General features: G+C 40.2%; 1 protein-coding gene and 1 pseudogene across 3 annotated transcripts; one reads left to right on the top strand and one right to left on the bottom strand.

Annotated features, from left to right (window-relative positions):
- Positions 1 to 5,938: 5,938 nt before the first annotated feature.
- LOC140237971 (hydroxysteroid 11-beta-dehydrogenase 1-like protein) lies at positions 5,939 to 15,363 on the top strand (annotated as a pseudogene).
- A 7,874-nt stretch (positions 15,364 to 23,237) lies between these two features.
- Positions 23,238 to 58,450, bottom strand: LOC140237641 (uncharacterized). 3 transcript variants are annotated; one of them, XM_072317568.1, is made up of 8 exons: positions 58,350 to 58,450; positions 33,895 to 34,163; positions 33,150 to 33,306; positions 31,926 to 32,067; positions 30,795 to 30,940; positions 26,741 to 26,904; positions 25,774 to 25,864; positions 23,238 to 24,654 (listed from the first exon to the last, which is right to left on the bottom strand). In XM_072317568.1, the coding sequence occupies exons 2-8, from the start codon at positions 34,153 to 34,155 to the stop codon at positions 24,275 to 24,277; spliced, it is 1,341 nt and encodes a 446-aa protein (XP_072173669.1). In that variant the 5' UTR covers positions 34,156 to 34,163; positions 58,350 to 58,450; the 3' UTR covers positions 23,238 to 24,274. The 3 variants fall into 3 exon arrangements, with proteins under 3 accessions (XP_072173669.1, XP_072173670.1, XP_072173668.1); XM_072317569.1 differs by lacking the exon at positions 58,350 to 58,450 and adding an exon at positions 37,501 to 37,634; XM_072317567.1 differs by lacking the exon at positions 58,350 to 58,450 and having other exon boundaries at positions 33,895 to 34,268.
- Between the last annotated feature and the right edge of the window lie 13,639 nt (positions 58,451 to 72,089).

Genomic DNA, 72,089 nt, shown 5'->3' with positions numbered 1-72,089 from the left:
CAATCGAAGTTTTATCACCCGACATGCGTTACCATACCAACCCAAGTGAATCTCTTGATTACAATGCACCTAGTATCTTAAAATTGATCTTGAATAAATCGGTCTGGATATACATCAGTATGGCCTGTATGGGCATGTACTAATGGGTTTTCTCAACCCGACGGGATAATTATGTAAATATCACACGAAGTGAGTATGGACGGGAGTATAGCGGCAGGGGCAGCGAGTCTGCGTTAGATCTTTGAAAGCGTGACAAATGCATGCTGACATAATTTATGTGTAATTGATATCGAACACGTCAGAAATAAGACCAACACTGTCCCTTTAACACTTTGCAGTCCTTCCAGATATATTCCACAAAGTACATACTAGAAGATGAAACAGAAACAGAACAAAACAAAACAAAAACAAAGAACAAATCAATCGCCTGCTTCTCAGCGAAAGCAAGCACATCGCTCGGTCCTGTGTTATCGCTTCAGTATTGGGCAGTTTGTGAAGCTTCTTTGAAAGTGAACTTTTATAATGATATACCGAGTCATATGCCTTTTGAAACAGTGTATACGGGCCTATTGATTACCGGGTACATTATTCGGCCATGCAGATCTGGCTGCTAACTTCTATACTTTTTTAGATTCCCGCCTTCAGAATGCTTTTCTGTTTTTTTTTTTTGTTTTGTTTGTGTTCTTGTTTCATTTTGTTTTCTTTTTGTCTCGTTTTGTTGATTATTGCTACTTTTTTTTTTTTTTTTTTTTTTTCTTTTGCTCTGCAGGTGTTGATCAGTTGCCCTGGCCCTGGTAACGGTCATGACGAGTAGCATTCAATCTGTACCTGAATCTATGGTCATTATTCGTCTTAGGAATACGAAATGTGTCAAGTAGTCTTCTATTACAGTGACACAGAGAGCTTTTACTTACTGTAAGTGGTCAATTCAGGTGAAACTAGAGCCACCTCAGGCCACATAAATGTCTCTACACATTTATTTTTCGTTCTTTTCCCTGTCCGTTTTCAAGCAGGAGCAAAGGTTAGACTTTGAAAATCTGCTATAGTTGGCCCTTCAAAATGTTACAACCTGTATAAAAAATATTATGTATAACGAGATCCCACATGGAGAGTACGTGTCATGCTTACAGACATTACGCAAAATCAACTTCCAGAAGGACGAGAAGGACGTTAATGGTGTAATTATCGGCCTTTTGTTGACTCGAATGTGGGCCACGAGATAGGGAGTATGATTCCAGAGATGTAACCTTGTGACTGCGAATTGCATGCTGTACAATACATGTATACGTGTACCCAATGATCGTATCTATTGAAGTCACATCGCTCTAGTTTCTCTTCGAGACTCACCACCGGGGGCGGGGGGGGGGGGGGGAACCTAATCAATCATCACTCACCGGTCCATGCGAGACATCTCTATTGTGTTTTGTTCAGGCCTTTTCATTGCCCAGACTTGCATAGACTCTGCCCACCTGCCCACGGTTGATAAGTCGGAGAACTTTTGGTCATATCATTTGAAAGGGAATCATATTTTTCTATGTAATTTATCACGTCACTGTCCGTGTCATTCACGGAACACATGACTTCATTCTCTGATCAGAGATCTGATCTGTACAAACATCGTTATTGAAACTATTGCAAATATATCTTCCTTTGATAGGAGTCCTATACCCAATTTATTCTAGTACTGGACTATTTTAGACCTCAAGAGAGTCGTTTCCAGGCAAGGACACGAGAGCCATTTTACATATACAATGTATGTTATACTTCTGCTGATCCGTCTGTCTGTCCGTCCGTCTTTCTATCTGTAATCAATTTTGTGTCAAAAACTGAGATATCCTAATAGAACTTGTAATATGTACGTTTGAGTGGACGAAGTTATGCCTATTAACTTTTAGGTGCATATACGCAAAAGGTAAAGCCCAAATTCTCAAAATTTCATTATTTTCCCTCATGTCTATGCAATGCCTGAAGGTATTTTATCATTAACGTAGTGTCTGCATGTATTACCAGATAAAGATTCTCCGGGCGAGTTTAGGGGCTGGGGGGGGGGGGGGGGGGGGTTGGGTGTCAATGCTAAAATGTGACTTTTATTTTCTCCATATCTCGAAAATGGCGTCAAGGTGTCATGAAACGTATAGAGCATATGCATGTACTGCCTGACAGTGATTGTTTTGAGAATCCTGCGGTCATGGGTAAAAGATCAAGGGTTAGAGGTCAGGTTAAAATGCTAAAATTCTACTATTCAATGCTGAAATTACACTTTTTCTCGATATTTTGGAGATTACTCAATAATGATGAAATGAAATGAAATCATTCATTGTTTAAACTTGATAGAAATACATGCATTACTGCACAATGATTCTGTAGGGAAAATAGTTTATGATTGTTTCAATTTACTATTTGCCATCAACAATATGTCTTCTCATTGTGAAGGACAGCGTTGTCTTCCAGCGGATGTAAAAGCAGCATGAAGATGTGTATTTTTTGAGAGCACTAGATAATTGTGGCTCTGTTGCCTTCGTAATGATGTATGTTTATCCAACACTTTGTACCTGCCAGAGATAGTCCTACTATATGAAAGAGTATTCTGCTTGTACATTGGCACGAAAGACAAAATACTTTTCATCCAATCAGAAATTTATCCACTTCGTTTAACTGTAGTGTGGTAGAGCAATAAACTCCGAACAAGTTTTTTTTTTTTTCACTCATGTTGAAATTTATACATTTAAGTCGATCATGTGCTATTTTTTCCTTGCGAGTTTTTTTATTTTTTTATTTATTTTTTTTTTTTTAGTTTTGTATCTTTGATGATCATGCATTTGCCCATGGTCACTTTTACAGTAATGGGTGTAATTTTGGTATGGCAAAAAGGTGAAAAAAGACATTTTCTATTTTCTATTTACTGTTTTCTTGGCCTTTATTTTGTGTTGGAACGTCAGCATTTTTACATTTTATTTTTGTCATCCTGGAGCTTAATCTGTTCGCTAGACATGACAAATACAGTGGTTATTATTATTGTACATGAGATGATTTGAGTAAAAATAACACCAAATTTTTGGTCGCCAACAATAGCCAAAAAGAATATACAAAGGACAATTATATTGCATCCTTTCCTTTGCTGTGAACAGTTGAAATATAAAAACATTTTTATCCTGACAGAAGGTTGTCACAATCATTTGAATACAAACTTTAAATTACGAGATTGATATAGTACTAAACAAACTCTTCACATAAAGCATTATTTCGTAAACGAATATCAATCCAAATTCCAACGAAATTGAATTATTTTTGTCGAAGTTGAAATTTCATACTTGTGTGTTTCGGAGGCTTCAAAATTGCTAACAGAATAATGTACTGAGTATGTACACGTCTATGGTATTCACAGTAATAGTAGGCAAATATCACAACATGCTATAGAATTATTAAAACAAAGTATAGATGAAATGTGAGCAACAGTATTCCGATATAAATTTGTACATTTATGGCAGAGCATACAAGTCTTCTTCATGCCCTATGCTTTGAGGTCAATGGCATCCACACCATATGTGCAGTTGAGGAGCATTTGTTTTGGAGGCAGTATTAAGTTGCCAACACATAGGTATTCTGATATTTCATTGGCTTCATCATTCGTAACATAGAAATAGGTATATTTTAATGTAAAATGAAGTGCAGTAATGCAACTGTTTCGAAAATTTCACATTACTGGCATACATGTGATGTCATGGTATGCATTTTTTTTTATTGCTGTAAGAGATAAAAGAAACATAACTTTTGGTGGAGTCACTAGCGGCCGCAAAATTGTGGATGTGTTCAAAATTTTTGCAACTTCCAGCTTTGGTCGAACACACTCGCAAGAGAATCGCATAGCGAGCACCTACGCCCAAATCGATCTCGATCGCATGTCGAATCGCACAGGCGTGTGTTGATGCTGCCTTTGTATTGGACACAAAATCACTATTAGCAAAAGTTAGGTAAAGGGTTCGAAAATCGGTTACTGACAAGGAATGTTAATGTTCAAAAGAAAAGTCATTGGTAATATCGTATTAATGGATTTGAAAAAATATTTGTAAGGAATGCTAATATGGATTGGGGTGTATGTGTGTGTGTGTGGGGGGGGGGGGGGGGGTAGAGCCCCGAGGGAGGCTTAGAAGGCATCGTGATTGGGGAAAATCAGTGTGTATGTATAGACATGCTGAAAATCACAACATGAATATACATTAGATAAAGTCTCAATGTAGTAGACCTACCTGAAAAAAAAAAAAAAAAAAACCGATACGAAATTGATGAAACTGATGAAATCAGGTTTTTTTTTTTTCTAGTATAGGACTGGCTTGAGATTGTTTACAAGTATAATTGTGAAACATTGATAAAACCTGCAGATGTTGCTACACCTCTCCTTAGTCTCTTTGCAATATGTCTGTCTTGTAATAGTGTTGATTCTAAGGTGGTCGAGATGGCAAGCGTTTTACACCTTGTTGAGGATCAAGATGACCGCGGAAAGATACGGGGCGAAGATAAAGACAAACAGCAGACAGACAGACCGACAAACAGACGGACTGAGAGAGAGAGAGAAAGGGGTGGAGAAAGAGAGAAATAGAAACAGGCAAGTACAAACACACGCACACGCACACGCACACAACAAAAAGACAAACAAACAAACAAAAAAGACGTTCAAGTATAGGAGTATAAGGCTTGCAAATAAGTAACGTCTGTCCGTGCCACTTGGCACAGGTTTGTTTGTTTGTTTGTTTGTTTGTTTCGAATCCCCGAATACTTCAGCATATCGTTTGTGACACACCAGTTACATTGTGTCACTCATGATGAATGTCACGGTAAGCTAACCCATTGTTAATTGACGCTCTCTGACCTAAAGGACTCTGTTCGTGTCGGGCAGGGTTGGCGTGCAGTAATTGCAAATCCTGATATTTTGCCTTGAGTAGATATGATGCACGCCAACCTGTGCCAACCAACATGAAAGGATTTCATTCTATTTCATCTTATTTTACTCTCTTTTAGAGTTTTTCAATCATGCGTGTTCCATTACCTCGCTCATTTTTCTTTCTTTCTTTTTTGTGTATTATCATGATCACAATCTGAATCACTGGAGCAAAACGCGATATGATAGCTCGGTGTGCGGCATAAGGACCGTTAGTACAGATAGCTTTCATGGTCAGACAACACGTACCGCGAAATGCTGAAGTGTGGCCATTGTTGAGAGAGGGAGACCTAAATGGAACAGGTAAGGACACCGCACAAAGGACACATCCATGTCTCAAAGCCTCCGTGTGTCAGGTCATTGATTGGCGAGGTGAGCTGAGGTGAGCTTGCATTCCCTTCTGATCGTCCCAGACTACAGGATACGCAATTCACATACAGGTAAAAGTAGGCCTTTTGACTTGTTGATATATAAAATCACTCAATGATAGTTAATGGCTGTGATAACTTTGTAAGCGCACGCGTAGTGTTTAGTGTAAAGCTATTTAGTAAAATATTAAATTTCTTTGCGTATGTGTGTGTGTGTGCGTACTTGTGTGCGTTTGTGCAAGTAGGGAATCAATTACAGTAAAATATGTCACCCTATACCTATTTTTGTTGCATTGACCATTTGTCTATTTGGATTGTCTTATTGAGAGAAATTCCAAGACTATAACTGAAGTATCATGGTAATTGGATGAAAGTGCATTGCGGCCTTCGGGCCTGGTGGGACTGTCGTTTAGTTAGTGTTTGTCCATCATTCTTTATCTTCCGCTGCACGACGCATTATATATTATGATGGCATTGACGGGGAACACACCACAGTGCGTCTTTTCATCTGGTGACTTAAATAATGTCTGGTGAAACGGTCGGTTACATCGAGCTGAGTCGTTCGTCGTGTGTCGAACTCCTGTTTTCAATTCTTTTCACACCCCTAGGTTCATTTCGACAGACCGGCTATATAATGTATTCATGTAAAGTTTGGCTGGCGGTGGCTGCATTGACTGCTGCTGCTGGGTTGCTAGGATTCGTCTCCCGAGAAGAGTTTGACCCGAGTGAGTGAAGTTAAGATTAATGTTTTATTTTTATGTTTCTCATGTAGCGCGCCATTTGCTTGTCATGTAGGAGTAATATATACGTGATTCATTATGTCACAATGAACACCAACAAAATCTTTAGTATAAAAAGCTTTTATATGAATAACATTACAATATTTTCTTTCAGTACACTTTATTCTCTGAATGCCAATGATTGTGACGCCCTATACAATCGTCCCGGTAACATCATGCATTGCAGTATTATGGAAAGAATTTAAACCAAAGTAGCAAGTTTGGTTGTTTATTCTTTGGGCGTATGGAATGTCGTAAAATGTAGCTGACTTTCAGAAGAGTAATATTATTCCGTTATATTGCTATGAAACTATATATCCTGGTAAGGGTATTGGCATATATGGTATGGCATTAATGGTATGGTATTGATAATAAAGGAGCTCGGAATGCAATCGGCAAATATCTTGATGTAAAATATTCCGTTCAAGTTGACCTGTTAGTGTATTCCCATAGCACGTTCAAATAAATAGGCCTAGTACAAATAAGGGGAAATATCATTGGGCAAAGAAAATGCATGGAATCAGTTTTATCGGGGTTGCAATAGGTAAAATAAGAAAAGACGTTTTATATATTTATTTATAATAATAATAATAATAATAATAATAATAATAATAATATATATATATATATATATATATATATATTATAATGTATATATATATATATATATATATATATATATAGATATAGATAGATAGATATGTATATATATAATATAATGTATATATATATATATATATATATATATATATATAATATCATATACTATGCAATGCGTTTTGGTCAATGGCTCAACTACAGACATCCTGTCCTCTTTAAACTAATTTTTGGCTAGCTTTACAAAGTTTGAGAATAAGTCGATGTGAAGGATGCAACTTATAAGAATGGAAAACCATTCTTATCATAAGAGGAAATAACGAAGCTAGTAGGCCTATATGAACAGTTCCATGAGAGGTTTGTGACGTAGCCTCATCCCGTCAATACGTGGCTGTGAGTTAACGCCGTTTCATGAGTATGTATTAAACTTTCATTGGGCTCCAATCCTATCCTATTCTAGATCCGATTTTGATGAAATATCCTCGCCATTCTGTTCGTTTAACACCTTATTTTTTTTTTAACTATACATGTATTTATTAAATGTGCTTTGTTGTAGATTACTCAGGCAGCACTGTATTAAAAAAAAATAAAAAGAACAGAATGGATGAAATTTAGCAATAGGCCGATTGCAGTATATAGGCCTGTTCGTTGTCCTCTTGAAACATTATTGTAGACTGCCACTCTGAAATTATGTTCAATCAGAAAAACGAGATCTGAACATGTTTAAAGAGGAATTCCAGTCCAGTATAAGTTAGTTTTATAAAGAGTACAATCTTACGAGTACCGCAGTGAAAATTTGATCCATATCAGATAAATATAAGGGGAGTTATGAAATTTTGAAGTTTCGCTAATTCCTGCAAAGGAGTTCTCGTACAGTGATGTGAATAGGCAAGAATGAGTGAGCTGATGATATCACCTCCCTCAATTTTACGTTGCTTGTCTAAAAAAAAAAAGAAAAAAAAGAAGAATAATAATGACGAAAGTCAAAGTTTCTGTTATTGAAGTGTAACTTCAGAATAATGATCAGCTAGATATAACATCAATAAATTATCAGGATTGATGCTGGGGCGTAATTGCGTTTGATTGAAAAACTGGAAATGCATTTTTTTTTAATGAGCAAACGATATATTGGTAAGTTGTGAGGGGATGACATCATCACTTCACTTGTACATTCATGTTGACCGTTCAAGAACGGTTTCTTGAAAAAAAACTAGTGAAACTTCAAAATATCATAATTTCCTCATATTATAATCATCCGATTTTGATCAATTCTTGTTATCATGCTAAGAAATTTTACCCCTGTTCAAACAAACTTTCAACTGCACTGGAGTTCTCATTTAGGTAGGGGACCTAGATCTCAATAACTGAGTACCTGAAGTGTCTGCCTCGTGAAAGAAGTGTAATTGTCTCACTCTGATCAAGCGCCTTTTGTAAGGCTGACCTATACCCCAGAAGCGTTATGACATTCAGACAGTCTGATCTGTGGGGCTTCGGGAGTTCCCGAATTCTGTTTCTGGGTCATTAATTAACAGAGCATAGTGTGTGTCATGTTCACGAAAAAAAGAAAGAAAATAAAATGAGGCAGAAAGGGCAACTGTGCCATGGCCAGGGTCACTCAAAGTTCGACCATGTTTCACGCTGGTGTTGCATTTTTTTGATGACAGGTGGTCGACAGTTACTGAACTCTTACGATGTGCTCGCACTTACATGATGGTATCAGTTTTTGGTCCTTATTGTAAACTTAGTAGTACAGGTAGTTTTACCCCAGACTGAAACTGGGTGCGAGAATGTTTTAAGTATGTTTGTTGGGTTGGGGGTCAAGGGTAATAACGGAAAGGCATTGATTTTGTTGTAATTTTATAATTATTGTATTTCTTTTATTGTTGTTTTTCCGATTTTTTTTTAAAGAAAGAAAAGAAGTGGGAGAGGTGGAGGGCTGCAGCCTCCAGCCCCCCCCCCTTCAGCAACCCTTGTGAAAGAATGTTAAACATAGATAACTTGGCCCGAGTACAAGTTATTTCACCTCAAATATCGCTATCTGTAATTGAGCAAAAGGCTTTGATCAATTATTGAGTCAACGGATTTGATAATCAGGGAACAAGTCCAGGGAACATGTCCAGGGAACAATTGATTGTCATTGACCAGTCGTTATGGTATCTTTCAAAGTTAATTTCCTGACATCTGAACAAAATTGAATATTGATTTGGTTTGATTAAGTCCAAGGTGATACTACAGCTATACATATTTTGTAAGCAGCAAGCCCTAATAATTGCAGTTTAGTTCCTGCATTGTGCTCATGAACAGTGGCTAGAATTAAGACAATTAAGGAACAAGCAAAACAATAACAAACAACCACAACGACGAAACATAAAGAAAAATCATCACAAAACAAAACAAAACAAAACAAAACAAAACAAAACAAAACCGAACTGTGGAATGGTTTTCTTTGACATAATTGGTTAGGCATACCAACTCGCAACCTTACTCACGTCGATGCAATCATAGTAGTTTAATTTGTTCAACATGCAATTCACACGAGTGTCATGATTGCTGCAGCCCATCTATCACCTATTACCATGCGTGTTAAAGTAAAATTGTTTCAAATTCATGAAATTTTCCGTCGAGGTGTTTTCATTGCAACTGATTGACAAATTGCCCTACATCGACGTAATAAGCACTTAATTGATCAGTGTTTTAGTAGTAGCCATGATAAAAAAAAAAAAAATCATGGGCGAGTATGTACGCCCATGATTTTTTTATCATGGCTACTACTAAAACACTGATCAATACAGTGCTTATTTACGTCGATGTAGGGCAATTTGTCAATCAGTTGCAATAAAATTGTTTCGTAGTTTATTGATGGTCATCCTTACCACCAACAAATCATACACTAGTACTGCACCTCACTGACACACACACACACACGCAGACAGACAAAAAAAAAAAACACACAAAAAACACCCTTCCCCTTATACATGTACTTATTTCATTATCTATTACCTTCCTAGAGAGCATCAGAGGCAAGCGAGTGATTGTCACAGGAGCAAGCACAGGGATTGGTGAGCAGCTGGCCTACTGGTACTCCAGACTTGGTGCCAGAGTCCTCGTCACTGCCAGGAGAGAGGCTGTCTTACAACAAGTAAAGTTTTATGGCGTTGGAAATAACTTTTTGTTGACAATAGCGGCGTCCATTCATTTCACCATTGATCTCTATGGATATTTGGTAGAACATGTTACACTTGGTAAACCACGAGGGGCGCTCTTGCCACGAACCATTCAGTGTCGTATTCTGTATTCAGTGTATTATTTGTATATAAACTCTCGCAGTGATAGTTTACATAAAGCGATTAATTAGTTCTTAATTAGTTCACATTATACAGGCTGTACCTGTGTTTGGAAACAGGAAACAAAAGGGTCGACATTATGTCAATTTCAGTTTTGAGGCTACAATCTCCAGGCTTTACTCTCTGCCGCAGCATCTATCTGGGTGGTTAATGAAGCATTTTGCCATGTTCTAAAAAGTTGAACATCACAGTGAAGTGGATATCACATTAGTTATTATTATTAGTAGTAGTTTTAGTTATCATCATCATCATCACCATTATCATCATCATCATTATAAAGAAGCCCTCAATAAGGACGCACTGTCCTATATCTCTGAGAGTTAGGTAGGCCTATTATTACACCTGAAACCATGCAAGCTTATTAACTTCAAATCCATGGTCTTGCTCACCTAGCTTCTACCAATTCTATCTCCAAGGTGGTGGCAAAGTGCAAGGAATTAGGTGCGGAGGATGCATTTTACATTCCCTTGGACATGGGGAATTATAACGACACCGAGCCGCTCATTAGGGAAGCAGAAAGACGCTTTGGGGGTCTCGACCACCTGTTACTCAACCACATCTATTCCAACTATCCTCAGCTGTGGGAAGGAGGCAAACTTGACCTGTTGCAGAAATATATGGACATCAATTTCCGCTCCTACGTCGCGCTGGCAACCCATGCCACGCCCGTCCTGGCCAAGAGTAACGGCAGTATAGGCGTGGTCTCTTCCATTGCAGGTCAGTGCTTGGTGGTTAGCTTTTATTTCATTTTATTTTATTTTTTTTTTTCTGGTGAAGGTCCTGGCGAGGATTGTACAACTCGACCTAGAAAGGCAAATCCAATTGAAAACGAATTTGACTTTAAAAAATACTGTTAAACAAGCAGATAATTGCTACACCGAATTGATTTTTTTTTTTTTTTTTTGAGGCGATGACATAAATGTCTGATGTAACTTGAACATTATCTCTTCAGTTTCCAGCTTGATTTGATTTCAATTTGTTGAAATTATCAACTGGAGCATGGGTTGTAGTTTATCCGAGTGACGTTACCATCTCAACTTAGTTATCATTCTGGGAATGACAGACAGACCAGGAATACTTTTCTGGAGGGAACGCATGTATGGTACTGCCCTTTAAGACGGGAACATACGACATTTTCCTGAAGGCAATGGTCATGATGGTTATGGATACAACAATGTGTTTACGAACTACCAACATCCATATTCCAAAAAGCCTGAAGAATAATTCCGGTCCTTGATGTAATAGGAGTTATTACCATCAATACAGAAAGTTTGGAGGGATTTTTCACATTCCTCACATTGTGCAAACGTAGACGGTAACACGATGTTATTGTGCTCGTTGGTAAGAGGGGGGGGGGGGGGGTAAGGGTACATGTACTACAATTCCAATTTTCCTTGGACCAAAATGATGAGAACAAATGGCGTAAATCCGTACTGAGGAGTGGGGGGGGGGGATGGTCACCATCACCACGATTACAAGCCCATAACCGGACCGGCGCAGCCTTGGGGGGGGGGGGGGGGGGGGGGGGGGAGCTTGGTGAACCCCCCCCCAACACACACACACACACACACACTTTACAGGGATCGGATGTCCCACTCTTTTGCATGGAATAAGTTATAGTGGGAGGAAAGTGGCAGCAAAAATATGAAGACGTTTTGTTCTTATTGCTTTTTTTTTTTTTTTTTTTTGCTTGTCAGATGACTTTCGGCGGAAAATGAGACCTTAAAAGTATGAAAACATTTTTCTTTATGTTTTTGAAATATCTCTGAGAGGGAGCGGAACGACCGAACGGGGGGAGGGTGCGTATCCTCTCCACACGAGGAGATTTTGCATTTCAGACCTGAAATTCAGCGATCTGGTGCACACTTTTGGTGAAATTTTGTTTTCTTTTCTTTAAAAAACAATAAGAAAATGAAATATTCACAATATATTATTGAATGACTAAATCGTGGCATTTCAGCTCTTGCTCCGCCTGTGCGACATCACTGTGAAGGTCTACTAACTAATGGGGCCTATCACCGGCGTAGACAGGATTTGATCTTAGGAGGAGCGGTTATGTGCGGCCACGGAGGAGCGAAGCAAGCGAGGGGGGGGGGGGAGGGTATGGTAGGGAGGTTTCCCCCTCCCACGATGAAATCTTTTTGCATTAATAATTTAGACATTTTACAGTCCCAAAACTGCCGTTGTAGCTATATTTTTCGCTTTGGAAACTAAGGAGGGCCGCACCGGGCGCAACTGCTGTCAATCACTGGCAGCAACATCAGGAGAATGGCATAGCAATTAAATGCGAGCGAGCGGAGCGAGCGAGCTTGAAATTTTTGACATTTTACAGTCTAAAAACTGCCGTTTGTAGCTATATTTTTCGCTGTGGAAATTAAGGGGGGGCCGCACCGGGCGCAACTGCTGTCAATCACTGGCAGCAACATCAGGAGAATGACATAGTGGTTAAATGCGAGCGAGCGGAGCGAGCGAGCTTGAAAATTTTTGACATTTTACAGTCCAAAGACTGCCGTTTGTGGCTGTATTTTTTCGCTTTGGAAATTAAGGGGGGGGGGGCACACCGGGCGCAACTCCTGGCAATTACTGGCAGCAACATCAGGAAAATGGCATAACGATTAAATGCGAGGCGAGCGAAGCGAGTGAGCTTGAAAATTTTGATATTTTACAGTCTAAAAAACTGTCCTTTGTGGCTGTATTTTTTTTGCTTTGGAAATTAAGGGGGGCGCACCGGGCGTAAACTGCTGGCAATTACTGGCAGCAACATCATGAGAATGGCATAATGATTAAATGCGAGGGAGCGAAGCGAGTAAGCTTGAAAATTTTGACATTTTGCAGTCTAAAAAACTGTCGTTTGTGGCTGTATTTTTTCGCTTTGGAAATTAAGGGGGCGCACCGGGCGAAAACTACTGGCAATTACTTGCAGCAGCATCAGGAGGATGGCATAATGGTTAAATGCGAGCGAGCGAAGCGATCGAGCTTCAAAATTTTGACATTTTGCAGTCCCAAAACAGCCGCTTGTAGTTATATTTTTCGCTTTGGAAATTAAGGGGGGGGGGGCGCACCGGGCGAAAACTGCTGGCAATTACTGGCAGCAACACAAGGAGAATGGAATAATGATTAGTAATGCGAGCGAGCGAAGCGAGAGAGCTTCAAATTTTGACATTTTACAGTCCCCAAACTGCCGTTTGTAGCTATATTTTTCGCTTTGGCAAGTAAGGGGGCGCACCGGGCGCAACTGCTGTCAGTCATTGGCAGCAACATCAGGAGAATGGCATAGCGGTTAAATGCGAGCGAGCGGAGCGAGCGAGCTTTAAAATTTTGACATTTTACACTCCAAAAACTGCCGTTTGTAGCTATATTTTTCGCTTTTGTTTGTCCCACTTTTATGGGGGAACCACCCCCCCCATCGACGCCTCTTCATAATATAAGATCTGATCCACACTCTTTGATAAATTAGGGAAATATACGTCAATATCAAAAGTGTACAAAGTTTATCGAAAGGGATCCTGTATAGCAGAGCATTTGCATGTTTATGATTGCAATACAACGATCTGGTGCATAATTCTGGCGATATTTGGACAATATTTTCCATGAAGAAAGTTCGAGATTTGTCCTCATCTCGGGAATTGCTTGGGGGATAAATGAGATTTTGTCTGCCTAAACACATCCGTATAGGGGCGGGCAAATGCCCCTTTGCCCCCCCCCCCCCCCCAATAGATTCGACGCCCCTGATCTTCCCTGGGTATGCCCATCCTGACTGAGTCATCAGTCACTGTCGTTTCTCAATAATGATTCAGGAAATGGAGGGGGTTCAATTATGGCGATATTTTTTTTTGTTATTGTTTGTTTGTTTGTTTTCGTACATATTTTGCAGATGGTCCCCAGTTACTCGCGTCATAGGATGTTTACATGTAGGCCTATACTATTTGACGTTGTCAACGTCTGAGCCATACTCGCAGTGTATGTCGATGTTACTTTCTTCGCGAGCGAGCGAAGCGAGCGAGCGCCTGAGAAAATTGTATATACATTTTCCTACAAGATAGCATATATTGTTCAGCTCTGTTACCTGTCTGAAGGCCGGCGTACAAACGTCATGCAATATGCCAAAATTGATACATATCACATTTCTGCTTCCTCCATTTTTTCCTCAAGATTCAGGGGGGGGGGGATGATTGTACAGGCCATCCCCCCCTCCTCCATTTCAGGGGGGGATATACCCCCCCATCCCCCCCCCCCCGGGATTTACGCCCATGGAACAAATGCTGTAATATGTGGTAATGTGCGTACGTAACCTTGTCACGTCTTTGTTATATCGGAAAGGGAAGACAAGGTGAAAACTTGATTTCACATCATTCTTGTTGCTCCCAGGACAAGTGGCCCTTCCGTTTTTCCCGTCGTACTCGGCGAGCAAGTTTGCCCTCCACGGTTTCTTTGGATCGCTGAGACACGACTTCGACATCCAAGGACGCAACATCTCCATCACAGAGCACATCATTGGTGAGTTGATCACAATATTCATTTTCATTTTCGTCTTCACTTTATTTCATTTCATTTCATTTTATTTCATTTCATTTCATTTCATTTCATCTCATTTTATTTTCATTTCATTCATTTCATTTCATTTCATTCATTTCATTTCATTTCATATCAGTACATTCCATGGAATTCATGTTCATTTCGAAATCTCATTTTATTGTCACTTTCATTATCATTCTCACGTCCATTCTCGATCTCATTACTCAGCCTCGTTTTCATTTCCAATCTCAATCTCATTCCAATTCTCATTTCCATTTCTGCTTCCTACCCTCGTTCTCATATATTATCTCATTATTTTCGTCCTGCTCCTCGTTCTATGATTCTCACGCATATTTCCCTTATTTTTATTATTCCAGGAGCAATCAACACCACCAATGCGCTGAAATTCACAGAGGGCGCCCTCCACCCCTCCACACTGGACTCCACCCCAGAGGATACGGCGTACCGTATCATGGAGGGCACTGCCATGAGAGAACGGAGGGTGTACTTCCCGCTGTCTGCGCGACTCACGATGGTCAGGATTTCATGCCAGCGTCGCTTGACAAAATGTTCAGACAGAGTTTCAGCGAGGATACTGCAGGTATAGCCAGAAATGTGGTCTACCCGTGAGCGGCGACTTTGCCGGCGGGAGCAAAACTGTATGTGCATTCCTTTCAACACGCTCATTTGGAATTTGGACAATTATTTTGAAAGATCATCACTATCTGTTGAATTGTTCCGATTTCTCTCAAAGTTCTTCTGCGTGAGGTTGCTTCATTTTGTGTAAGTTGTAGCGCAATTTCAGTGGCTGATCTGGAGTGTGAAGGGGGAGGGAGACTAGGGGGTTTACCACCATCCCCCCACTTGGGCTGTCATGTGAAAATGTGATGTGGAATATTTTACTTGATATAAACAGACGTTATCATGCACTGCTGTTTATGGTCTCCATTGTGCGAGTATAGATGCCAGGAAAACACCACCTACAAGGGCTCAAAATAGAAAAACAAAACAAAACAAAACAAAACAAAATCGCCGAGAAGGGTTGACAGCCCCCTCTCGGACCCCCCCCCCCACTTCCCGGTTTGCACTTCGCCGCTTCGCGGCTCGTGGACGATGCTCCGTGCGTCGTCATTGGGTACCCCCACCCCCGTAGCAAAAAGCTAGATCCGCCCTGAGGAGGTTCAATAACTTTGAAGTCCTAAGAAATCGCCTAGTGGCTCGGCGAGTTTCATGTTGTCATCTCACTGCACTTCAAAGCCATGATGAAATTGTCTTCAATGAACAGGCTGAAATCAGACTACAACCAGACTGAAATGAAGTTTCATCAAATCATATCCAAATTAAGCAGTTTCCCGTGTTCTTGCGGTACAGTGATATTAGCCAAAGGAACCACACTGGATGAGGTAAAGATGACATGGCCCCCAATGCTGCCTCCACCTAATTTCCTCAGTTTTTTTTTTCTCCTCAAAATATAACTTTGTATTTTCCCGTATGTATACATGATTCATCTCTATTAGTTTGTTGTATATCGTTAATCCTTCGCACTTTGTACTGTATACATGCTTATGATGGATTTTCTGATTTACCTCGTGTTATGTTTTGTTGGAAAGAAAATGAGAATGAAATAAATGAATTGAATTGAATTGAATTGACATGGAAACAGAAACAAAATGAATTTGTTTCCTTTTCATAAACTATTAATAATTAGGGGGCTGGATGTTCCCCAGGAAGTGGAAATCTGAACTTTGTCAGCGCTGGATTGAAATAACGTACTGTATCCAGTGACCGGTGGTAATGATGGTCTGTAAAGCGCACTGAAATTTTCATCAACGCGCATATAAAAAAAAAAATTGGTTTTATTAGTAAATTATTATTATTATTATTATTATTATTATTATTATTATTATTATTATTATTATTATTATCATTATTATTATTATTATTATTATTATTATTATTATTATTATCATTATCATTATTATTGTTATTATTAACATTTTATTATTATTATTATTATTATTATTATTACTATTACTATCATCATCATCATCATCATTGGGGCCTAATACTATTACAAGGTATTATTGACGTCGCAATAAGCAATGCGTACTGGATACTCAAAAGAGCTTCACTTTATTAATAATCTTAATTAACTGATTAGAAAGACCAAAAAAAAAAAATTCCATTTTTATGATATCTGTTTGCAAACATAAATGGACGAATGGCGGATTGATAAGTACGCCTAGTCATTACCTCAATTAGCGTCTGGTCCCAACCAACATGAACATCCTCGGCAAACAAGGCAACAATAAAAAATAATAATCAATACACAACTTTCTGATTTTACTCTATCAATTTTAAGTACTTTAGATAAGGTGTGAAATTGGAAGTAGTATTTGCTTCCTTATACTTGTGTAAACAAATTCGTCATAGTCATGTGTCATAGTATGTATGCAACATCGCATGGGAAAAATAAGCTGAATACAGCTTGTACGCAGTGTATCAGCTAAAAAAAAAATCAAATCACTTACAAATGTACAAAAGGATGCTAAATAATTATTGTTCAGAAGAAGCTTTGAATATTTGCTAGAGGTTAGCTAGGTGTGCGGAGATTTATATCGGGCGCCGGAAGTGGGGGGGGGGGGCAAAACGCATTTTTGCCCCCCCCCCCCCCCCCCCAAAAAAAGCCCTCCCCCCCAAAAAAAAAAGAAGAAATAAATAAAATAAAATAAAAAGATAAACAAATAAATAAAAATAGATAAAATAGATAGATATGTATATAAATGAATAACGCGAAAAAAACATAGCTACAAACGGCAGTTTTTGGACTGTAAAATGTCAAAATTTCAAGCTCGCTCGCTCGCATTCATCGCTATGCCATTCTCCTAATGTTGCTGCCAGTAATTGCCAGCAGTTGCGCCTGGGCCGCCCCCCCCCCTTTATTTCCAAAGCTAAAATATATATATATATATATATATATATATATATATAGCTACAAACAGCAGTTTGGGGACTGTAAAATGCCAAAATTAATCGTCAAATTTATTCATTATGCATTTTCCTAACGTTGCAGCAAGTAATTGCCAGCAGTTGAGCCCGATGCGCCTCCCCCTTAATTTCCAAAGCGAAAAACATAGCTACAACGGCAGTTTTTGGACTGTAGAATGTCAAAATTTTCAAGCTCGCTCGCTTCGCTCGCTCGCATTGAATGGTTATGCCATTCTCCTAATGTTGCAGCCAGTAATTGCTAGCAGTTGCGCCCGATGCACCCCCATTGATTTCCAAAGCGAAAGATATAGCTACAAACGCCAGTTTCGGGACTGTAGAATGTCAAAATTTTCAAGCTCGCTCGCTTCGCTCGCTCGCATTGAATGGTTGTGCCATTCTCCTAATGTTGCTGCCAGTAATTGCCAGCAGTTGCGCCCGATGCGCCCCCATTAATTTCCAAAGCGAAAGATATAGCTACAAACGGCAGTTTTTGGGACTGTAGAATGTCAAAATTTCAAGCTCGCTCGCTTCGCTCGCTCGCATTGAATGGTTATGCCATTCTCCTAATGTTGCCGCCATTAATTGCCAGCAGTTGCGCCCGATGCCCCCCCCCCTTAATTTCCAATTAAAGCGACAGATATAGCTACAAACGGCAGTTTTGGGACTGTAAAATGTCAAAATTTTCAAGCTCTCTCGCTCCGCTCGCTCGCATTTTATTGTTATGCAATTCTCCTGATGTTGCTGACAGTATATAATTTGTCGTGTCACACCGTCATTCCATAATCCATGTAAGGAAAACTTACAATGTTGCTCAATGACTGCGTTGTTGAATGTATCACATTCCGTAATGTATTGTAGCCTCATTATTGCGCAGCACACACGCACATGCATACACACCGTCAAAATTACTTTTCCACAAGGTGCCCACCCCCAATGTTTCGACCCACCGTACGCCACTTTACATATATATAATTATATATATATATATATATATATATATATATATATATATATATATATATATATATATATATTATACACACACACACACATGTATATATATATATATATATATAGATGTGTGTGTGTGTGTGTGTGTGTGTGTGTGCGTGTGTGTGTGTGTGTGTATTGTGTAAAATATGTATGGCCTATCATGAGCCCCCTCCAATATTTGCCCCCCCCCCCCCCCCAGTCCAAAACTGCTTCCGGCGCGCCTGGTGAGGGTACTGCGTAGATAGAAGAAATGCTCTGTTATACGCTCCTCATGTTTAATAAGAGCAAGTCTACCACTTAAACAGTCCGTGTGAGTCTTGTGAGAAGGAAAGGTGCAAAATAAGTCCTAAACGATATCAAAATGACGAGAACAACTATTATGTAATGGTGGCATACTGTATATCTAATGGTGTAAGTATCACGAGTCTGCACATCCATAGGGAGCCAATTGAGTGAAGTACGAATAGGAAACGTGCTGATACTGGTTCATCTTTAGTAGAATTCTCTCACCTTCACTCCGGAAGATTTGGTTATTCATATGTTGTGTATCATTACTATGGTATCATGATTGTCAGTGTAATGCCATTGTGACAAAATTATGGTAATTCTACGTTCACATTTGCTTTATTTTCGATTATGAAAACGTTTTCACCATACGCTTATCACTAAGAAAAGATCGTTTTCAATGAATACATTCTTATATATATATATATAATGAATACATTCTTATATATATATATATATATATATATATATATATATATATATATATATATATAATATCAGCGGTCAATAATCAGAAAAAGAACATCATGCATACGGCCAAACGAATATATAAATGTGTTTTATATCGCAATGTGTTTGTGTTGAAGTCATGCTTTTTATATAATGGGATTTATTTTTCGGGGGTCTAGGTAATACAAGCTGTACTTCTTTTAGGCTTCCCCACTTTGGTTCTTATGACTACTACTTATTTACTTCTAGTACCTGGTGCATATGTACAAGTTTAGAATTATATCGTATTGTGTTTCGATTACTTTTTGTTTCTCAAAAAAAAGGACAAAATGTTGATTTATAATCATTACAACTCAATTATGTTTGTTTCTTGTTCTTGTGAAAACAAAGTGGAAGTACATTCCAATCAATCAATCAAATACGTTCCCTACTTCCGTGTTCAGCTATTTTTCCTCAGACTAGCGTACTTAAATACGCCCACATAAACAAACAACCAAACAAATACAAACAGACAGACAGATAAACAGACTTCAAAAGTGAGATTCTGCCTGTGATCTCATCTGTTAATCATTGTTATAAAGTACCGATTAGGTAAAAACATAGCAAGGAAATACGCAGGTTATGGTTGGTCTAGGGGAATTATTAAGTGACTATACAGCTATCGTACTACATATACATATATATATATATATATATATATATATATATATATATATATATATATATATATACATTGTATATATAAACATGTGTATATGTTTATATATATATATATTTTATATATATATATATATTTTATATATATATATATATATATATATATATATATATATATATATATATACACACATATATTCATTTTCATTTATCTATAGTCAGTGATGCGCGGGTTACACTTGCTTTCGGCTAGCTCTTCGCTCACAATGTTAGTGCCCAAAAAGAGCGCGAGGACCTTTTGAAATAATTATAATAATAAATAACAATAATAATAATGATAATAATGATGATAATAATAATGATAATAAATTTTAATAAAAAATACAGTACTGCCATTCCTAAACTGCTTTATTAAACACGGCTACTAGCACGACAAAAGGACACCACATGTTCTGTTTGTATAAAGCAAAATGCCAATAACGCTTTATTGCATGCTTGCTGTGTTATAACATGTGTTACTATAGTATACTAGTATTCACAAGGATATACACCAACATTATCTAACCTATCGTACTTATTAACAATCTAAGTTGGGAGGAGTTGTGAAAAGGAAAGCATGTCACTAGGTCTATGGCGAGCTGTGTGACCTCAATGCCTTCGATTTGACATACATTTATCTCAACACCTCTCCTATTAATCTACTCTTACACAACGACACATGTTAAAATAAAATAACAGTCATGACACGGGAAATTACACAGGTGATCATGCATAAAGTGAACGATATAAAATATGAGCAAATTGAATAGAAAGTCTGGTAAACATGGCATTTTGGATCGGCAATCGGCCAACCACCGGTAAGTACATGGTTGATCCCTCATTACACATGGTGTGATATCGAACATCAAATGCATGCAACATACTAGCCTAAAATTATTTCCTAGCGCTTTATTTGTTGTTTTATGTGTGATTTTACATACGCATAATAATTAATGTTCCCGGTCAAAGGCAAGACTTAATGACAGCTAGTATTCTCAACATCCACAGAAAAGGCAAAAAACTTTATAACAAACATGATATCTAAATCTCCTGCTTTCTCTACTTTAAGAATCTATCTCTGACTCCTGTATGAACTTGGAACAAGTATATCACACCGCTCGCGAAACCGTCTATACACTGTATCAATTAACACATAAGCACGCGCACATTCCGATCACCCCATCATGACACGATACAAGGTGTCTACTACAGCTGTATTAAAACACATATTCCATTGTAAAGTCATTCTCCTGACTTCCATTCGCATCTGACAACCAAATCCAAACATCTAACCACACCTATACATCTAACCAAACATCAATTAGACACTGGCTGATATGGCACAGTCGCCGACTGAAAATGTCTGTGAAACCATACATAAAAGACAACGACTGAAACTCCGAACAATATCGACGGAACTTCAATAGTAAAACCATCTTCAACCACCAATAAAAGTTTCGATGTAGATTTCAACTTGATTATTGGACTTGATTAATGCATTTATCTGCATTAACATTCGAGATAAACTGTAGTGGTAGAAGCCACCTGTCTCTAATTCAATCTCTTGCTGTGTAGTAAAAGGAAGAACAAAACAGAGAAGAGAAAATAGGAGAGAATATGCACGTCAGCCAATTAGATTTCTGGCAATACACTTCTAGGTCAGTCTTTCATAAAAGTACGTAATTACTGGAATTACCATTGTAAACATTACTTTCATACTTATTACCTCTCGACATAGAAAAATCTATATCAATTAGTGAGCATATTCACGTTTAACGTACCGTTTCATTTCTTCTACAAGCCTACTGTCACAACGGAAAATACATTCATGTCACAGCCTTGCTAAAGCTTCAGAATCGTAATAAAGCATCGTCAAAGAATTTCTTAAACTATTTCTAGCGTATGGTTACCTTTGATATGTGAGAATTAACCTCAGGAAAGAACAATGAATAGCGTGCTTAATGAATGAAATAAACCAACAGCTCTCTGAACATCCAACTCAAGCTGAAACGGACAAAACAACAACAACAAAAAACATGGCAGTAATGTTGCTAACACAGTGCGTGCGTGTGTAGTGTGTATGTGTGTGTGTGCCCATGAGAATATACATGTATATAATATATGATTATCTCTGTTGTGATTCTGCTGGGGATATGAAGAAATATCATATCATGTACACACTGTCCGAGGCGAGGTGATTGTTCCAATACCTTTAACGGAAAACAAAATTTGTTGTCCCTTGTTTCCATATCAATGACGATTATGTTTTCATGTAAGCTGCGTTAGATGCATGGATGTTTAACAGCACTAAAGGTTTTCCTTGGACACCGTGATACCAAGGAGCTAGTAGCTCCTTGGTGATACAGATGACTTTACATGGCTTTTGCCAAACAGTCGGGGCACGGGTGCGGGCGCGGATCGTTGGGGCAAAATTAGCCGTATAAAGCTGTATGGTGTCTTCAAGAAGACACATCGAACAAGTCGAAAACAGCGTCCATACTCCACCGGCCTACAACAAACGTACGCCACGTATCAAAACAAAACATTGCTTGGCCAATATGCTTTTGATGAAACGTGATTTCAGCATTTCAAAGAAAAATTGTTTAGGTATTAAACAGGAGAAATCGGACATTCAAAAGGAATAGTGCCAAAGTACACAAGCGCCAAAAATGAGTACTGAATTCACGAATAATGAATTCATTAGCATTAGTAGATTGAGCTGAAAGGTAGGGGATACCTTTTACAGACCTCCCAATATGCGGCAAAACATTAAATATGAACCTCAGGGGACTTGTTTAGGCCACTGCTGAGAAATTTGGAAGTCAACAGTTATCTACAATTTGAATAATGCACAAAACTCAACTACTCAGTAGTTCTGTGTGTCAGCCACACTTAAGCCTTTTTGTTGCAGTCTTCTGTATTTTTTTTTTATCTATAAACACAAACCTAAAAGGATAAGAGCTAATGTAATAACATATAGAGTGTGTGGCAAGAATGTATATAGAAATGTTTGTAAGTTTTGATGAACTTTCTTCACAAAATATACATGATGGACACACATGCTGTGCATGGGTCTGCAAAGGTAGCCTAGTAATGTACTAGAATTTACGGTGAGCCCCGAAAAAAATTCAATTCAAAATCTAACGGTCAATAAAAATGTACTAAATGTTACCTTCCACTTTCAATACTTTATGGGAGTTTCTAAAATGATACTCTCTTCAACATACCACTGTATTTATACAACTCTTCATTTAAGGCATGCAAATGGGATTCCCTACCTTTAACATCGCAAATGAAAAGGAGATCCTTGTTTAAGCAATGCGGCAAAGATGTGTCGCGTCACACGTTAAGATCCAATTCCCATCAGAGCTCATGACTGACTCATATCTACTATGGAGACACATGTTTTTACCCTCACAACATAATAATCATGTTTCAAAGTAGACGGAGACGCGATTCATTACACACATTGCATCTAAAAACGTTGATAACAAGAGGAGATTCCTAATACTTATTCGCAATCTTTATTTTCCGGCATTTTTTTCCCTTTTACCATTTCTGCTTTTCTAATTTGTGTGCTTGTACTCAATAAAGTGCCTCCGTTCACTCCAAATTATAGGTTTTGCGGTAACCCCAATATTTCTTTTGATATTGAACTCAGCATTACTTGAATATTTTTATGCATGCTCTCCAGTCCAAGAAGCACACACAATGCAATTTTGTACATTCTTACCTGATTTTGATTCTGATTTCAATTCATTTGGGCTAACTGAATAATTTCTTTACAGAATTGTGAAAGTCATCATCGATACTATTTTTAAGCAGAATTATTCAAAATACAAGATAAATAATCCATATTATTAACAAGATTTTACTTTGTTTTTATCTTGCTGAGCTAAGCGAGATAAAACAGAATGTCTACACAAAGAACGTTGTGCTATTGTTGAACTTTATCCTTTTGAGTTTTATCAATGTCTCTCTTTCTCTCACAATTTTTCATCTAATGTCATATTTTCCCACTTTTCTTCCCCTTGTTATGTTAGTCCTTGTTTTCTTTCATCTCATCTTCAATCTCTCCACCCCTTCTATCCTCTCTCTGTCAATCATGGTGTTTCTTTACGTTATCCAATCATCTTCTCTTCTTTTTTCCCCCTGTAATAATACGTGTTATCCTTCCTTTTTATTTCTCTTTGATCGGTTTTCATCCTGTGATATGGACTCTTTTTCGATGTGTCGCCTTGAAGACACCATACAGCTTTTGGGGGCTAATGTAGCCCCAGCGAGCCACGCCGTGTCGCGCTCTCGATCCGTTTAGCATTAGCCCTACTTGTGATCCTCAGGGAACTTTTCCCTGGTGTACCTCTCGTTCAGGATCTTGGTGATCTCCGCGCTGAAGAAGTACCACTTCTTTCCGTGGATCTCCTTGCTTACTTTGTCCGGATGGTAGTGGCTGATAGCTTTGATCAGCAGCTTCTTCTTGCTTAGATTCTTGTTGAACTTAGCCCCTGGTGCCTTCGGTGGCCACCTCTTGTAGAGTTCCTCGACGAACTCCTCTGTTCCGGAGGTGCTGTTAAGGTCCTTCAACTCGCTAACGTCATCTTTCATTTCATCAAGGGCCGACCTCTTTTCTTTATTTTCATGCTCTTCCTTGTTGAGACGATTTTGGTATTCCTCCACGAAGGCTGTGGACTCCTTGTACCAATCTGAGAGAGAAATAATGTCCTTTGTTGAGCATCTTATCAATACGAAGGAATCACCACGTCGTAAGAATGTAACAACATGCTGAAAGTATCAATAGTGAACAGGTCGTCAGCGGAATATCAATCGTGCAAATCTTGAAAATTTTGAGAAATATAAATTCACTATTACAATACTGTGAAAGGAACAGGTCATGCATTTGTTTTAAGTTTTTAGGGAGATGTTTTCTCACAAATAGATGCTTAGTGCCGAGAGATTTAACATAATAAATACTTGCTTATCAAATGGCATACAAATTTTGTATACACACTTATTCGAATACTTAGGATTGAGGCCAAAATGCCAAGGGTTTGTATGACCTGTTTCTTATATCCTTGAATGAAAGAGACTGAAGTGCACTGAAACCACGTGGACGATATTTTTTTTTGTCAAATTCTTACAATGAAATGTCTGGGCTATGTGAAAATTTTTCATAAAAATTAGAGTTTTTACACGCACTGCACAACGAGAGCAATGCGCCCCATACAACATGTCTCATGACGTGCGAGCTCAACATGTAGTGTATGTCGCAGTCAGTATAAACTATTCATATCTGTGTATGTGTGCGCACGTGTGTGTGTGTGTGTGTGCGTGTGTATGTGACAACGCTCTTGTTAAAGTAATGCTGGAAAAGTGAAACGTATAATGATAACTGCATTCCTATGTCTACTTTGTGGGATGAATTTTCTCCTACCTCCTTTCTCGCTATTGCACATTGGTTGAAATCTTTACATTTCTAAAGATGAAAAAAGGGGTAGTACACTTCTGCAAGGATAATGAAATTGTTTCCCTATGTCGAGTACTTCGTTGTTCTTAAAACTGAAAGTATGCAGCATACAGTTGTAACTGCAACATCTGAAATACACCGTATCCAAAATGATATACGGAATTAAAGTTAACGTAAGATTGCGTTGTTCTAATTGTTTAGTTCTTTGTGAGCAAAGTACAGAGATATTTTTCCATCATCAACGCGTTTACGATTTTTTTCTCGCTCACATATGGACTTAACTAAAAACGAACTATATCTCTCTTCCTCCAATGATCATGGCTTATAAGAATTGACGGGGATAGTCGTGACATCTCACCAGCTTCCTGAAAGTTGCGCGGTGTCATACTCAGGGCAAGTTCGATTGCCTTCTTGTAATTGTCCTTCCCTCTCACAGAAAGCTTGAGAACCTGGAAATGGAAGAATAAATGCGAAAAGATCCTTTTGGTTTTGACTGGTTAACGCAATTATGTTGCCATTTTATGTGATAACAAGCAAGACATGCCTCCTTGCCTTTTACGCCACGCTAGAGGTGAAAAACAAACATACAAATTACATGTATGATTCATATTACAGGCACCCACAATCATTGGAAAGACGTCGATGAAAGACAGAGAGAGAGAAAAAAAAAATCACAAAGATCTTAACATGCTAAAAGTGCATTGACCAAAATTAGTCTGCATTCAAGTCACAAGGGCCCCATTTCATAAAAGATGTCAGGATGGCAACTCTTGCTGGAATGGCAACTTCCAACAGCAACAGCCAATCAGGAAGCTGGATTCTTGTCGTTACTATGACAATTGCCATTCCAGCAAGAGTTGCTATCATATCAACTTTTTATAAGATGGGGCCCAGTTGTTACCTGGTGACTGGAATCTGGGAAATGCAAAGATCAATTACCAGATGTGCGACATATTCATATTATGCAGCGTTCCATCTCTCCTCAATGCCCACTCATCAGCAATTTTAGCCCTCCCCGAATAACCGACACATACTTGATACTGCCAAATTGTCGCATCTTGACTCAGATACAAACATACAACACATCAATTTGCACGTTCTTTCCTACGCAATTTTTGTTTTCTTCTCTTTGTTATGGTGATTGCATGACGGGAGAGAAAATCTTCTGTGTTACATTAAACTATGCAAAAAGAAAAGTCAAACTTGGAGAAAATACAAGATTGGCGCGCACTTCTTAATGTTAATCTGATTTGGTTAAAACTGTAAAATCTGCACATACAGGGATGATATCTTGAGAGAATGGAAGCGTGGGTGAGGGAGTATACCTTGCCATAAACCCGGCCCAGGCGGCTTAAGGCGATGGCCTCTTGTTCTAAGTCTTTGTCCCTGCACAGTGTGATGGCTTCTTTGAAGAAGTCCACCACGATCCAAACCATGTCTGTGTTCAGCTCTTCCTGTTCCTCCAGCTCTTTCTTCAGCAAGGCCTCACCTGGAGGAGGTATGACAGGCATGACAACAGATATGTCAACTGTCGTCATGACAACAATACTGAAGACTCCAATAATGATACCTATAGCGTATCTTTCCGATCCAATGATACAACCCGTGGTGTTAAGGCCAATCACACAGCCCAAAAGTCGCGTAACTGCGCATGAATCACGCAAAAAATTCCGAGCCTTACGCGATACATGAGCGATTTGCGCATTTCATGAGTGTGCCTGACGCGTAGTTTGCGTAGTTCTTACGCAGACAATGCGCGAAATATGCGTGGAATATAAGTGATCGTTCGCGAAAATGCTGCCGCTATCGCGTTCATGCGCGATTCATACGCAGTTCATTAGTGGTAATGCGCAGATTATGCGTGGTTTTCCGTGGACCTCAGTCGTCGCGCACAACCACTTATTCGCCCTATTTAGGGCCTTTGCGTGCCTATGCGCTGAAAGTGCGTGTTTTGTTAGTGATTTCTGCGTGATCTTTCCGTAGTTCTTGCGCAATTCATCAAGCAAAGGAAATATTTTGGCAGGGTAATTTGAATAAAATTTTATCATGTGAGCATAGGATGCGGTAGCACCCAGAGAGAGAGAGAGAGAGAGGCTGTCCAAGGACGGGTCTGGACGCAACTATACACAGCCTGATAATCCCGCAGATAGAGGCAATTTGCTAGCCCCTATAGGACATCATGGCATGTCTGACCTCAAGGAGATCCAGCAATTATTATTGACCGAGAGACTGTAAGCATACTTTATTAAGAGGAAGACAAAGGGTTGAATAATTAGTCAGAGCCGGAATGGAATGTTTCATGAGCCGGAAGCGCAACGTGAGATTTCTGTTGGCAGTACAACGTACATACAAAGAATAAATTGTAATCATGCAAATTTTCTGCTCGGAAGGCTGATAGGATGACTGAGCCAGAAATGTAATTAGGTCGGTGATAGAAGGTTGGTTTTCCGATGAGTAGAATTGATAATAAAGACAAAAACAACAACGGTCTGGAAGCTAGCGGGACAGTACATTGTACTTGTAATCAGGAGAATGTGCCATGTGATCATGGTCAACCCTTGTTTGTATGTCAATGACATCTTGGAGAGGACTAAGGACAGACCACCCGACAGGATACAAAGTGAGCTCCTACGAAAAGAACATATCAATTTTGTGGAGAGTTATACCTCGGAATAGCTCGAATGACGTATCGGATATTGCTTAACCGCCCTAAGCAGGCGCACGTAAATTGCACTCTTTGGAGAAAGTAATACAGTAATAATATGAAAATACATGTATAGGGTTTTACTTTTTGTTGTTCATCTTTGCTTATCAGCAGCCGATGTTGTTGGACAAGTGGCATCAAAAACTGTGAAGCTTGTCAGCCGATTTTTAGGGAAATGGCATCCAAAAGTCTGAACATTTTTTTTTTTCTTGCTTGTCAGCTGGTTAAGTCCGGAAGTGGCACCAGAAAATGTTAAACCCTTTTTCGTTTTGCTTGTCAGCCAATTTTGGGACAGAATTAAGTGTCATCCAAAATGTCTCCCCCCCCCCCCCCCCCCCCGGTCCATCTTCAAAATGAATCGACGTCCCTGTCCCATAAACTGGGCCGTTCATTTTTAAAAACACGGCGCCGGCCCTGTGGAGAGATTTTCTATACGGGATTCCAAGTCCATGCCATGAGGTTGATATCGGGGGGGGGGGGGGGGGGGGTCTAGAGCAATTATCCCCTGGGCAACCCTAACCATAATCTTTACTCTAACCGTATCACTAACCGTGCTAACACTATTTAACCGGAGAGTACTGAGTAATTGCCCTAATACACCCTCGGGGCAATAACATCAATAATGCCTCTGTAACATTCCGATCTCCACACCTTCATCCGAACCCCACCATCTGATACAGTTCCGCGTTTCCACTTAGCACTCATTCCATTGCTAAACCATTCTCTTTCCATTCACATCTGACAACCAAATGCAAACATCTAACCACACCTAGTCATCTAACCAAAACATTAAATTTGGGTCACTGGCTGATGCTAAGCATGCACAGACTGAAGCTCCAACACTCTCGACTGAACTTCAACAATAAAAGACACTTATCCTCCTAACTACCACGGAGTGCAGTTCACGTCTCTTGCGTGCGAATAATCTGTCAACTCCCTACACTACAGCGCACGTAACATCGCCCGGCTCACATAGCAGTCCCAAAAAGCAGTACACATCAGTGCTTCGCCAGTGTAAATAGTGCAATAGCCTGCCAGAATATTGCGCAATGCTGCGTGGTGTCGCAATGTCGGGATGTCAAAGCCAAATTGTGGCAATGAGACACAACGTTTCGAACGATTACTAGTAACCGTGGAGGGGGGGGGGGGGGGGGACATAGGAAAGACAAATTTTGATGATTTTGTTGTTTCCATGACCAAGACTGTTTACACGTGTTGCACGTTGACACGTATGTAATTCATTGAACACACCTCTAAGATCTCGGCCGTCGACCACACAATCACGACAAAAATCGGCACACACACTGCCTGCGACCTAATCTACAAAATTGCAGAGTAATATGGTAATTCATGCATAATGCATCAATAAAATCAGACCTTTTGCTTTTAGTCACTACATAAAGCTAAAAAACGGGATTTTCTCTTTTTTTTTGGGGGGGGGGGTATACAATATTCTCTAGTGTTCTTAGCAAATCTAAGTGAAAAGAATGTGTGCCATTAAAAATAATTCCCTAAGTATCATTATTTTAATTTCTCATGCATTTGTTTGCTCTTTTTTTTTCTTTTTTTTTCTTTTTTTTTACTTTTCTTTCTGTTCAACTTGACGGCGACACCATTCCGAGTATGAAAATATGCTATGGATTGATTCTAATCAATAAAAACAAAAATACTCATGCTTTTATGAAATTTGATTGAAAGCACAATTTGCATTGATTTGAAATTGTACATGAATTTTCACATTGTTGAGCAATTTTTGGTCCAATATGCATATACATAATTATATATGTAACTTCAAAACGGTGCCCGGGCGTCGCAAAGTTGGTGTCAAAACATGAAAATATAAGGGAGACTCGGAAGAGAAAAGTCATGAAACATCGCGTGGAATGTCGGGGGGTGGGGGGGGGGGGGGCTCCCAACCAGCCTAGTTACTGTATGGTTACCGGTGCAGATCAGATTGTGACACTGAAATAAGGTGAAAAGTTGAACCTATTTTTCTTGAAGTGAATGGTGTCTATTCGACGCTTATCAATGTTTTCAAATTTTACAAATCCATCAAAGTGGGCTGAAAAGTTGTATATACGTCCACCTTGTTGCCGGCGGCCACGGTAGCCCCGTTTGCCACAAACGTAGTGCACCGTGGAGGGATATTCTCCCCGTTTCCCATCCGTATTCTAGCCTTGTTCGTTCCAGTCCTCGCTTTAGCGAACATGTAACAATCGGGCTGGTCAGGCTGGACTTCATAATATTTCCCGTTGCGTTCCACTATATACGGACCGCCTACAAGCTTCGTTTCGGCCTACTGCGTGCTGTCAGATCTTGTTGCGTTTACCCCGTTTTCATACGGCCTGCTAAGTATACTAGGTTTCTCATCAGCACTGTGACTACCGTGGCAATTTATTTGATAATTTAGAAATCTGACACGGCATCCACGGCCTGTCACGTTTGCCTATCCCATCCCCCCGCGTTGTCTCACGGCCATCTCGTTTGCTCATGGTGGCCTGAAACGTGATTGCGGTGGCCGCTGGAAACATGGTGTAAACGTCGCATACTACCATGCTTGCCAGGTATGAAAGGAAGAGCAAGAAATGCGTACAACTGCGTGCTTCGTTGTACTCCTACAGTTACCTGTACCAGCTGGTGCAGTGGGGAAATCGTGCGCACACTCAGTAGCTTACCTGCCGCTCTTGCCTGGTTGGATTCGGCCAAGCATGTGTGCAAGTAAACATCCTCCCTGAGGACAGTTATTTCGTTGTCAATAAGGGGATCTCCCTGGCACATCCGCTCTGCCTCGTTCAGTGGAAAGTTGCACTCCATCATGAATCTTGTGTGAGAGGAGATTCCGAATTGAATATATTATATAGAAAGAGAAGGAGAAGAAAGCTTTAAGTCAAAGTCATAGCCTGACGATGTGATTCCTTCCAGGCGAGATCAGTTGACAATGGAATATATCGATACTTCAACATTAATCAATCCGTGGCAACTCAACTCTGGAAAAATATATCATGTTGCTAACTGTTCTGTGCGATTAGTTTCAAACGAATGAAGAAACAGAAACAGAGTGTGAACAAATATCTAGTATTCACCATGCCAGCCTGCTGTGTCGTGGACATAAAGCACATGACAATCATTTAAATATATCATGTATATCAATAAAGATATCGTTAAGCATGTGGGATGATGCAGTTCATATTTTTCAAGTTAAAACCCTTTTAAAATGTCTTCAACGTATATGGTGAAGTGGAGAGGAGAGAAGCAGTAGCATGAATTACCGATGAGCGTTGAACCAGGGAGGTGCTAGAGAAGGAGAGACAACTACTTGCTCTCCTTTGAAGTCATGCGCCGCGCCGCCGAGAAGTTATGCGTTCAACTACAGGTGTTACCCATGTGCTTTGACAAAAGAGAGCATCAATAATCGGGACTAGCGCTCTCACATCTAGAAATACTTGCCCCTACTGCAATTCGCTCTCTCTTTCAATGTGATGGCAACAATGAATTTGTGTAACTTGAATTGGAGCAGCGAACCAAAATGCAGTGTAAAACTAACAATTTTCTATTCTAAATCAATTCGAGTATTTCATTTAAAATTTTACGGTGAAATAAAACTTGTAATTCAACGAAAGGTGAAATGCGTTCTTCGTCTCCGAACTTCGTCTTGCGAACCAGAGCGGTGCCGAGCATGACTTCAAAGCGTAATGGAATGCTAGACATCCCATAATAACGCCTTGAACCCAAACATGTGTTTGCATGAATTACGAAGAGTTGCCACTCCATCTCTGTAACACCTCCCTGGTTGAACACACTCTTACCGCAAGCACTCTTTGAAGTCGCCCTTCTGCCACGCCTGCACACCTTCGTGGAACAAGAGCGTGCTATAATCCACATATTTCTCTGCCGCGAAAACGGAATCGGTCAGGCAGCCAAGGAAGTCGCTGAATCCGGCGATGCGTTCTGCATATATGCGTGGAAACGAATTAAACATTCATGTCTTGATCGTCACTTTGTTGCGGCTGAGAACATTTTCCATAATTCCCTTTCCTTTGCCCACTTTTCCTTCCTGCCGTCAAAATCATCTGATTCTAACGGCAATGAAAAGTTTGAAGGCTTTCGTGGAACCTTCGGAAACCACTGGAACAAAGGCAAAAGGCTGAAGCTACTGATTGATAAATTGCCTTACATCAAAGTTGTTTTCTTTTAACCTGATGTTCTCATTTCGGACACGGGTTCAAATCAGTAAAAACTGCCTCATCGACAAAATTTTGAAAGTTTTATTGTGTATGGCTTCTCAGCAAGGAATTTTATCGTGTTTTTCAATCTCTCCTTTTTTTTTTCTTAAGGACACAGGGAAACTGGAAACATTTATCTTGATTCAGCATCATGTGAGCTTGCATACCCCCTTGTCAACCTCTAGTTCTTCCTCTTTCAACCAACGAAACGTATTTCTCAATTCCTCTTTGCCCAACGCGTTATTAACAATTTACCTTAAATGTGGTGTTCTCTGGCAATCACTTTGGAAGAGTAATGGTATCACTGCTAAGAATGTGTTTTTTTATATTTATTTTCTTTTTTTTTCTGGCAAGTTTTTTTTTTTTTTTTTTTTTTTTTGAAGGTTGTTTTGAAGATTCATATACTTCATTGCAACCTGGTTGCTTCATTTCTCACTCAATGATATGTTAGTCCGGTGCCAATCATCTTCATAATCTTAAAACAAATTTGAAATAAGCAAATATCATCATAATAATGCTCACTAAAAAGGGTGTCACTACCGTCAGTTGTGAGAGTCTGAATAATTATAGAATTACCCGATATTTGTCAGAATCCGCAAAAACGTAAATGCCCTTAAAAGAGGACATTAGCAAATTCACTGTCAATTCAAACATTTCCTCCTTTCTCCTATTATTGCAGAATGGTATGGTTCTATAGTTCCCAATGATATTTCAAAGTTTGGGTTAATAAACCGAATCTTTATCAATGCTCCAAAACACCTATATAAAAAAATGAAACAATCTCGCAATAACATGTTACTGTCCTACCTTTCATGTCCAGGGTGGCTAGCCAGTCAGTGCTTTCTTTAAAACACTGCTCCCTGGACTCCTCCACCTGCACACCCCACTCCTCATTCTTCCAGCACCATTTCTCGCAGGCAAGGCACAGGGATTTCAAGGCCTCCTTGAATCGACTTCGGATGACCTGCGTTCACAAGGAAAGAACAAACATACAAATAAATAAATAAATGAATAAATAAATAAATAAATAAACGACAAAACTGATATAACTGGGTGGATGATTACTTGAAGCTCGGTCAGTAAACTTCTTTGCAGGGACATCATGCATTTTCATGCGTAAACTTACATTGCCGTATACGTTATCAGCCTGAAGATAGTATTATGTGGACATCAATGTTGGCCGACTGGACACTTGTAATTTTTTCATCGTTTTTGTTTATATATATCAAGCAAGTTTCTTAGTTTAGTCGACATGCGCAAGCTGAAATGGTTTATGAATACATGCATATCTAGGCTCATGCACATACACATTTTCCTAATAGACAAATTCAATGAACGTCTCCCAGTACGGCTGTATCAACTATTTTCAGCTGATTTGAGCACAAAAAAAAAAACCCAAACAAACTTAAACCAGGGAGGTGTGAGAGATCTTTCTCATGCCCACCTCCCTGCTTAAACAAACAAACAAACAAGCAAACGAACAAAACCAAAGACAAAAACATGCCAACAACAAACAGACAAACACTTTCCCTATTCCAATGTCTTTCCTTACCAGGTGATCACGAGGAGGTTCACGCTCGGTGTGAAGGCTCGCAATCTTCCACGACGCCATGGCGATGTTCTTCAAAGCCGACGCTTCTTCCTCTCCGTTCGTGCTGTAAGTGAGCGCATTGTGGTAGCAAGCGAGGGCTGCCTCGTATCGGTGAGTGCGCACAGTTATCCCGACGTTTTGAGTGGCGGTCCTGTAGTACTGATTGCCACGCTGCCGCTGTAGTGTGGAATCACTTTCCGGCATACTGGCTGACCTTTTCATCTTAGTGGCTGGAAGATGACAAAGATACATACTACATGTTCACATTTTCCATGCCGACCTTTCTTTCTATTTTTGTTCTTTCTCAGTATACAGCATTACACTCGTTTCAGAGCTTCAAAAGTTACTGCAGTGTATGACCAGGGAGGTGGTATGACCATGAATGTGAAAGAGAAGGAGCGGGATCTTTTTGCAATAGTTAGTGCAAATTTATGCGCAGGTTCTACAGCATGACAATTGAATGCTTGGCATTTCACTGGCTTTGATGTTCTATGCTCCAAGCCGCTCTTCCATAGAGTTTGGATATTTTAAGCTGTATTTCACAGGAAATGCTGAAATTCTGTAATTAACTTGGTGGTAATCTTGTACGGAACAACTCCATCAAAAGTTTTTCTTAAATCTCCGTGTTATCAGTACCTCCTGACTGAAAAAGGAGAGTTTGTATCTCACTAAAAAGTTAACATTTAAAAATGTTACGCACATTGTGCATAGTAATAAATGGTGTTTTGCGCGGACCTCTGCTGGCAATAGCCCGCGACACACCCAGAACAAGTTTTGAGCATGATCAAAATTTGGCTGCAGGAAAATTAGACAGAAAAATCCGTCTGTCCGGAAATGTTCTTGATTATGTGTTCGTTTGTTTGTTTGTTTGTTTGTTTTTTACTTTTATGGCTCTCCTCCTTAGAGAGGGGTAGACTGGCTTCCAGACCCTCTGCTCGTATCAGGATATTGACGCCCTCAACGTCGAAAACTGCAGCAGGTTAAAGGGAAGGTAAACCCAAAGAATAATGTGGATTGAGTGAAAGCAGCAACATTAGTAGAACACATCAGTGAAAGTTTGAGAAAAATCGGACAATCGATGCAAAAGTTATGAATTTTTAAAGTTTTGGTGTTGGAACCGCTGGATGAGGAGACTACTAGAGGATATGACGTATGAGTGGACAACAATACAAAGAAAATATAAAGGATATTCAACAAAAATTCACTTTTCTGGAATTATGAAAGAGCAGTGGACCAACCGCTTTCAGAAAGCAGGGGGAATAATTGCTACCCTTAACATATGTCAATATCAAGTTGATGGAATTTGTAATTTTCATGAAAAATGGATTTTTGTAGTATTTTCTTTATATTTTCTTGATATTGTAGTCCACTCATACGTCATAACCTCTAGTAGTCTCCTCATCCAGCGGTTCCAACACCAAAACTTTAAAAATTCATAACTTTTGCATCGATTGTCCGATTTTCTTCAAACTTTCACTGATGTGTTCTACTAATGTTGCTGCTTTCACCCAATCCACATTGTTCTTGGGGTTTATCTTCCCTTTAAGGTGGATTTGTGCTTGCCTTCGGCAAAGGCGGCGACTTCGTCACCGCGGAGGGCGCATTTATGTAAAAGGAGTCGAGTTGGCAAAGGGTCTGGAAACCAGACTATAGAGTGGGGATTTCGTGAAGCTAGACGTAGTCTCCGCGGAACATGTCCCCGACGACAAGATACAGACCAATCTTTCGGCCAACGGGTAAATCAGACTTGCGTGCGCACCTCCGGGCAACTACGGGTGAGATACGTACTAGCTACTGTCAGGCCATCTGAGGGGACCTCCGAGCAGGAAAAAACAAGTCATTGACGCAAGGTTTGCCCAAAAAGGTGTGACATCAGGGTCTTTAACGATCCAGACTACGTTGACATGATAGCATAAATGCTTTTTTGACATCCGAGTTTTGCGGCAAGCGCTGTCCAGTTGGAGGATTGTGAAAGTTCACTGTGTATTAATCTCCATTATCGAAGACAGTGTCGAACAAATTCTAACACAAACAAGCTCAAAGAGCAACATACATCACGATAAACAGATTCCGCGTTCAATACTGTATTCCCAGTACTCGGGAAATTCAAGTACATTGTATTCAAGAACAATGTACTATGTGCATTTGACCATGGTCTTTTATGGATATCTTTTCCCCAAGCTGGTCGGTCGGCACGGCACTACTACTGACATCAATGAATAAGTACACGAAATTCCTATATATTCCACATATCACGGGAAGTTTATAGTCAAATAAATCTAGTTCAAAATTGTGGCACGTCACCAATTTCCATTCATCCGGTATACCATACCTTAGGATATCAATTTTGTTCATGCAATAGGCCGTCTTCATTTAAGAGATTTTTTGAAAACACATGCAGGCACCTTTTAGGTTAAAATCACGCATGGTCAATCTATCATTTGTTTTGTTTTGGGAGTTTGTTTTCTGTCCATGTTTACATTTCAGTCAGTTATTTCATACATAACTGTATAGAAGAGAACTTACTTTACAAGGCCTTTTTGGTATTATTCAAGTTCTCTTTTTTCCTTTTCACAGTTATAGGGAAATTATTGATAATTTTTGTACTGCATTGTAAAGTACAATTCTGTGGTATTGTTAACTGAGAAAATGAGATGAAAAAAGAATGGGATTGAAGTATCATGAAGAGAATAATAAACAAAGATATAGTATATTCATATTGTCACTTTGGAGCATGAAAGTCCAACACACACTTGAAACCGATCTATCAGGATCTCACCACACGGGAAGCCAGCCGGGCGCAGAGGTGACACAAATATTTAAAATCGCTAGTGACCTTTTGTTAATGTTTCCATGTCGTTGATGTTAATGTTTCCATGTGCTGATCAATAGAGAGGATCGAGAGAGTATGGGCGCAGCTCTTACTAACATGATTATAGAAGAATAACATAATGTTTTTGTTGAGGTGAAAACTGAAAAACAATTTGATTGCATTGCTTACAGAAACATAGCGATAAACAAGCTTCCAATAATGATATCACATTCCTAGAGAGATAACAGAGTGCTTATACGTGATACACTTAATTTTTAATAGCAGGGACTTTTGAGGTGCTTATAGTACATAGGTACAAAATTGATTTTCGACTAAATCGAGCACCTATAGAAACAGCATGCACCAGCTCGACACTCGACACAACAATATGTATATGTACCTGGTACCTTACCTATTGAAAGTACGCAGCACAGTATTTCAATACGCGGTATATATACACTGTTTGTGTGCATATCTATCAAATCCGCGCATATTCTACATTGCAGACCACATGGTTTCACATGGATGAATATTTACACTCTCCCCAACCGGAATACGTGTACTTTAATACAATACAATAGGCCCAACTCATTGAATACTTGCGGCCACTCGCGTATTTGCAAACGATCGAGAGGAGGTTGGTCTTCAACATTCTGTTGCTCATTACAAAACGATTCCTACCATTAGGATTGTCATGGAGTTTAGATGCACTTTTAGTCACCGAAGACCCGACCCCGGAGTCAAGCAAGACTCACCCGGTTGATCTTGATTATTTATTCCGCCGTCACCTGGTGACGCCGTGGGGATGGGAAGTGAAGTCGGCGACGACGACGTCCCTTCTGAAGAAGGAGTTGTGTCGGTAGATGTCTTGTGAATGGCAGCCGAAGCTGTCGGCGATGGCCGTTTTCTTTTGGTTTTTTGGCCCACCGCTCTCCTTGACAGCATCGGAGCACATCCCAAGCACTCATGGGAACTCTGGCCACCACCACAGGTGACTGTTTTCCTCCTCAAACGCCTGCGCCTGCTGCGCTCTGATGTCCACTGCGTACCATGTGCTCTTGGCATCGTGACTTTTCACCAAATAACACTCAGACATTTACTATATCCCAGACAAAGTAATACTGCCGATGTACAAGGGGAAAGAATGTTCCAAATGCAGAAAATAGTAGGCTCATTTAGTACTGTGCAATCAGTTCAATATCCTCAAAAGGAAATCGTTCATCGAGAGTTGTTCACGCAGCAGGTGCGGACCCTCCTGTTTTGAAGACCACAGATATAATACATGTACTGTACATTGAATGTGAGATGGTTGCACACACGAGCACGAGCTGTGAAACGTTCTGCTTTTATTGCTAAGGCCAGCATCTTCACTCTCTTCACCCTCTCCCCTATTGCCCCTCCCCTCCCCTCGGCCGCTCGAGGCATGGTGCTGCGGCTCGATTTTTGCTCTTTTTCGGGGAAAACGTTGTCTGGCTTCCAGACCATGATTATGCCTGTATTTTTTTTTTCTTTTTTAGCCGGTTGAGCTGTGTGAGCCTTGTCACAGACAGCGGAGGGTGCATTTTGTGGAAGGCAGTTAGCAATGGGTCTGAAAACCAGACTGGGGAGTTCATTTATGGATACAGTGCACTGCGATTGTTCTTCACCAGGTAGGTGAGATCCCCTCCCTGTTTCTCCCGAGAGAATAAAACCAAAGTTTCAAACAATGAAGCTCCTTCATAAAACATGTTCTGTCTTCAATGTGCATAAAGGACTGTGAGTGCGTTCAAATAAAGATACAAACATATTTTCCTCAGTTTTTCACACCTACTTATACTAGTATTTCTCATATTTACAAGCTACATTTGACATTCGGAGTTGAAGATTTTCCTTTGACCTTTCACCTGGATCATACACATAAATGTTTGTTTCTTTTTCTTTTCTTTTCTTTAATTACTTTGGTTTTGTTTTGCTATCCTTCTTTCATCATTTTTGGACATTCCCTATTGATTTATATAACATAATACAAACATAATTGGCTTTGTATAACAATCTACATCTTTGATGGTTCGGGGTAATTTTAGTATATTTACAGTCGATGGGTCGGCGATGTATGCTTTGGTAGCATAGGACAATAAAGTGAGATAATATTGTTAATGTTCAGTCGATGTAGTAGGTATTGTGACGATTCTTTTTTGTTTAGGTAGGTGGTTAGGAAGTTTGGGTTTGGTGTGTGTCTTTTCTTTGTGTGCTGTTCTTTATGTCGGGGCTTGTTTGTATACAAGGCTCTGGAGTCTTACTCATTCCTTGCTCCTTTGTTCCCCAACATCCGAGCGGTCATGTTTCTATTGGTCACACACACACACACCTGTAGTGCACATTGGCAAGAGTTCCGCCAAAGTATATGGTATATGGCATGTCAACATCTCGCACTCACTGCATCCAGCATCCATCTACCAACATCGCACTTCACACTTCACACTCGAGCATAATGACATCATCACAAACTATATGATGTACAATGGTATAAAAATGCAAGTTATCCAAGAGGATACGTACCGTTCAAAGTTGTCTTTTATTCACGAAGACCAAGTCGGCTCCGTCCTGATGAATGTAGTTTACAACACAGGCAAATTCCCAATGGGCTACTAATGACACAGACTCATAACTTAACTGACTGAACAACTAGAAACTATATGAACTGAACTGCTGGGCTATCTCATACTAAAAAAACAAACTCTAGAACTGCAACTCCAAATTGAAACTCCACTCCAACTGCATCGAACTAAAAAGTAACTGCAAAAACTCTGCAAGAAACTGCTGCACAAACACTGCAAGAAAACTGCATCTCTAACTCCCCTTCCCAGCGCATGCACCCCCTTTTATATCCCCTCGGGGCTTGGTCACTGACAGCCAATGTCCACTGGACATGCCTCAGTGCATTCAGACAAAGGCTCGAGGTGCATGCACTTGAGCAGGTGAACTTGAGTTGGGTAACTTGTGTTAAATGTACTCTTGTGTATATTGGACACATTTAAGGGTGTGTATCAACCGCCCTCTGTTGACCATTGACTTGGGGCAAACCCAATTTTGTTACACAGCCCCCCTTCCAAGATTTAAACGTCCTCGTTTAACACAATTCCCCTAAAAATAACAAAATTGAACGGTTGAACTCATTGTAAATGCTAAACAAAAACCAAACATACAAAACAAAACAAACAAACTACTAAATCTACACAAATGCGTGCATCTAAACCAACATATTTACATTTGGCATCACACTTATGTACCAGTATTGCTTTAAAATGCGGACAGTACTTACTTATCACACACGAGTTGTATTAACGGAATGGCAAATTGGGTATCTCTATTTCAATATGCAATGTATATAAGTGGCAAATAATGGCACTTTGGTAACTTGGCCCATCTCAAAATATAAATCCACTATTATATTCAACCTTCTCAGCCTTCATATTCGAACATATCAAAAGCCTCACTGTCATATCATCTTGTGTTTGAAGGGAAAAAAAATTTAGATAATAAATCTATTATCAAAACAATTCATATCTTCGTAAACAATTAGCTGAAACCTCAGCTTGTTCTGCAAAACACAACAGAAACATAGCTTAAATAATACCATTTGGGCAAATTACTTGATTAAACTGTGTGTTGTACCATATCAGAAATGATCAATACTACACCACATTCTCAAAACTTGACACACTTTGCCACATTATACACTAAACAAATTTGAAAATAATTAAATTCATACGTGTGACCATTGCTTATCACGCATACTATAGAGCAACATGCCAAAAAAAAAAAAAAAAAAGTTTAAGTGAAGGGGAGAGGACAGAGTGAAATTGGAAAAAGGAGGAAGTAAGACAGGAGAGCCGAAAGAAATTCAAAACAAAGGGTAATTATGCAATGTATAATGTGTGCTATCACATCAATGTCCGAAAACAACAAATACACATTCAAAATTTCCTTCATGGAAATCAATATACAACATTCAAACAACTTTATGAACATATCCCTTCATTGCCTGTGAACAAGGTGCTACAGCTTATAATGTATAAACATATAAAAATTCACCAAAAAAAAAAAAAATGGCAGGAAAAATAATCTTTGGCATATTTTCCTCAAGGCACTTTTTCATCTTTGGCATTTGCAGCACGTGTATACATGCGTATATAATATTTCAGCACAGTTAAATGAAATGAACCAAAATCCTCCATGTTCACTTCCCTTCATGATGAAATACATAAGATAATTATTCTATCTACATAAATCTACCGAGTAGATTTCAAATTTTACATATCTGTAAATTCTTCAGCTCTGTACACTATAATAGCTGAGTTAAAGTTTCAATAACAAACCAATGCACTGTAATACACTGTCTTAGTATATTTCTATCATGCAAAGTAACAGAAAAAGAAAGAAAGAAAGAAAGAGTGAAAATAGTAAGAGAGAGGGTGGAGAATGAAACAAACAGTAGGTAAGTGAAAGACATATTAAGAAAACGAAAATCGCAAAAATGTCACATGGAAATCATTATACAAAAAGCAGTTAATATTGAAGTCAATAGGTGCATGTAAATATTTCCATGCGATATTTACACTTATCTGAAATGACTTTTCACCCTGTTTATAATTCTACCCAATATCACACGAGTGATTTGTTAGAAAATCTCTTCAAATTCCAAAAGTAATGACTATCTCGCAGCATTCTCCAATGCTAGAAGAAGAAAAAAAATATATGTACCGGGCCTATGTAAACCACGATTATAAAACTTACATAATGTCCATGAATAATTTAACCTGCATTAATATTTCAAAAACAAAACAAAGTTATTAACTAGAATTATACTTCTCTAATCCATGTTGCCAATCCACATCTTTGTCCCAAGAGGCAGGCAGCAGAACTGGGAATGTCTCCAAGATTTCTGCCCGTCGGATGACTTTTCCTCTGTAAAAGTATTGAATCGTCTTCCTCTCCTGCATGGTGGCCAGGATCTTTCCAGGTGGAATGTTCCTAACATCCCTTCCGGTGGGGATTTCCACCTCCTTGGGGATGTGGGATGGATTTTCTTCGGCAGCGCGTTGGTCGTTTTGGATGGGGGAAGGGGGAGGGGATGGAGCTGGGGACTCGGCGGGTGTTGGGGGTTTTCCAAATGTTTCGTTGTAGTCATCCTCGTCCTCTTCTGAGTCCGAGTCTGATGTGTCGGACTCCTGCGCCATTTGGCTTTTTAACATGGCCAGTGGCTTTCCACTTGGCCTTGGTGGGGTAAATGTTGGGGAGCATGAAATTGAAATTGCTGGGCTTGCTGCCTCATTCTTTCCTTCCTTTGGGTGTCTAATCGGACTTTCTGACTTCCTGATAACCTGCCTTGGTTCTGTCACAGGCTTTCCGGCATTATGGCGTAGTGGGGATCTGGATCTGGGCCGAGACCAAGTTTGTGAATCTCGCTGATGCCCTTCATGTTTGAGGCGGATGTGGCGGTTGAGGTTATTGGAACGGTTGGTCTCGTATGGGCACCTCCTGCACTGGTAGTTCCTCGGAGTGCCAATGTTATGTGCTTCTTGGAGGTGTTCGAACAGCCTGGACCTCCTTTGGAACCCTGCGTCGCAAATTCGGCACACATTGGATTTTCGGATGGAAAGTTGGTCCGCCATATTCTGTGTAATCAACATATATAAAAAAAAAAAGAAATCACAACATTAATAAATTTGGCTATATATGAATATGTGCATTATGTTGTGAAGTTCGACAAATATTTGGGAGGGTGGCGGTTCCTCCCTGGATACCTCCTATTTCGATGATCTATTCTATCATCATCACTTTCATTCTCTTCCGATCTATGTCTCGAGTCATTTGTTGGAGAAGAGAGGGGATGCTGGTCTGCTTCTCCTTCTGACTCAGAAGTCTGTTCATTAGAATTTCTATTCATCTCTTCATTGAGGATCTCCTCCTCATCCTCTTCCCCTTCATTTTCAATGATGGGATGAGATGGTTTCTGCCATGCCCAAGTCTGTAATTTTTCCCCCTGATATGGCTTTAGGCGATCGCAATGAACTACTATGGGTTTGGATCTGGGAGTAGTTTGGATCCGAAATGTCACATCAGACAATTTGCTGATAATGAGATATGGTCCCTTCCATCGCAACTGGAGTTTGGGTGAGATACCCTTTTTCTTGGAGGGGTCGAAGAGCCATACAAATTGATTGACTGTGAGGCTTGCATCACTGCTTCGCCGGTCATACAATTTCTTTTGTTTGTGGGCTCTCTTTTTGGTGACTTTTTCTGCTCTTTCATGAGCTGTTTGCATTTTATCTCGAAGATTCTGTGCAAAGTCACCACTCCCCTCCTGCTCCACTGGAATAGTGGGCATAGTGAGCTCGACAGGGAGGCGAACTTCCCTACCCAGCATCATCATGTTGGGTGTCTCTCCTGTCGTCTCTTGTGGCGTGCTCCTGTAGGCACTTGTCGCGTATGGGAGAAGCTCATTCCAGTCTCGTTCATCCGAGTCTTCTTCAATTAGCAAGGCTACTGTATTCATCAGAGTTCTGTTGAATCTTTCAACAAGTCCGTCTGATTTGGGATTATAGGCCGTGGTTCTAGTTTTCTTGATGCCAAGGAGTTTGCACATTTCAGCAAAGAGCTCAGACTCGAAATTGGTTCCCTGGTCTGAATGTAACTCACATGGGACGCCATATCTGCACACAAACTCTTCAACCAGCTTCTGGGCTACGGTGGAGGCACGGGCATCTGGGATGGCATATGCCTCCATCCACTTGGTTTGGTAGTCTCCCACTACCATCACCCACTGGTTCCCCTGTTTACTTCTTGGTAATGGACCAAGAAGATCAATGGCGACCCTTTCGACAGGCATCCCCACTCGATACTGCTGGAGTGGTGCCCGTCTTTTCTTTGGAGGTGACTTCCTCCTCTCACACAAGTTACATCTTCTCAAATGGGACCTAACCTCTTCGGTCAGACCAGACCAATAAAATCTAGCTTTCACCTTGGCAAGGGTCTTTTTCACCCCTAAGTGCCCTCCCAGAGGACCGCCATGAATTTCGGTAAGCACTTCTTCCCGAAGTTTCTTTGGCAAAATTATTTGCCACCTCAGAGACTTTCCGTCGTCTGATTCATACCGCCTACACAGCATACCATGGTGAATTTCTAGCTGGTCCCATTGTGACCAGTACGTTTTGGAAGCAGCAGGTAAGTGAGAGATTGTTTCCCACTCTGGCTTTGCTTCTCCATTTTCCTTGGCTGTTACCAGCCAGGAAATTGTGACATCATCGAGCTGAGCGTCTCTTATTTGTGGATTTTCAAGGGTAGGTTTTGCAGCAATACGCCTGACATTTTTCCCTTCCATACTAGAAGGCTCAGGTTCCCATGTATTGGCTGACTCTTCATCCTCCCTTCCACATTGCTTGCACCTTGGTCGAGAAAGGCCATCAGCATTTCCATGCTTTCTTCCAGGTCTATGCTGGATTACTAAGTCGTATTCGGCTATTTGTTCGAGCCATCGTGCAGTTTGCCCTTCAGGGTTCTTAAAGTTCAGTAACCACTGAAGAGAAGCATGGTCTGTGCGGATGTTAACTTTGCGCCCATACAAATACTGCTTGTATTGCTTCAGGGACACAACAACAGCTAACAATTCCCGTCGCGTGACACAGTAATTTCTCTCCGGTTTGCTGAACTTCTTGCTGAAGTACGCAATGACTTTCTCCTCCCCATCCTGCACTTGAGACAAAACTGCTCCCATGGCCTCTGCGCTTGCATCCGTATCTAAGATGAATTCTCCTTCTGGCAGTGGGTATGCCAGGATGGGAGCATTCTGCAATCTTAGCTTCAACTCTTGAAATGCATGCTCGCAGGGCTCTGACCATTGGAACTTCTTTGACTTCGAAGTGAGGTCATGAAGAGGGCTGGCTATCTCCGCGAATCCGCGGATAAACCGTCGGTAGTATGAAGCCAAGCCTAAAAAGCTTCTGACTTCTTTCAGACACCGAGGTGTTGGCCACTCTTTGATTGCCTTTATCTTGTCGGGGTCTGTCGTTACCCCTTCCCCAGATACTATGTGGCCCAGATAGAGGACGGATGTCTGGAACAAGTGGCACTTGCTTGGTTTGAGTTTCAAGTTGGCTGCTCGCAACCTAGAAAAAGTGGTTCGGAGCCTCTCAATCTCCTCTTGCACAGTCTTACCATAGACTATTACGTCATCAAGGTATATCAAGAGGATTTCCCATTGTAGGCCCTTCATCACCTTTTCCATTAGTCTTTCGAATGTGGCTGGGGCATTCGTTAGGCCAAAAGGCATAACCTTCCATTGATACAGCCCATTCCTCACCACAAAGGCAGACTTGTTTTTGGCATCCTCATCTAAGGCAACCTGCCAATAACCTGAGGAAAGGTCAAGGGTGGAGAACCATTTTGCTCCTCCTAGTGCGTCTAGTGTATCGTCTATGCGGGGTATTGGGTATGCATCTTTTATTGTTACCGCATTCAACCCACGGTAGTCAATGCAAAGACGCTTCGAGCCATCCTTTTTCTTTACCAGGACCACATTAGCAGCCCATGGGCTGTCTGATGGTTCAATGACCCCACGCTCTTCTAGTTCCTTTACTTGACGCTTAATTTCCTCCTGGTTACAAACAGGTTGTCTTCTTGGTTTTTCTTTGATGGGTGTAGCATCTCCTGTGTTGATACCATGCTGGACGATATCTGTTTTCCCAATGTCATTGCTGTCTCGAGAGAATATATCTTGGTATTCTATCAGACAGGCTTTTATGTCCTCATGGAATTCAGGGTCTATGTTCTGTATGCTTTTGTGATATAAGTCTGTCAGATGTTGAGGTATCTCATTACCTGGTTTATTTGGTTTGCTTTTGTTCTTGGTAATACTGACAGGAGTCATCATGCCAACTGTGGTGCCTTCTTTCAGGATCAATTTTTGGTTGCCAGGATTCAATACACGTACTGGGATAACCTCGTCTTCTGCTTTTACAAGCACTCTGCCTAGCACGAGTCCTTTCTCTCCCAGTTCACCTCCTCCCTCTATAGATTCAACTAGGGCTGGGCCTTGCATATGGTCCTCTCTTTTTGCAACATATGCTTGGACAATGGCCTCATGTCCGGGAGGAATAGTTGTGGTTTCAGCTACCACAACTCTGGCATTAAACTGTCTGCCTGATTTGCTTGTGCACTGAATTTGCTCACCATTGATGTTGAGTGTTAGAGTTCTGAGGTCTAGGCTACCTTGCGTTTGGAGGAGATAATCCATCCCCAAAATTCCATGGCAATTGATGTCTGCAAAAATTGCTTTCACTGTTTGTGTGGTCTTTCCTATCTGGATTTCTACCCAGGCTACACCAAGTATAGACAGTGGTGTCCCATCAACCTGCCGAATGATCAAATCGGAATTCTCTAATGTTGGCCTTTGTTCACTCCTGATGCTATAGTATGTGCTTGAACTTATGATGGTGTCAGTTGACCCTGTGTCAATGAGGAAGGAGCAATCTAGTGACCTAATTTTGCCCTGTACATACAGGCCCTGCTGAGGTTCATTCCTTAGGGCTGTAATGTGAACAAGTCTTTGGTCTATCGCTGGTTTTGCGATGGTGGGTTCTGGGGGTCCTGGCCTTGTCGCAGCCTCTCCGTGGACCCTCCGGTGGGCTGAGTGTCGTTTCCCTTCCCCTTAGGAGCATTTGTGTTGCTCTTTTTGGAATGACACTGTTTAGCATAATGACCCACTTTCCCACAGTTATAGCACTTATTCTTGTCTGTGCGGTTATCGGTCTTAGGGATTGGTGACTTCTGCTCTCTTTTCTGTTTTTCCAGAATTTCTGTGAGTGAAGCCATCTGTCTCGACTGCTGAGCCAATAGTGCTTCCATTCGTTGCATACGATCTTCATTATCGTGGTCTGCTGCACGAATGAAGCGAGGTTTCGCTATTTGACGCTCGTGTCGTCGTTGTGTCTCGATCCTCTCAAAGTTGTCAGTTTCTAAGGCTGCCCTAATTGCCTCATTTAGTGATATTGGCCGAGCCCTGTATATGCCTTCCCTGATTGTCTGACTCTCAATTGCGTCAATAAAATGGTTTCTTTCCAGCCTATCTCTGGAATGGGCAGGAATATCAGGGTAGGCTTTAATCGACAATTCATGGATGGCTTGGCCTAACTCTTGGATAGACTCTTTTGGGGCTTGCCTTCTGTGCCGTAATTCTGCCAAGAAATTTTCGGCTTGATGGCTAGTGCCAAACCGTTGGGCCAGCAATTGTCTCATCTCACTGTAAGAGTCCCTTAATCTTGGGCTGACATCACTTATTGTTCTCAAGGCACTGCCTTGTAAACTGGCATTGAGGAATATTGCGGCTTGGTGATCATCCCAACCATTTACTTGTCTGCATGCATCAAAGTGTTGCGCATATTCTTCCCATGCTGTCTGGCCATTATACCTGTCTGGTATCAAAATTGGTCGTTCACGTTTGACATGCTGCACTCTGGTATGTGTATAAGGTGGTTCACCACCGGCTTTGGTGTAGTGTGGATAGTCATTTCCTATCCCTGTGCCTTGCTTCGGAATGAATGCATCTTCCCTGTACATTCTGTCTCCAGCATTTCGTTCTGGATTCACCACCGTGGGTGCTACTGGGGTTGACATATATTCTGTGTCTTGGAGGAAGCGATTTCTATTCACCTGCAATGTACGTTCGACTGTTGCATAGTCTCTATCATTATATGTCTTTGCTGCCTGTGGCAACTTGAACCTCACTTCAGAATCTACCTCTTGGAAAATTTCACCTTGTCTTTCAGGTCTGGGGGAAGGAGTTTCTGTGGGACTGTTTCTTGGCAGAGGGTTCTTGGCATTTCTGTTCTGTTCAATCCTTGATGGAGACTCTGTTGTGTGGGACTTTTCCCATTCCAACAATTCTTTTTCCATCCTTGATCGATTTAATGCCTCCCTCAATTTCACCAGTTCCCTTTCTAACTCCATCTCCCTTACCCCAGGAGAATCCATTATTCTTTTTTTTTTCTCTCTCAGTAGACAAAGTTGAAGTTTAGAGGTTAATCCTGTACTAGGCTATTGTTCTACGTACAAATGCATCAATGTACAATAATAACTCCAAGATAGAATAGTTTTCATAACCCAGTAGACATATACAACATATACATTCTCATAAAATATCAACAGGACTATATGTGCAGGTAACTATGCAAGGGAGGTAAGCACATGCATGGGTATCATAAGCAATGAAATATTCTCATAGCCATCTACATATATTCTATGTAGTATTCAGATGCTTGTGTCTATGTATACTTGACTCATTAATGTTTATGAGCTTGCATACTAGTATATTTCTGATGAATAGAACATAATTATATATAGCTATACTCTGTTATGATGCAAGCTTACTTGGTTCTTCAGATTCTTCAGGCATCAGTTCAGAGCGATTCATAATATGCTTCTACTTTGAGCCATAATAGGTACAATGTAGTCTAATCATTCATAGTCAGAAACTGTTGTACCTTGGTAATGGTATACATTGCTTTCGACCAGTGTTGTGATATACATAGAACAGAGTAATCTTCGCAAACAATAATAAGTATTGTATTACAAGATAGGCTTTGCAAATATATGGTGTATCTACCCATAAATTGCTCATCTCATTCATATCTCACAAGCTCTGTTTCTCTTTATCTGCTCATGAGCACTGTTTGCTACTTTGTAATGAGCACAGCTCATGAGCACTGTTTGCTAATTTGTAATGAGCACTGTTTGCTAATTGCTCACAAGCATTGCTCACGAGCACTGTTTACTAATTGCTCACAAGCGTTGCTCACGAGCACTGTTTGCTATTTGCTCACAAGCGTTGCTCACGAGCACTGTTTGCTATTTGCTCACGAGCACTGCTCACGAGCACTGGGTTTTTCTGTGTCACTTTATGCAACATTAGTGTTTTCTGTACATTCTACTTCTCTTGTCTGCCAAATTCTACTGGCCACACAGATCTATATTGCATCATTGAGAGCCATCTGCTTTGCATCCAAAGCACTCTTTTTGAACTTCCTTTAGATCTGCACATATAGGCCCTTTATACTGGTATTTGGCAGAGCTACTGTACTGGTGCTCAAAAACTGAGCTGCTTATAGTGCTATAGTGTGCATGAAGCTGTAAACTTCTGCTGGTGTGGGAGTCTATTGTTAACATGCCATTATCCCACCGCTGCCACCAATGTGACGATTCTTTTTTGTTTAGGTAGGTGGTTAGGAAGTTTGGGTTTGGTGTGTGTCTTTTCTTTGTGTGCTGTTCTTTATGTCGGGGCTTGTTTGTATACAAGGCTCTGGAGTCTTACTCATTCCTTGCTCCTTTGTTCCCCAACATCCGAGCGGTCATGTTTCTATTGGTCACACACACACACACCTGTAGTGCACATTGGCAAGAGTTCCGCCAAAGTATATGGTATATGGCATGTCAACATCTCGCACTCACTGCATCCAGCATCCATCTACCAACATCGCACTTCACACTTCACACTCGAGCATAATGACATCATCACAAACTATATGATGTACAATGGTATAAAAATGCAAGTTATCCAAGAGGATACGTACCGTTCAAAGTTGTCTTTTATTCACGAAGACCAAGTCGGCTCCGTCCTGATGAATGTAGTTTACAACACAGGCAAATTCCCAATGGGCTACTAATGACACAGACTCATAACTTAACTGACTGAACAACTAGAAACTATATGAACTGAACTGCTGGGCTATCTCATACTAAAAAAACAAACTCTAGAACTGCAACTCCAAATTGAAACTCCACTCCAACTGCATCGAACTAAAAAGTAACTGCAAAAACTCTGCAAGAAACTGCTGCACAAACACTGCAAGAAAACTGCATCTCTAACTCCCCTTCCCAGCGCATGCACCCCCTTTTATATCCCCTCGGGGCTTGGTCACTGACAGCCAATGTCCACTGGACATGCCTCAGTGCATTCAGACAAAGGCTCGAGGTGCATGCACTTGAGCAGGTGAACTTGAGTTGGGTAACTTGTGTTAAATGTACTCTTGTGTATATTGGACACATTTAAGGGTGTGTATCAACCGCCCTCTGTTGACCATTGACTTGGGGCAAACCCAATTTTGTTACAGTATCCATGATGTAACACGACTTGAACCCAGTTCAGGCAAATGGCTGCACCGCCCAGCTGAAAAATATGAAGACCATTATGAGAAGGGTGCACGTCACGAGACCGACACCAATAACGAATCATACACCTACGAGTTACACAAAGTCATACAGCCAACAAGTCATACAGCCCACGGGTTATACAGCCCACGAGTTCGTCACAAAGCAAACAAGGCCCACCAGACCGACACATAACGTCGGACTCGTGGACTGTACATTTACCTAATGTCGAACTCATGGGCTGGGGGGACTCGTAGATTTCGATTTCTTGTTAGGCTGTCCTCGTATTCAGTCTCTGCCAAGTGGCAAGTGGGCTGGCTGAACCAGAATAAAAAAGCACGTGCGTTGATAGGGGTATACTAATTTAACTCTTATTATAAGTGTGAATTTCTATCTTGGTTTATTTGCATTTAACTGAACGTAATCATCATGGACGAGTCCCCAGTATATACGGGTGTACGTCACGAGAACGACACCCACGAATCATACAGCCCACGTGTCATACAGCTCACGAGTAATACAGCCCATGAGTTATACAGCTCACGAGTCATACAGCCCATGAGTTTGACACTATGTTAACAAGGTCCACGAGACCGACACATTAAGCCCCGTGTTGTATTTGTCGAACTCGTGTGCTGTTTTTACCTAGTGTCGAACTCATGGGCTTTATTTGCCTCGTGTCGAACTCATGGGCTGTATGACTCGTGAGCTGTAGACTCATGGACCTGTTTTCTATGTCGAACTCGTGGGTTGTATGACTCGTGGGTGTCGGTCCTGTGGGGTGACCCGGGTACTCGGGCAAGGGTCCATGGGAAATGTATGGTGGCCCTGAAGTACGTTCGACAACAGGTCATGTGCGCCGTGATTTTGCGACCAGGTCGCGAAATACTAAGTACACGATTTGGGACGCCAAGTTCGTGACTCGGGACGCGAATTTCACGACCCGGGACACGAACTTGGCGACCGGGGACGCAAAATTCGCGTCCTGTGGTCGCAAACTTCGCGACCCAAAGTCGCGAATTTCGTGATCAACCACACTGGACGCGAATTTTGCGTCCCCGGTCGCCAAATTCGTGTCCCCGGTCGCCAAGTTTGTGTCTCGGGTCACGAAATTCGCGTCCCGAGTGCGTCACGAACTTGGACTTGGCGTCCCAAATCGCGAATTTCGCGACCTGGTCACAAAATTCACGGCGCACATGACCTGTCGTCGAGCGTACTTCAGAGCCACCATGGAAATGCGTGTTGTTGCAAAATCAGCCCGTCCGTAACTGGGTGGGGGAATTTCTTCACCACTGTCATAAGAATTTGTGCAGGGAGGTGCTTCCACGTCCCTGGTTTGTGAATTCAACAATACAGTGTACTAGTAATGTACCCTCTGTTTTGTGTATGTCAACACAGTGGAATGTGGGGGTCAAATGAAGCTATAGCTCCTGTAGTAACGTAAAACAGAGCCTCCAGAAGGGCAGATTATGGAGGCCAAATAAACCACTGCTGGAGTGTTTCTTTAAAGGAGGAGTCTTGGAATTAAAGGAATTTGGGTGTAGGAAATGGGAAAAGGGGCATAATCGATGACATAATATCCATCCTTCTTTAAATAGCAAATTAAATCATCCCTGAACATTAAGGTTAAATAATGACTTGCAACCCCTGATTAACTCAATCAGCGTATCTACCAGGTCTGTACAATAATTACATAAAACAAAAACGAAGTAGAACAAAGCGACCCGAATAGAAGGTTGAGTCCCACCTTTTGGATCGCTTTGTTTTGGATATCTCAGCCGTTTCAAAACCGATTATCGTCAAATAAACTTTGAATTCCTCTTAAAATTGTATGTTCTTTAATATTTCATTAGAGATTTCTCATCGAGTCATTATTCATCTCAAACAGTAATCGCCAAAAAAAAAAAAAAAAAAAAAACGTTGGAAACCTGACTGAAGTCCATCTTAACGAACTGGTATTAACCGCTTTAATTACCAGTACTGCGGCAATTTTGGCGGTTGCTAAATACCGGTACCTGTACTTAGTAACGCTTCTACGGTACAGGACAGCGCCTTCAGGGGAAAAAAAAATGCCGCAGGTGGTGAAATCCCCTACTTAGTACCAAGGAGATACTATAGGCCTAGTAATACGTAGGGCCAAGTATGTAGGGGTAGACTGATTCCAGCTTGGGGCGACATGATAACAATTATTCTTTGTAATTGTAAATTACATAAGCAATGTCGTCGCATGGTATTTGCAATAATAACATTTCGTGCTTTAGTGATCACCATGCTTGCCTTCATAGGCCCTAATCTTTTGTAATGTATCAAAGGGCTACATAAATCTATGGGATTATGTATGCACAAGAAACTAACTGAGAGTGAGACTGAGTACTATTGTGGCCGAACCACATAGAAATGTAGATTACATTAGAGTCTACGGAATATCGTTGGACTGAACAAAAAAAAAAGAAAAAAGACTTAGCTACCCTCTATAGGGGTTTATATTTAGATTACCTTTTGAATCTCTTTTGCATGAACCGTCTCTACCCGGTACCTCAAAAATATGATGCTCAGGTAGGTGATGTGATGACAGAGTTAGGGAAATACCAAGTACAGTTAGGCCTAGAGTATAAATAGAAAGGATGCTGTGCTACAACCTACCTGAATGAATAACAGGACGATGTATGACGAAACGAACCAGTCACAACAACCGCAGTTGTAAAAAGGTACCGGTGTTCTTTTCCCCGCAAATGGGGCAACCCGTACGACGCGTTGATAAACCGATGTAGACTAGACTCTAGCACATGTAAAGATCTACTACTAGTACTATTTGTATTGCCTACCACGCCATGAGATCTGATGTTCCGAGGATAGGACCTCTCATGATTCCAGTCCCTTTCTGCCCGCGAAACTTTTCAGTAGCCCTGTACACACTATCAGCACGCACTGGCAGTGGGTAACGGGCCATCCATCAGCCAGCAGAGGTGTCTGATAGTGATATTGTTTAGGACAGGGCGGGCCAGGGTATTGTAGTTAGACTTTGATGTGTGGCGGTGTACGTGTAAAAACGTACGTGTTTATGTTGACGATGTGACTGTGAAGGTCTGATCAAGTGAGCAAATTGGGCCAAAGGGATCGGGGAGAGAGAGAGAGAGAGAGAGGGGGGGGGGGGCACGTTTATAGCCCAGCAGTGCAGTACTGACAAGACAAGACAACCTCAATAACAACAAGGGGGACTCCCCGCGACTGGCTTGGTCCGCACATAAGCCGAAGATACGAAGCTTTGATGATCCCATCAATGATTGAAGTCCAAAATTACTCAATGCACAAGAGGACTGTGGCTTGTTTATACCTTACACCACGAATCGCATCAAGGGAAGCCACTTTGATATATAGGTCTAGACCTATGATACTTGGATCTAAATATTAACAGAGTAAGATGTTGCCATTTTGTGTGTTTGTACGATACTGACTTCGAGACAAGTAATCAGATGATTAAAATTGCCTTGCTTTCGTGTTAGCGAATATTTCAGTCACAGGTCAGGTTATTTTCTATAAAGCACTAAACAGTGTAATGCTCATTAGTGGCATTTATGAGACGAACTTGGAAGATATGAGTACACCCTTGCCGGGATCTGACCTCGGTAAGTGAAGCTGATGTCGATGTCAGTGGCGGTGTTTTATTTTATGATGCCCTCATACAGTGGTGATAAATCATGATGCCTGAATCGGGAATAGGACTATCACTGAATGACCACGTTGAGTTTGAAGTTTACAGGCGCGGTGGAGCCCCCCAATTATCTCGCAGAAATCCATCGGCAGCCGAGCCTCATTTGCATAAAGTAAACAACATGTACTCGCGTAGTTGAGAAAAAGTAAACAACTTCTCAAGCTAATAACAATTTAAGGAAACCTATTTTCGGATTAAAATTGAGTTAGTTTGAACTTGAAAACATGTCCGAATATGCACATATAACATATAAAAGGATTTAACAATGATAAAATGTGAAATTTTAGCGAAAACCTGGCGAGCAAAATTACCAAAAATATGCCTCGAAAATCATCCTAAAATTCTCGAAGTGTGATTGCGGAACCAAAGCGCCATTCGAACAAAGTACACCGAAATTTATTTATCTGCGTGCATTTTAAATTTCATACCGTAATAATCCCGGCCATGGTTGTGTCGGAAAAAACAGAAGGTGATGTCAAAAATGACACGAACGCAAAGCGTACAGGTCGGTCCCATGTATATATAATCACGTCACTGTAGCGTTGCATGTCACAGCACACACAACACAACACACTCAGCAAAATTGACTGCGTCACATGCAAACCAACAATGAGCACGAAATCCTGAATCTCGCGTACCACGCATGCCCAATATTACGGGAAAAGAAATGACGTCATTTTCAATTGTTTCGCTGACTACAATTTTCTATTCCAAACCCTGTAGAAACCAGTTGATTTCTCAGAAGGTACAGGTGGAACCAAGCGAAAACTTTCACCATATATGGATTGAGGCCTGATGAACTTATGTTGCCAATTTCGGACACATTGGAGCCCGGCCATAGTCCAGTCGGAAAAAAACAGAGAGCATGTTTTGCGAGAGGTGATTTTCAAAACGCTTTAATATCTCAAGTTCTAGTGCAGCAAATTCATAATTTTTTCCTTAAAAGGAAGGTTTTTAAAAACTTAGATAGTGTGGGAAGTTTGAGTTTACTAGCGGCACGCATAGCGGCACAAGGAGAAGGTAAAGATTTGACTTTTTCATGCACACAGTTTCGGGCAGCCGTGGATGCCCGTTGGAAATTCAAATAGAACTGGGCGATAATGAGATGCAAATTGGGGTGCTCCACCGCGCCTGTTTATTTGAACAATTTCTAGCGACCCCTTTCGGAGTATGAGAAATCTGGAGACAGATTGTGTGTGTGTGTGTGTGTGTGTGTGTGTGTGAGTGTGTGTGTGTTTACAGCAAGCACTGGTGTAAAGAGACGGCGCTGGCACACAATGCTATCCTTGCATCTCCCGTTGTTACACTTCTGTTTAGTTGGAGGTAGGCTACAAGTAAGTTTGACGACGAAATTATATACGTTCGTCAAGCTGCTTCGAGATCTTCATGTTGACAACGTAGTTTAGCCATAGACTCTACTACAAAGTATCGTAGCCTACTTGTACATCCTAATATCAATTTGAATCATTTTTTCCGAATGGGCAATCTCATCTAGGCCTGCACATCACATCCTATTCCTATGGATTTCACCCATTTCACCAGAATGAAGACAGGAGTATATTAATCAAGAAAAGAACTGTCTTGCGCAACGTTGTAACAAACGGTTATGAGGGAAAATACCTTTATAGGAGTTATTTATTAAATTAGTTTTGGGTTATTTTTTCATGTTTACAGAGTTTATTATCTTTGAAATAACAGAATCGGAAGCAACTGGAGAAAAACGAAGAAAATGGCTGGGATATGTCTATAGCACTTGCTCTGTCGTCATATCTTGACATGTGCTTCTTTTTGTTTCCTTTTTTTTTTAATCTTCTAACAGTAAAAAAAAAAAAAAAAAAAACATACCGTGTAGGAAGCCAGACCAATGCCGATCAAGGTAAATGTACTAAAGTTTAGATCGACCCCGATCACCCTTGCCAAGGAGATAGCCCAACCTGTCCAAAATGATTGGCTTGAGCGAGTAGATCTAATCAGCAGTGGAAATCCACCATAATAGATGATGACTGGCTGGGGAGGAAACATACCGAATGTTCCACCCGAAGGTTTTGAAATGCTATTGAGGGAGGTTATACTGTAAGTCCCGAGACGAAGTCGAGGGACTTATAGCCTCCAGAAATCATGGAAATAGCATTTCAAACCCTGAGGGTGGAACGTTTGATACATGTTCCCGACAACAAAAGTCATCATCTGTTATAAGTAATATATGGGTTAGTCAAATACCAAGCCACGCTCGCAACGTCAACCACCAGCACAACGCACTCGATCGCTCGCGCAGAGCCAAATTCACTGTGCACGGGTCCTTCAAATCCAAAGAGGTTAGAATTTACCTCTTTGTTAAAGATAATCACACTTTCGTACACATTACAATAATCGGTCATCTGCTTTTTTCACATAATATGGAATAGGCAAATTTATCCTGTCGATTGCGTGAAAAATATGATCGTTCAATCGTTTGGTATTGTTTGTCATTTGTTACGTGAAAATGTTTTCCCATGGGAGAACATTACAAAAATATTCTGCCCATGGGCTAACGTGCAATGTGCCTCCATCACCTGACTGTGTTTAGCCAATCACTAACCGGTATTTAACTAACCCATTGATGATGACTGGCGGGGGAGGGAACATACCGAATGTTCCACCCAAAGGGTTTGAAATGCTATTGAGGGAGGTTATAAGTCCCGAGACGAAGTCGAGGGACATTTAACCTCCCGAAATAACATTTCAAACCCTGAGGGTGTAACGTTTGGTACATGTTCCCGACAACAAAAGTCATCATCTATTATTATATTGGTTAGTCAAATACTAGTACCATCATCTGTTACGAGTATTTTTTTCCCATAACCTTTTATTGATTCCATATTCAACACAAATTCATGACAACTCAAATCAAATATTATACAAAATCCACGATTCAGCATAACACAATTATAGTGAAATCAAGCTAAGCTGTACTTTCAGCAAAACAGTACATTCGTAAAGAATATACAATGCACCAGAAAAAAAAAAAAAAAACCAATATACACTGCTCACTTACTTTCGTTAAAATCAAATCGAGCTGGTACTTTCAGCAAGACAGTACATTCATTAAAAAAAAAAAAAAACTTGACACGCCATCGATCTATACACACACAAAAATGGAATCGATATTCCCCTTTTATTACCCCCTACCCCGCGATTATAAACCAAACCCCCATCAAACCATTCTTCCTATACATACCTCCTCCCCTCCCAACTACCCTTCCCATCCCTTCCCCCTTCCCCGTGGACATCTGACTCCGGGTCCTTCCATACTTGTCTTTATACTCTCAAATTTTCCCATTTACTGAAATGAATACGTGAAAATGTTTTCCCATGGGAGAACATTACAAAAAATCTTAATGTTCTGCCCATGGCGAACATAACCAATGTGCCTCCATCACACGTACGTGACTGTGTTTAGCCAATCACTAACCGGTATTTGACTAACCCATTTGATATACATGTAACACGATGTTACATGCAAATGCTACATTTATTTATGACCACGCACTATGACAGACGTATCCTATCAAGAGCTTGCATCGATTTATGACTTCTAACTTTTCAGTGAGTTATCATTTGCGTATTGCTAGACAGTTACTCTCGACGCACACCTGGAGGAAATACACAAATATATTTCAGTCTGTAATGTACTGCGAGTATTGAGAAGGAAAAAGATAGAGACAGTCCGCAGCTTGCGTATAGTCTATACTCCGGAACTGCGTTAATTTTTTGTTTTCCCTGTCGAAGAGCGCGATAGCGATACGCACTCTGTGCGTCAAGCGTTGTGTTTGCGCAATCCCGATACAGCTGTGTGGGGATTTCGCAAAGAGATTTTCCCCAATAGAGAAAAATCTCTGGGATTTCGCAATGGCACCTAGTGCTCGTGGCCGTGTAATGAAAGAACACTAGGCCTACGCTACAAAGACAATTCGGACAAAATTTACGTGTTTGTGAATTAAATCAGAATGAGGTCCTAAATTCTCTCTGTAATGAGTGCTGCGTGGCAGATGACATAAGCCATGAAATTTAATGGGGACAGTATTTTGATATCCCAATGAATGCAAAAGAGTAATAATAACAAAAGAAACAATCGTAACAGAAGAGTTTGAGAGAAAATGTAACAAGCTGAAGATCAGACACAACTAATGCGACCTTGTATCTAGAAATTACTAGCAGTGAAGCGTATTAAATTCGTTGCACACCATCGTACTGGTCGACGGCCGGTGGTTTTCATTTTCTTCTCCAGCGACAAGATGATAAGGTTAGATTAATAATTGTTGCCTTCATTTTGGCTTGATGATTTTTGCTGTTGTTGTTTTCTAGCATGTGAGCTTTTCAATGATACAGGACTTTTCTTTCTGTATGATGTTATAAAGCATTACATAGCGATAGGCCTATGATTTGAAAAAAAAAAAATACCAGGTAATACATAATACACTTTCTTATAAGCGTCGTCGAACAGTAACTGTTGTCCCATCACTTCTTGTTGAAACCCTCGATTCCAGCAAAGAATGCACCTCTCACAAAACTTTAAATGATGAATTTTAAACGGCATGTGGAAATATGTCCTTACCAATAATCCTACATTTCCGAATCCATGTGTTTACATGATGTATTCCTCTCTACAAAATATAGCTGCCCTAAAAAAATACATGAATAGAATAAACTGAAAGGTGTTGCTATACCTACCTCAAAATCAGGGGAACCGATCATCAGGCTTCCTAGCCAGACAGTCAGGGCAACAAGTTGAGCTTTTAGAGTATTCCTTTTCTCCACCTGTGTTTGCAATGAGGCAACCCGGCAGAGCAGTGATGAGCCGACCTATTTATGTGAGGAATAAACCTACCCGTCTTCGAGAGTCCCGGTTATATGTGGCGAGAAAGATGCTCCGTTTGTAGACATACCACGTGTACAAAATATTGTGCTGCGCACATAAGTTGGATGTGTACGATAATGTGTGCGCGCTGCAATACGGCAAGTGACAGCGCAATGTTATACTGTATTGTACAATTAGTTTACGGAAGTGCGGGGATTACCCGCGACTGTTTATTATAGCTTGTGCTGTTTGGCGTGTCGTGAAATCCAGAGAAGCTTTGATCCTTGCGCACTACAAAGCCACTCGATGTTCGAGTGGGAGCTGTATGGATGTTACAATGAGTAAAATGTGAACAAACAAAACGGCAGCAATGGCGTTATGGCGCGTTATGTACACTACCACGTTTTGAGTGCTTCCGCGTAGGATCAATGTACAAACTTTATATAGTGGCCCACTTACCAACATAATCCCCACACAAGATGAACAGTTCGTATGTCTCATCTTCTTCAGCATAAGCTGCACGAATAATGCAGAAGAGACAAGCGAACAAGCAAGGTGACACGAAGCAATTCACGTGTACAACATGAAATTGATGAAAAATCATAAAAGGACAAGTCCACCTTCGTATACATGTGGATTGAGTGAATGCAGCAATATTAGTAGAACATATGAGTGAGAGTTTCAGGAAAATTGGACATTGAGACCTATAGGAAGAGGTTCTTACATTTAACAATATTGTTGTATCTTCTGTATTTCAGAGAAAATGTTGAGTCCTGCAGATGCATGAAAGTTGGTGGTAATCTGTGGTATGCAACAAATCTGTTCAGTTTTCTTCAAATCTTTTTGTTTGATATCCCAGGACTGAGAAAAAATATATATATATTACTATCTTATAAGAAGTTAAAACCTATAATCATCTTCCGCACATTATGTGCATAACTAAGTGTTAGGCCTACATTTTCAGTATGTTTAGCAGTCCAATATTAAATCTTTCGGGTAAAGTACTTATAATTGGCTAATGCGTATATCTGCGTGTTTAATAGCACTGAATAGCAAAGAAGTGATTACAAACTGAATTTTATCTGCGTGTCCTATCATTTGCACACTGTAACAGTGCTGTCGAAAATATAAGGAACAGCTGGTTGAGGAATAATGTGTAGGCTTACGTACGTAAACAGAAGTGCTGTCTTTTGTCAAAGCAATTTGTTAACCCTTTGTGTGCTTTCTGAGTGCATGTTATTGACATAGGAAACCACCTAGCATTGTACACACTGTCCAAAGTCCATGGCACAGAAAGGGTTAAAGGGATAGTACAGTATTGGTGGAGATGAGAATTGGGCTTTTAACTTTTTGTGAGATACCAAGAAAACACTGATGATATAGTACAGAACATACCATTTTAAGAGGAATTCAAAGTTTATTTGATGGAAATCGGGTTTGGATAAACTGAAACATCCAAAAACAAAGTAAAAAAAAGCGATCGTGATAAAGTGTGGGTCCCGCACTTTATTAGAATCGCTCTTTTTTGGATATCTCAGCCATTTCAAAGCCAATTTTCATCAAATGTTGGATTTTTCATAGAAATACATGCTCTTTCATATTTCATGTGAGGTTTCTCATAATCTCACCAAAAAATGTTAGAAACCTGAAATTAGGTCGCAACCAAAACTGTACAATCCCTTTAACCCCTGCGATAGAGCTCATGACATCCCGATGGCATGGAGCATGGGTATGAAGTAGAGATTCTTGTTTATTCTCTTCCCTGGTTCTACCATTCTTTCGCCATCTCGTATCAAATGGCAGTAGTTAGTCTATCTACTCATGCTGATGTCAGCATTTTAAGTAACTGCCCTTGATGAAAGCGGTGTCGCGCTGCCTGAGATATAATAGATATAGACAGTCGCGGGGAATCCCGTGGTTCCGTTAAATCGTATTGTCCGATTCATGGCCGGGAATTAAAGGCATTATTTACCATTTGCAGATGAAACAAAAACCCAGCTTTATAGTGCTTCAAAATAGTTCTAAAATGTGAGTTAGGGATAGAAACAACCAACGTAAAATTTTAATCATCATAATCAATGTTAAGTATTGTTAAATATTTTTAAAATGGAGTCAAAAGGGGCCTCAGCTTTCGATCCTAGCAGAATCTTCGTCAGAGGCAAAATGACAAACAGGCAGGGAAAGCAATCATAAGGACTTCACACAACAAGAACAGACAGGGACAGGCTGGGTACACAAAACAAAGAAAACAAAGAAAACAAAGGAGAGGGTGGGAAGTCATGGGCAAGGAGCCCAACAGGTAAAGGGAGGGGGATTAAAGCAGGAGGGTGGACAGACAATAGGCAGAGGAGAACGGACAGACAAAAGGCGGAGGAGGGTCAGTAATGATCATGAGGATCAAGGAGGCAACCATTGAAGGAAAGGATGAATAGGGAGGCAACATCAAAGAAGGTAAGGAACACCAGAAGGATATGTAAGGGGAAAGAGTGAAAAAAGCAACAGCAAGGGAAGGGGGGGGGGGGGGGGGGCTGAGCAAACAGAGAGCCCTTTTGGTGTACCAGGAGGAGGCAACAAAAGGAAGTAATCAAACATATTATTATCAAAGTTTATACACATATAGTAATGGCAAAAATGACAATGAAATAACAGTAATGAAAAAAATTAATTGATTAATATATATATATATATATATATATATATATATATATATATATATATATATATATATATATATATATATATATATATATATATATATATATATATATATATATATATATATATATATATATATATATATATATATATATATATATATAGATAGATAGATAAAAGAAATAGAATAAAGCACATGTGAAAACTGGGGGAGAGAAAATTGTATACATGTATGTAGGTAAGCAGGCAGGGCAAAATAAGCACAAGTATGTATAAACAAACAAACTTAGTGTGTGTATGTGTAGGCGGAAAAGGCTGTATAAAAAAGACTCGGGCTAGAGGAAGGAATAAATTGGGAAAAAAAGGATCTGCAAATGGAAAAAGCGCAAAGAAAGAACGAAATGAAATTAAAAAGTTTTCATTACTGTTATTTCATTGTCATTTTTGCCATTACTATATGTGTATAAACTTTGATATGTTTGATTACTTCCTTTTGTTGCCTCCTCCTGGTACACCTTAAGGGCTCTCTGTTTGCTCAGCCCCCCCCCCCCCCCTTCCCTTGCTGTTGCTTTTCCACTCTTTCCCCTTCCATATCCTTCTGGTGTTCCTTATCTTCTTTGATGTTGCCTCCCTATTCATCCTTTCCTTCAATGGTTGCCTCCTTGATCCTCATGATCATTACTGACCCTCCTCTGCCTTTTGTCTGTCCGCCCTCCTGCTTTAATCCCCCCCCCCCCCCCCCTTTACCTGTTGGGCTCCTTGCCCATGACTTCCCACCCTCTCCTTTGTTTTCTTTGTTTTGTGTACCCAGCCTGTCCCTGTCTGTTCTTGTTGTGTTAAGCTCTTATATGTGATTGCTTTCCCTGCCTGTTTGTCATTTTGCCTCTGACGAAGATTCTGCTAGGATCGAAAGCTCAGGCCCCTTTTGACTCCATTTTACTTCATTGGCTCGCCTTCATTGGATAAGCAGTTTTCAGCAGCTTTTTTTGCTATATTTTTTAAAATGTGAACAATAGATAAAATTAAACTGTTTCTAGACTAAACCGTCTACAGTTATGGTAAAGTCCATGAGAAAAACAGTGATATATCCTTATATTTTAGGCTTTATTGCAAAATTTTTATAAGTAGGATGTTTTGTGACACAACTGACCTACACATATGCATCAAATGTGATAACTCGAACATTTTTTTTTAATCACCGCTCCCAATGGCAAATGTACCTTTAAAGGGGATGGCTAGGCTAGTAACTGAACAGTGGGAATCAGTGGGAATGCTGGGGGATGATTGTTCCAACTCTTGTGGGACTCATTGAAGAGTACATTATGTAACTATTGTGTGAAAATCGGGACTACGGGTATTTCCAGCGACCGTCTATCTTGCGCTGCACTTGTGGTAGCCCAGATTCTGGCCGATTTTTGTCGTTGTGTACATTACCACCACGCGCGGCACGCGCGGCACCACGTCATGCACGTATCCACACAAATCGCGCCAGCCCGTTATAGACCGCAATATCCACACGTCTGCACATGTCTGCAATCTTTTTTTTTTCTCTCTTTTATGTCTTATTGATTTCAACTATTGGCATCTGTCTGCAATCTTGATGGTGCAGAGCCCTTTGTAATAAAGGGCTCTGCGGGACTACGGGGATTTCCCGCGACTGTCTACCTTGCGCTGCACTTGCTGTAGTCCAGATTGTGGCAGATTTTTGCCGATGTGTCTACATTCCCACCACGCGCGGCACCACTTCATGCCCGTAGACGGCAATATATCTCCACACAAATCAGTCTGTCCGGCCGGCCGCAATCTTGATGATGTGCCTTAGTACGCCCTCAACGCCAGCAATACGATCTCAGCTGCCCGTAATCCCATACCATACGTAACGTAACGTAACGTTACGTGAATCATTTTAGAAAACAGTTTAGGGAGTGGACTGCACTTGCGTGCCGTGTAATGCAGGGAATCTTCGATCCTCTTGTGTGACCCATGCAAAGCTAGTCAATGTTCAAGTGCACTCTATGAATGTAACAAAGAGAGATAGTTTATCGAATTATATTTAATAGATATTTCGGATCCTTATACTTTCATTACTTAGATCGTAACATATTTGATATGAACATTGATATGTAATGCATATTGATAGTCTTTTGACGAATGAATGTAAACAAATCACTGAAAGCGAATCATACATAGACAATCTGATATGTCTATACACAGCTTTATTCATGTCATATGATATCCTTCTATACGTTACACATCTATACATTCAAATTCGGATCCTTATACTTTCATTACCTTTATCAATGAAGACAGAGTAAGACTAAAACTTGTAAAATAAAATGCCAAAAAGTCACTGGCTGTATTGACCCACATAAACTTAGGCACATTACATCCATTTAGCCTACATTTGCAAAGTACATGTATTCTTAGATTCTTAAATCACACACACACAAAAGTTTTTTCTGGTTGAAAATGATAATAGTAGATTTAAGAAATTAAATCAGTCACATCGGCACACACCATCACGCCCAAACGACAAATTTCTTTTTATTTTTGATATGAGGAAGTAGTGCTCCGATTGCCGTAAAATTTTGCAGGCATAATTTCATTTCATTTCATTTCATTTTTATTTCATTTCCGGCCAAAGCATATAATATGACAATATCATATAAATAATAATGTTTATATAATATAAATAGATCGTGACCAACTGATCGTATCGTATGATAATGACAAGTTGATTTACCACCATCTTGGTTATGCAAACGGAGTCAATAACTGTTGTGACATTTTAAGAGCTCTTATTGTAGACTCTTCCGTTTTCGAAGATGACGGTCATAAGCGCTTGATATCGGCTGTTATCATGTGTATCACCCGAGTTGTCTCGGTTGAAGCTTAACTTGCGTCTAGTGACTGTGACATTTTTTCATGAAGGCAATATCATGTTAAACGCAGGAAATGATTTTTTTTTTTCAATTCTTATCTTTCTATAACCCCTACCGTGCAGCATGCTTCATTTTGTTCAATCCATTAGAACGAACTTATAAAATGAGTGGCTTTTCACTGCAAAGTTTGTCTACCAAGTCTTCCAGAGACAGGTCCTCTCAGTGAGGTTTCCAAGATATCCATGACAGGTGAATGATTATGGTTACAAGGATACTGTATAGTGACTCAAACCAATGAATGATTGCCTACGGACACATCATAGACTTCATATCCACTATCTTACTATGCATACGTAAACCAGCACTTGCTTCACATCGATCTTTGAGGGGGACGGGGACATCGTACATCTCTCTTCCTCTTTCTTTCTTTTTTTTTTTCTCTCTCCCTCATGAATTATATTTCTCTCTCCCTCATGAATTATATTACAATAATTAATTGAAACATTACAAATGTTGCCACTAACTATGGAAGAAAAGTATACGTCCATCCTCAAAATAAGGATTACTTTGCTAAGGAATTAATCAAACATCAAACCGCAACTGACAATTCACCATGAAACTCGCGTAGATTATTCTTGCGATAATTTTTCTTAATATTTATCGGTCTCATGATCTCTATTACGGCCGTGTGATTGGACCGGTAAGCCCGACTTCACAGAGACAGAGTAAATCAAATCCATATACTAAATTACATTTAGTCCATGGAAAAGAAAATGAAAAAAAAATAAAAACACCCCAAAACCAAATTCACACAATACATTGTAGCGTATAGTGCCTTGCCAATGCGCGTGTCGGCGTGCGTTCAACATCGGAGGTTTCTCGGGGCCAGCAGCGGTGCTTTACGCATTTTTACGAAGTCGAAGTACTGCTATACGGCTTTGCAATATAATATTCCTGTGGGAAACTAGTACTTCGACGCGCAACTGCGTCATCTACCGTCTGCAGCCGCCCCTACGGCCTGGGCACTGTCCAAATGTTCTTGAGCATGTTTCTTCAATGTCGCCACTTCGCTCAGGATTCCAGGATCTCCTCCACACGTCTTCGCTGCCTCCTCGGTCGAATCGATGCACTCCGTGAAGAACCTTGATCAGCAATAGACATAAAACCTTTCATATAAGGTCACAACATAATTATAAGAAGAAATGTAAAGGTAAATTGGGACGGAATCTATTTCTTCTTTTTTTTTATGAAACTATCGTGATAGGAAAAACAAAATTATCTGGCTACCTGATACGACTCTTACGTATAGTACAGCCTTTACAGGGGTAATATGATTTACATTGTATTTCAATTATTAAAGGCGAAGTCCACAAAAGTATACTAATTACCATTTTGACACACTGCAGCTAGTAATTACATGTCTTGTGAAACAGTTTAATTTCTTCTTGAAATTCGACAATCCATATACTGCGGCCTTAAATTAATTCTACGTTGTCTTACGATTAATAATCATACTAGCTGACTCCCTTACAATATAGATTTGATTGTGAGAAAGCAATAGCTTGTTTTTCTCCGTAATCCTGAAGCACATTACTTTATCTGATGTACATCACATTCTACCAACAATATATGCTACCTGTATAGGCCTGATTATTTGAATGTTTTCTTCTGAATCGACTTTCTCTCTCTGCCCACTCAGATCCATTCGTCATGAAATATATTCCTTGTTTCTGGACGGACAGACACCCACCTTTGGCACATCTCCACATCACCACCCTGCCACGCCGACAGTCCCCGCCGGAAGAGCAGCTTACCATACTCCATATACCCTTCACTCTTTAATTTCAACTCTGGAAGGTAACCTAGGAATTCGATGAAACCCTTCATTGCCGCTGAAACAAACAAACAAACAAACAAAGAAAATATTTTTGATGTCACGTGGACGACAACATTTAAATGAATACAGAATAAAAGTCCACTAACAGTGCATTTTCGTGTGTCTTGTCGGCTAGATATGAGATTTGGACTGCCTTGAAAATAAGAAAACAAACTGTGCACCACTCGATGCATGCATTATATACCACGTCATGTGATTATGTGGTATGGAAATGTGGTTTTACATAATTGAAGTTACTACGATTATATTACTGTGTGGTGTCAAAATTGCCTTTGGTTTTGCATTAGCATACTTTATTAATGCAATCGATTGACAAATTGTCCTACATCAACGTAAACAAGCACCGATTAATCAGTGTTTTAGTAGTAAACAGGGTAAAGAAAAATGATGAGCATACTCGAGTTGATCTCCTGATTGCCAACGATTACCAACGATCTCCTGTGATTCCCGGTAATCAGGAGATCGTTGGTTTGAAGCCAGCCCCAATGTATGCCCATGATTTTGTCATGGCTACTGTACTACTAAATTACTGATCAATCGGTGCTTATTTTTGTCCATGTGTAGGGCAATCTGTCAATTAATAATGCATTAGACAAATAATTCGACGCAAGAATCAAATAAATTTGAATAGTACATTTTGATGAATAGGTACCTATAATTCACTGGGATTTCTACGTCTTTGGGAAAAAAAATGAATTAGCTCTTCAAATTCATGTCCATAGCACATTGAAGTTCTTAAACCTATCGTGCCAAGAATTACTACCTAGAATTTTCCTTTATACACAACATAGAAATCGATGGACACTGAAATTTTGTTACAGTTGGGCTCTTGCAATTCATATTTTCAGAGCAGTTATGATATCGTCACTGAAGACTAACGATTCGTGTGCAGATACTCTGACCTGGCTACGCGTAGGCTAATATAGCTAATATGTATAGATTACATTTTCGAATTTTTGAATAATAACCAAGCTACATCTAAATGAGAAAATAGCACTAAAAATAATTTCCAACTTTCATGGTATAATGTATTAGTATGAGTGTGGGCCCCTACGCACATTTCATAGTGAACGCTAAGTTATCTGATTGTCAGAAAGCCAACCTTCCGTGTTTAGCCTCGTTAGCCAGGCTACGACTGCTTGAAGAATTCTACTCCAGCCCTCCTCGAGATGGCTCAGCCACGTCGCGTCTCTATGGTGACGCCGCTTATACGCCGCATTCATGAACTGTAGGGCATCTTGGAAATATCTGTGTATAACCTGAAAACGCAAAACGAATGTTTGCATAAAGGCATTGAGTGATAAAAGGATGAATACAGATGAGTGGGTGTGCAAGCTGGATATCTACTGAATGCGTTGTAACACGAAAAAAAATATATAATATGTTTGTTTGTTTGTTTCACTTTTCCATTTGAAAAGATGGCTGGATAGCCAGATACATGTACAGCTGGAATAGCTGGTCTTCCATGGGGTCCTATTGTTCTAACCGAAGGAAAGAGTGTTTTGCCTCTCACTGTACAATATGGCAGGGCTGCACACTGGCGCCGGTCCGACGGTCAAAGACCGGTAAAAGTCACTGTCGGACCGGTAACTTTTCAGGAAATCCACAAGTTACCGGTCCGACATGACCAGTAAAAAAAAACAAACAAACAAACAACAAAAAAAAAAAAAACATTGGTGGGGTCAGTAGAAAGAAAAAGAGCAGCCCCGATCAGGGAGAAACAGAATGCAAGATATCGCACTGTTCAACAAGTTTTACGCAAGTTTTCGTTTATGTCTACCGGTGCAATTTGTACAGTAAACGGGATTATAGTTTTGAGCACTAGCAGTCGACCAGTTATCGGAGTCGCGCTAGCTTGCGCGTTTGGCGCTGCTCACGCACTGCATGCAATGCAATACATGCAAAGCATAGTGTAACTGCTTTTCGACTGCTTGCGATCGGCGGTCATGCCAGACGTAATCATTGATAGAAGCGCACGCATTTCTGGGTCATTTTACTCATGATTTTTAACGCAAGATCGATCCGATCCCGGCTTCGCTGCAGCGTGGCAGTTATGTTAGAACTAATATACTAGTGTCGATTTTTAGAAAAAGTAAAGACACATTCGATATTCAGCGATACAGTAAATGGATCTGATTGCGTTCATTTTCATTTTACACAGTCATTTCACAAATGAATATTTTCATTCGCTCAGAATGGTCTCATAATGAAGATAGGCGCAAAAAAGGATCTCGAAATCGGCCCTTCCGTGAACTTTTTTAAGACCGCATGCACAAAATGTGAAGAGATAATACTAGGGAGAAAAAAAAATCATGAAATCATGGCAGTCCCGCTTACATATTTGAGGTAGAAATCGTCCCAAAAAGGATCATGAATTCGACCGGCCGCGTCGTATCTTTCAAAAGCTTATGATGTACGAAATGCGAAGAGATTATAGAAGAGGAAAAAAAATAAAGGAAACAGTTTGGTGAGTGCATCATAAAAGATTACAGCCGAATAACAATTCATGAAATCAACGCAATCCCGTTGAAATTTGAGGAAATAATAGGCGCAAAAAGGATCTTGAATTCAGTCCTGCATGCCGTGTTGTTCATCAAAAACGCATGCACATGCGACGAGATTGTCGAGAGAAAAATAAAAAACACATTTTTACCCTTCTGGTGCGTGCATTACAAAAGATTACATCCGAAGTAATTCATTAAATCGCCACAATCCCGCTGATATTTGCAGGTAGAAATAGGCGCAAAAAGGATCGTGAATGTGAACGCATGTACGAAGTGGGAAGAGATTAGCGGGAGAAAAATAAAGGACACATTTTCACCCCTTTTGGCGATTGCATCATATAGATTACAGCCGAATAGTAATTCATGAAAATTTGGCAATCCCGTTGGAATTTGAGTGAACAATAATAGGCGCAAGAAGAATATCGAATTCGGCCCTGCATGCAATGTATAATTTTGAAAACGCATGCACAAATGCGAAGAAATTATCGGGAGAAAAATAAAGAACGTATTTTCAACCCTTCTGGTGAATGTATCACAAAAGATAACAGCCGAAATAATTAATGACATATCGCAATCCCGCTGATATTTGATGTAGAAATAGGCGCTAAAAGGATCGTGAATTCGGCCGTGACGTACAGGCATGTAAGCAATGCGAAGTGATTATTGGGTGAAAAATACAGGACACATTTTCAACCCCTTTTGGCCCGTGCATCATAAAGATTAGAGCCGAATAATAATTCATAAAATCATCGCGATCCCGTTGAAGTTTGAGGAAACGATAGGCGCAAAAGAATCGTGATTTTTGGCCGTGTCGTGTATCTTTTAAGAACGCATTTACGAAATGCGAAGAGTTTATTGGGGGAAAAATAAAGGACACATTTTCAACCCATTTTGGCGCGTGTATCATAAAAGATTGCATCCGAAGTTATACATGTAATCATCGCAATCCCGCTGATATTTGAGGTAGAAATAGGCGCAAAAAGGATCGTGAATTCGGCCGTGTCGTATACCTTTCAAGAACGCATGTACGGAATGCGAAGAGATTATGGGGAGAAAAATAAAGAACGCATTTTCAACCATTCTATTAGTTGGTGCGCGCATCACAAAAGATTACATCTGAAGTAATTCATGAAATTGCCACAATTCGGTTGATATTCAATGTAGAAATAGGCGATAAAAGGATCGTGAATTCGGCCGTGTCGTATACGCAAGTACGAAATGCGAAGAGATTATTGGGAGAAAAAAAAGGACACATTTTCAACCCCTTTTGGCCCGTGCATCATAAAGATTACAGCCGAATAATAATTCATGAAATCATCGCAATCCCGTTGAAGTTTGAGGAAACAATAGGCGCAAAAAGAATCATGATTTTTGGCCGTGTCGTATATCTTTTAAGAACGCATTTACAAAATGCGAAGAGTTTATCCGGGAAAAATAAAGGACACATTTTCAACCCATTTTGGCGCGTTATCATAAAAGATTACAGCCGAAGTTATTCATAAAATCATCGCAATCCCGCTGATATTTGAGGTAGAAATAGGCGCAAAAAGGATCGTGAATTCCGCCGTGTCGTATACCTTTCAAGAACGCATGTACGGAATGCGAAGAGATTATGGGGAGAAAAATAAAGATCGCATTTTCAACCATTCTAGCCGGTGCGTGCATCACAAAAAGTTACATCCGAAGTAATTCATGAAATTGCCACAATTCCGCTGATATTTGAGGTAGAAATAGGCGCAAAAAGTATCATGAATTCGGCTGTGTGGAACATCTTTAAGAACGCACTTACGAAATTCGAAGAGTTTATCGGGAAAAAGTAAAGGACACATTTTCAACCCATTTTGGCGCGTGCATCATAAAAGATTACAGCCAAAGTAATTTATGAAATCGTCACAATCCCGCTGATTATTTGAGGTAGAAATAGGCGCAAAAAGTATCATGAATTCGGCCATGTGGTGCATCAAAGAACGCACTTACGAAATTCGAAGAGTTTATCGGGAAAAAATAAAGGACACATTTTCAACCTCTTTTGGCGCTTGCATCAGAAAATATTACAGCCGAAGTAATTTATGAAATCGTCACAATCCCGCTGATTATTTGAGGTGGAAATAGGCGCAAAAAGTATCATGAATTCGGCCATGTGGTGCATCTTTTTAAGAACGCACTTACGAAATTCGAAGAGTTTATCGGGAAAAAATAAAGGACACATCTTCAACCCATTTTAGCCCGTTGTCATAAAAGATTACAGCCGAAGTTATTTATGAAATTGTCGCAATCCCGCTGATTATATGAGGTAGAAATAGGCGCAAAAAGTATCACGAATTCGGCCATGTGGTGCATCTTTTTAAGAACGCACTTACGAAATTCGAAGAGTTTATCGGGAAAAAATAAAGGACACATTTTCAACCTCTTTTGGCGCTTGCATCAGAAAATATTACAGCCGAAGTAATTTATGAAATCGTCACAATCCCGCTAATATTTGAGGTGGAAATAGGCGCAAAAAGTATCATGAATTCGGCCATGTGGTGCATCTTTTTAAGAACACACTTACGAAATTCGAAGAGTTTATCGGGAAAAAATAAAGGACACATCTTCAACCCATTTTGGCCCGTTATCATAAAAGATTACAGCCGAAGTAATTTATGAAATCGTCAAAATCCCGCTAATATTTGAGGTGGAAATAGGCGCAAAAAGTATCATGAATTCGGCCATGTGGTGCATCTTTTTAAGAACGCACTTACGAAATTCGAAGAGTTTATCGGGAAAAAATAAAGGACACATCTTCAACCCATTTTGGCCCGTTATCATAAAATATTACAGCCGAAGTAATTTATGAAATCGTCACAATCCCGCTAATATTTGAGGTGGAAATAGGCGCAAAAAGTATCATGAATTCGGCCATGTGGTGCATCTTTTTAAAAACGCACTTACGAAATTCGAAGAGTTTATCGGGAAAAAATGAAGGACACATTTTCAACCCATTTTGGCGCGTTATCATAAAAGATTACAGCCGAAGTAATTTATGAAATCGTCACAATCCCGCTAATATTTGAGGTGGAAATGGGCGCAAAAAGGATTGCAAATTCGGCCCTGCATGTCGTGTGCCTTTCAAGAACGCATGCACAAATGCGAATAGATTATCGGGCGAAAAATAAAGAACTCCTTGGAGCGCGTACATCAGAAAATTTCACAGCTAAAATAATTCATCAAATCGTCGCAATCCATCTGACCACCAAGAGCAGGTTACGCAGCAAGTTCGTGCGCCGATGTTTAGAAAAAGTCACAAACGCATTTGATACAATCTAAATTTTTTCATTATCATTTTACACTGTAATTCACAAACAAACATTCTAGTTTTTCCTATCTTTTTTTTTTTTCATTTCTTGTGCAATAGATAATGCAAGTTAAAAAAAAAATAATAATCTGTAAAATGTACATGGGGGGGGGGTACGTCCATAAAAAACAAGAAAATAAGTTTATTTTTTAGGTTGTCGTTGTTGACCGGTAAATTTTCTGTTCAGACCGGTAAAAAATGTTAAAACGGGGCATTTACCGGTCCGTCAGAGACAGGTTGGACCGGCAGAAAAAATGGGTTAGTGTGCAGCCCATTCAGGCTTTAGTTAACCTCGGGTATTGAACCCTGGTCCTATGGATCTAAGAGAGGCAGACCGACTG

The sequence above is a fragment of the Diadema setosum genome, chromosome 14 (assembly GCF_964275005.1).
Source record: "Diadema setosum chromosome 14, eeDiaSeto1, whole genome shotgun sequence".
Taxonomy (NCBI): Eukaryota; Metazoa; Echinodermata; class Echinoidea; order Diadematoida; family Diadematidae; genus Diadema; species Diadema setosum.
The sequence above is the reverse complement of the archived record's forward strand: the minus strand, read 5'-3'. Positions and strand labels throughout refer to the sequence as shown.

Coding starts and splice junctions, on each gene's coding strand:
- LOC140237641 (XM_072317567.1), bottom strand. CDS start 34,185: ATGTATCTTTGTCATCTTCCAGCCACTAAGATGAAAAGGTCAGCCAGT. Junction 32,068..33,149: donor AGCCACCCTGGACATGAAAG/GTAGGACAGTAA, acceptor GCATATATGCAG/AACGCATCGCCGGATTCAGC. Junction 24,655..25,773: donor GCGCAACTTTCAGGAAGCTG/GTGAGATGTCAC, acceptor TTTCTCTCTCAG/ATTGGTACAAGGAGTCCACA.